Source organism: Idiotropiscis lumnitzeri, chromosome 4, assembly GCF_059441095.1.
Source record: "Idiotropiscis lumnitzeri isolate Australia: NSW breed Sydney's pygmy pipehorse chromosome 4, RoL_Ilum_1.0, whole genome shotgun sequence".
Taxonomy (NCBI): Eukaryota; Metazoa; Chordata; class Actinopteri; order Syngnathiformes; family Syngnathidae; genus Idiotropiscis; species Idiotropiscis lumnitzeri.
Window position 1 is genome coordinate 12555802 of NC_142394.1, and position 70647 is coordinate 12626448.

Below are 70647 nucleotides of genomic sequence, written 5' to 3' on the forward strand. Positions count from 1 at the left end.
GTTAGGCTCCCCTGTACAAGCACAGATAGGCCACAGCTGACTTGACAGGCTTCCCCTAAATGGTGTCTATGACGCCCAATCCATTAAGGAGCAACGCTGGCTCCGATGATAATGTATCGATCGTTTGTGATGGATGGCCGGCGTGTGGTTATAAAAGTGAAGTTCTTTGCCAAGCTTGTAGCAACGACACCAACTGCAGACAAGGTCACCATGCTATCTCTCGCTGTGCTTTACCTCCTCGCTGCCAGATGGACACATGCGCTACCTCTCTATCCTGACTCCAACCTGGAGACACAGTCAGGTCAGATCAAATTGTCATTTTTAAAAACGTAAATGCCGTGACATGTGTTTTCTCGATGACGTCTACATCTTAACGCTACTTCCTGCCTTTATAAGCTATGTTAAATGAATACACCACTGTTAAAGTATACTGTTGAGGTTTTTATTTTTAATGCAAAAAAACACAACAGTCTTCTTTTTTAAATAAAAAGAGGAACATTATATAAAAAAACCTATTGCACTCTTGTTTTCACTGGAAAACTTGCTATTTTAATAACGGTGTGTTCACTTTCGAACTTCCTTTTTTGTTTGTTTTCAGTTGAATTGTACATGTAAATATTATCTTTCATTTGATTACACATGAATTATTGTGCTCTCTTTTGTTACAGTATACCCAGATGGAATACTTATTTTGATAACTTACATTTTCTTTTCCAGTTATATGTTTCGTTTTATAAATTGCGCTCTTGTTTTCAGTTGAATTAGCAAATCTTTATTTCAAAAGAGGTGTGCGCACAATACTGAAAAAACAAATCTAGCTGCCGTCAGGCTGAACCTGCCATGTGCAAATTTAGTCGGTTTTATATTATTTCATGAATCAATAAAATTGATGGGTCCAAACATGGATATAAATATTTTTTTCAAACTATTGACCAATCAAAATGTTGAAAATGTTTGGTTCTCTTTGCTGATGCAACGTTAATGGCCCATCGAACATGCTGTTTTCCTTCCTGCCCAACGAATTATGCTATGATATGAATGTGATCCTGCACAGATTTCCTTCAGAAGCTGGTTTCAGAAGACTCCTCTTACAATACAGAAGGGGAACAGAGGGAGGTGAATAATATGTATCCTCTACCGATGCAACACGATGGGCAAAGACAATCCTGGACCAAAGGTAGTTGAACGTATATTCCTTTGCACCATTTCAATTGCAGACATCAGCAGTTGAGGCATTGAAGCATTAATTTGGAATCTTTCATTTTTGGTGAAAGGGCCTGGGGATTCAGCACAGCAGGATAACTATGCAAACATGGTAAATCTGAAACAATGTGTGTAAATGTTAAAAAAGCAAAACGTGAAAAAAAACACTCTCTGTATGTGTCTCTGTTTTTATATGCAAAGATTGAGGGTCTTAAGGCAGTGGTTCTTAAGATGGCTGCAGCTGACAAGCTTCGCTCTCAAGCCTTTGTCAGGTCAGAGCAAGGCTTGCCCAAAACCAATAAAAGAGGTGAGCCAAAACTACACGACAAAGCATATATTTTTACACAAACAGTTCATTGTTGGATGCATCACATGTGACATTAATTAGGGTTCCATTTTATTTAGGTGTAGTCTTTTATGGGAAAGGGAAACATATTTGGTAACTTGAGTCAAAATGTGGTGGCCTAGTGGTAAGAACATCTGCTTCTGGGGTTTGCTGCTCAAACCTTCAACATATCCCTTAAGTCGGTAATTAGCATTATTATGTATTCTGATTATATTAAATATTACATTATAACTGCTCTTAAAAACAGATGTGCAAGAGAAAAAACAAAGGCGGATTCGGAATCAGCACAAAAATTGATTTTAATAAGTTTACTTGTATCTCTGTTTGAAAAAAAAATATATAACGAGCGTTTGACTCTTGATGTCGCACACTCGGTGGCCCTGAAAAAGGTTGAAAGGTTTCGCAATTTGGATGCAAACTGTTTGTTTCCCTCTCGCATTCTTTATTCTCTCCCCAACTTGGACAACTGCCATGTTCTACTCACAACACTTCAACAAGTTTGTTTTTCCACCTTCTTCCTTTCCTTCAGCCACCCATCAGTTTTCTTCCGCTTATCTGAGGTCAAGTCACGGAGCGCCTGCCTAAGCAGGAAGAGAAAACTCTTGGTCAAATATTTAAGAGCCATGACTGATGCAATAAATGACAATGAGCTGACTTAGCAGTGTGATCGGCAGATGTTAATCTCCATGCAATTTTTCCTTTCTTCTTTCTGCAACAAAGCATTACAATTTAATTTTTTTTAACAAAAAATGGAATCTAAGTATTTTCACTCAATATTGTCTAAAAAAAAACATCCAGACTTTTCATCTTGAGTCGAAAGTGTCGCAAGTCTCTTGTAGACTTAGGAAGTGGTGTAGTTATACAAAACCTCTCAAACCGTTGAAGTCTCTAAGAGAGTTAAAAGATTTATACAATACAATACGATAACAACAACTGCCTCATCTCGAATAGTCTGATTGAGTACTTTCACTTGTAAATCTGTTCAATACATATCAACAATATCATGTCCTGTCAAAATCCCCAGTTGGACAAAATTCTTTAGCTACATTTTCTGGTTCCAATTGTCTTGACTAATTCCATGTGGCTTTAACAGCGTGTTTCTGGAAATACTGCGTGACCAATTAGACACCAGCGGCGACAGCACTACAAGACACCTTTCACCACTGAAAGAAGAAAATCTATTTTTTAAAGTTGTAAAATTGTCTTTTTTTGTGTGACTGAATAAACTATTAGACAAGTGGCGTGTGTATTATTTGGGATATTTCTACTGCGGCTGCAGCTATTCAATATTTTTTTTTAGAATTGTTACATATACCGATAATCACATCGATTTAATCAGATAACAATTTATTTTATGTTGCCCACTTGGGGTTGCCATCCATACATTCCACAGTATAATATCTGTGAATTTGTGTGCGTGTGGCTTTAAGAGGTGCTACCGCGCAGGACGAATGACATTGGAGTCAACGAAAAAAAGTGTTAAGTTAGCTGTCATGAGCGCAGGTTAGCGGCTGGCTGTGAACTGGTTTTCCGTTAATCAGTCTGTTTGTTAAATGCCGGTGAATACAGTTGTAGCCATAGATATAGAATACAATTCGTGTATGAAAGCGTTATGTATCTTTTGTTACAATTGGTTCAATAAAACGAGGCTTGATTGTTGTTCAGTTGTTGTATTTTTTATCGTAAAACAATACAAAATAACAAAAATGTATTCATATATAGTAATCGTGAACCAAGTTGTTTTGCAATACTCTTTAATGCAAAATAAAATGTTATAAGACTACTGTCCAACACAGCTGGTACAGGCTGCAGCACGCCTGCCACCTTCGAATGGATATTTGCTTAATCGATGAGATAATCGCTAGGATAATTGTTTCTATAAATATTTGATAGTGACGGCCCTCCCTGGACTTGGTGTCCTTTGCACACTCTTTCATCTCTGCTTGCCTTCATCACGCCACCATATTTATACATTGAGTGGTGCATGAGTCTACAACAAATGTCAGTGTTAAAAAATGATCACTGCAAAGACATTTTTTGTGGCATCTTCCATTCCAAAACTTAATTGAACATGAATGCAGTAAGCTCAACACATTTTGCTCATCAAGACTCTGGACTCCAGCCAGACCAGTTGACTCCAACTTTCGTGAGAATTGAAAGGGTGAAACTGACAAGTACAAAAACAAATATTGTGTAATAAAGTAATATAAAATAATGACTTGGAAAAACTCATTCTAACAGTCAAATTCACTACGTTTCAAATGGTTGTGTATTTACTGACAAAAAAAATCTTTGAACCTATACCGTTCTAGTTTACATGGCAAGAATAGTGACACAAAACATACACTAGAGGGCAGTGTAATGCAGCAGATGAACAACAAGGCATCAGCCCCATACCTGATTCAAATGATGAGGATTGTTCAGATCATTTGAATCTCTTTATGCTAAGTAAACAGACTTTAACTTGTAGTACTCACCATTTCAAGCTTCCCGGTCTATGCTCATGCGTGGTCCCTTTACTTAGCCAAGCTTACAATCGCCAGAGGACGTCGGCACCATGTAATGCCTTGAGGTCGTCCGCCTTTCGAACCTCTCAAGCCTGATGGCAGCTGGCGATTTCGGCATCATGAATAATGCCACGACACCTGGAGGGTATTCCGTCCCGCACATACAGCACTTCTCTGCCCAACTGGTTGGGCCCACAATCTTTGCCAAGGGTGGTGTGTGGGTCCCATCAGGTACCAGTACATGTAAAGGTTGTACCTTAATACAACGGTCATCACTCCCGACACCGTCTTTCAGCTTCAAGGGGCTGGCAGATGTTTCAGCACCTTATGGACTCTGTTCGACCTGACATGACTGATATTGTTTGTCTAATGACTCTAATCAGATCACATCCTGGTGGGCAGCACAGATGCAACAGACTACCTGACACACCTATGGCTGCTGTTTGAGTGACTCTGCGAGCATGGCCACATCATCAACCCAGCCAAGTGTTAGTTTGGTTTGTCACCAGTTATTTTCCTTTGAGACCATGTCACGTCACAGAGAGCCATGCCCCCTTCGCAACGGGGTCGACGCAGTTACCAGTTTTCATCGCCTCTCTACTGTGAAGTGCCTGCAGGAGTTCTTGGGCATTGTCAACTTTTACAACCGGTTCCCGTGTCATATTCTACCTCTGCTGAGGTGGCCTAGGCGTTCATGGCGTTCTCCTCTCTCCTCAATGGAATTTTTGGTGGGAAGTGCTATCATATAAACAAAGGACAGAGGACCTACGAAGCAAATAAAATGAGCCCCAACTTAGCATTGCTCTGAAAGGAGACAGCGCACTTTTACAGAACCAAATGAGTAAAGTTACAAATAATCACAGACTATAACCAGGCAGTCTAAGTAAGAATAAATGATCTTCCCAGCATAAGCAGATTGATTACTTGTTTCACCCCCAAATTCTACATAAAGTGAAACAGCCTCATGGAAAAAGTAAAAGAAAAAATAGAAAAAGACCTGAGAGCTTCACAATAGGCATACAATATAAGATTTAAGATAACAAACACCTTTGTTAGTTTTATTAGTGTGAAAGTGGCACATTTCCATCATGTCAATCGTGTTTGTACATTGTAAGATAGACAAGAGTAGTTAAGTTTCTGCTTAAAAAAAGAACAGTTTTGAAAGGTTCTTCTGTTACTAACAATCATTAAAAATATACTGTATGTATGTACACTATAAACACAAACCTTGTAAATTAAATATACAGTCAATTACACAATTTGTATCGTAAGTGACTAAAACAGTCAAAAGTAATAAAACATTGTGTGTCCTGTGATTTGAGCTCTTAAGGCAGTGGTGGTAATCCAATGGCATGTGAGCCATATACGGCAATTCTACCCCCCCCCCCAAAAAAAAAACATTTGGAAAAAAAAAAAAAATTCCCCATCCACATGTCAAGATGACTAATGGCTATAATATATTTTGGTACCACTCAGCACCCTGTAAAGATGATGAACATTTTATTTCCTCTTACTGGCTACTCCTAAATAAGCCTTCTCAATTTCAATTTCGGCCGGACATGTTTGTTTGAACTCCTCCCGCTCGTAGGCATTGTGCAGGTATCGCCACACCCCCGTCAACTGGGCCGGGATGTCAAAACCGCAGTACTTCTTGGAGGCAACCTGGATTAAAACAAAGAATTAACAGGTCACGCACATTAAAAGTCACAGATACTACAGTCTAGATCTGGGCGAGCAAAACAATCCTTGCGCCTCACCTGTATATTTTGTATTGTTATTATGTATAGAATTGATATGCTATGTGTGGTTGCTACTTTGCAGATTTTCTTCAATGGTGCGGGTTCTAGAATGTAATCCAGTAATAAATGAGATACTACTATGCGGTAGTTATCAAATTTTAAATTACAGCTCTTTGCAAAAGGTATTAATAGCTAGCCTGGTTATTTAATCATTAGCAATATTAATCAATAAAAAAGTGAAAGTGTATTTGTTTAATTTTTATTTGTTGTCTAATTGCCGGTGCAGATTTTTAACCTGACCTCTGTGTGATTTATTTTCCTGAAATTTTAGTGCAGTATGCATGATCATTCTTCTCACTGACTGTCTCACCCTGATGACGTGCAGTTTGGGGAGAAGGTTGCAGTCGGCTAAAGTGAGACGATCACCGTCCAGGAACTTCCTTTTGGAGACGCCGACTGTCTCACGTGAGTTGTGGTTGATTTCCTCGGGCAGGGGAGAGTTCAAGTAGTCGTCCAGACGCTTAAACTCCCGCAGCAGGTTTTTCTCTTGAACTGGAAGATCATCCATACAGGAGAGTTTTGTTCTGATCTTTTACTATCTGATAAAACTTCAAGGATGCCCAAACGGAAGCCGACTCACAGGCATTGTTTGGTGTGTTCTTGATGAAGGCGGAAAACTTTGCAAAAATGTCAGCACCCACGTCAAAGGACTCTTTATTGAGAGGGCTGAGGTGAGGATACCTGCAAAGGGACGGACATGTTTGTTTTAGCTCGCTTCACATTCATTGTTTCATACAATTATGGGACACTTTGTAATGAAAGTGAATTTCGGAAATTTCTTTTCTATTGTACTCTTTATGATGATCTATCAGTCAGATGAAGAAAAGATTAGATAGCTGCAAATTTTATATCTAAAGCTTGGAAAAGAAGACAAGATAGATTGTTTTTTATATAAATTTCTGTTTCTGGTGCCAGGTCATGCTGATTGTTTGCTGTTTTATAAGCCCATGACGCAATATTAATAAATAAAAAAGTAAATGTCAAAATGTTACGCCATATAAGCAGGTATAGTCTGGCTATATATATTATTATATATTAAACAATTTATCCTCTAACATGTAGACGCTGGCAACGTTTTGGGAGTCATCTTGAAATCATCTGTGTTTTGATTGCCCACGAGAAGTAACACCTCACCTCGTGAGTCAGAAAATATCAAACATTAGAAATGGGGCTCAAGGCCTCGTCAGGCAGAACACTCAACTAAAAATTGCACGCACACAAAAAGCTATCTGGGAAACAAATGGCCTTGAATGACTTTTTTTGCTCAGCAGATAGCACAAGGATGCATCAAGAAGCCAGCGTACTGTACCTAAAGAAAGTCAACACAAGCACATCCAATTCCAAATACTGAGATTGAAACCGAGATCTAAAAATGTGGCAGACGAGTGAAAGGCAGTGTACGCCGTCAAGTCAGAATGGAACCCCGAACCTCAGAACTGTGAGGCAACGCGCTAACCACTAGTTCAGATCTCCTCTATTAGCTCTCGTCAGACAGTGCAGGCATATGAGTAGACTACCTCGGAGGGGCCAGCGTTTGCTCGAGAAACTCTTCGATTTTGATAAAGTCTGTTTTGAGTGTGCCGTTGTAGAGCAGGAAAGGCGGGTTGGTGCCGGGGGCCAGGTCTTTCAGCTCCGCGGGTTTCCTGAATTTAAGACACCAGGATGCAGAAACAACTCATCAGTTTGTTGTGTATAAAAAAAAAATAAAAAAACCTATACTGCCAGTGGAAATAGAGTAGTCCCCCTTATTACTGGGACCTGTTATGTGTTCTGAAACCCTCTATTATCAGCATCAGGCTTCCTGATCTTGTTTTCCCACCAGTAATAACAAAGTTCACATAATGCTGGTAAATTAAAAAAGGTGTTTGTTTGGAGGCGAGACAAGCCTCTTATACATTCTGATGGTGTGAAACGTTTTTAGAGGGGAGGGGGACAACATCCCAATTCCTCTCTTAATAGAAGGTCTTTGAGGACGCTGACGGGAAGAGAAGGCACGCTTACTTCCTCATGTCAACAGTCGTCACGGTGAACTTGACTCCTTTCAGCCACAGCACCATGAACAGCCTCTGGCAGAAGGGACAGTTGCCCACGTTCTCGCCGTCATGGCCGGCCTGCCGTACAAAGCAAGAGAAATGACATCAGTTTCCTTCCTGCTTATGAACTTTCCAAGGCACGTGTAGGGTGGGGTGTTTGTTGGAAGTTGAGAGTCAGGAATTGTGTTGCAGCAGAAAAAGTGAATATACGCTCGTAATGTCACCACACGGACTATATAAAGCAGGGACTGTGGAGCAAATCTGCTTGCAAGGGGCTTCAGTCGGGCCTGGAGGATGAATTTGAGAGTGAAAAACTACTGTAGTTCCCATGCTGTTATGTGTTTTGCTAAGAGTTCTATAATTTTGGGATTCAATTTAGGTCTAGAAAATGGAGTGAAAATATTGTTTTTGTATGTTTTCTTCACAAGTTTAAATTTTAAAATGTATTGCTATTGTTTTCAGTTCCTAATAACTGGCTGTGACTGGCTGGCTGTGGCTTCAAGTTTTTGGCCTTCACATACAATTAGTAATCACCTAAAAAGCAGAGGAAAGACTGAACTAAAGCAAATTGCATTTTCCTCAAGAAATCTGAAGTAGTCATTAATGTTTTGGAAAATGACAGTTCATTAAGTTTAATACTCTGTGACGATGATTGCAACCCAAAACACTTTTCTCTTTCGCTCTTTCGCAATTGAAATGGATAGAAACGTCTTGGTAACCTGGGGCAGTATAATACAGAAAATAAAAGAAAAATATTTTCAAATTTGCGCAGTAAGCCAGAGTAACATTAGTCACTGACCGCTAATGACAAACAATATATGCCTGTTAGGATTTTATTGCCTCTCTACATGTGTTCCACCGCCGTTTGTGTTCAAATATCCAGTTAAAATTCAGGCTATTTATAAGAACAGGTAGTATGGAAAACACCAAAAACAAAAAAATCAGACAGTAACTCGAATTTGCCCAATAAATAGCCAGCATGGAGTGTTTAATATTTTTGGTACATCATTTAGCACTTTTCATAAAGGTTTTGAAAGGTTTTTATTAATATATAACTTTGTAACTCTTTCTTGTTAAATGGACTCATAAAACCTTCAAACAGAGATCATGTGAGACCTCAGCCTTAGGCACTCCAATATTTTTGAGCAGTGTCCCCACAGTGTTATAATAAATCTTCATTTATGTACACAGTAAATTTCGTTTACTCTAAAAAGACGAGAGTTAGTCTCAGTAAAAATATGAGAGTAAAATATTAAATAGTTAAGTCTGATCGCTTCATAAACCCTTTAACCCTGAACCTCGTTTTACTGCCTGTGTATGAAAGTGGGTGTGCCTGTGTCATGTTTTAAACAGCTGAGACTCTCAAGAGTCAGACACACCATAACTCGGCTTTAATGCCAAATAAAGCCAGACAACATCAGTCCCTCCCTTCCCTCTCACACGGCCAAGAAAACACATTTCACAACTCTTCGGTATTATGCAGTTTGGAGGCTTTTCGGGAATAATCTTCCAGGGATGTACCCCACCCAAACTCAGCAGTTCTGTGACCCTAAACAGGCCAGGTATAGAAAATGGATGTTTTGTTCAAAAACAAGGACCCATTTCCTTGACGACATGTGCATGGTTGGGTGGGTGTGCCTGCTTTGGGGGCCAGTCATCACACAGCACGCTTTCTGCTCACTTGGGCCGTGATAAGGCTGTGCCTGTGCTCTGATAAAAACAGAGCGACTGCTCAGCTGATACATACAAACATTGAAACATCAGGAAAGCATGCAAGGAAATCAAAAAGAGTAATCATTTTATTGATTTTTCAAGTGTTAGCATCTCCTTATTGACAGACAGAATTTTTCTAAATGAAATAAAATCTGTCAAAAACTATTTTATTTAAAAAAAAAAAAGGTTGAAATCATTGTCAAGAATGAAAATACTGACCTTAACAAATAACTCAATGCTGGGCTCCTTGTCTGATTGTTGCCGCAGTGCCATGCCGTCCTCAAAACAAAGGCTTTTATTCACGTCAAAGTCAAAACAGCCAGAAGAGTAAGTCAAAAGAGCGATAAGCGGAGCAAGCGAAGGATGTCTGGAGAGTGTGGGACACCTCACGGCTGATGGTTGTATGGTGGTTATATCACCCTCGACACACTTGACAAGTCAAGGGGAGGACCTGGAGAAGGGGCGGGGTCGACGCTCTTATAAAATCTACGAGGATGTCTTAAAATAGCCAGTTCTGTACATATTGCAAAATGCAGGATCCGATAAAGCCGTGACTCAAAACACATATTTTATTGTGGTCGACTCGCAGTCCAATGCTATGAGACGTAGGGGTGGAATGGGCTGGAATACTTTCAGCATTTAATACAAATCATATAACTGGACATGGGGAGGAGGCATCAATTTTTTTCCATCTGAAAAAATAATTGGGTTTTTAATTTTTTATTTTTACTTATTTACTTATTTATTTATTTATTTACCTCTCCCAATGTTACTGTAATGAATAATATTATAATTTTGGCTAGTATGCTCAAAAATCTCAAAACTCGGCTGAATTTTTATTCCGAAAAAGCATTTATATTATCAGTGTAAGCTAATGTAATGTTATGAACAGTTGTAAAATAGGAAAACCCAAAAAAAGGTTTAACGTTTCCAATAAAATCCGTTGCACGAAAGAGGTCAATTAAAACTTTGTTCAAATTAATATTTGAATATTACCTGTCGTAAAAGATGAAATGCAAATGGCTTTTCAGTACTTTAAAGTTAAATACTAGTGAACTGTGCTTAACAAACGTTTAAGCCATTGTAACCTTATGCATAGTTTGTACAATTAATTGACTCTTTTGTGAAGTATTAGCGCTAGGGAGCCTGCATACGACACCTTGAGTGTCACTGGATAAAGGTACAAAAGAAGCCTTTTAGGCCATGGTTTTGCCACAGAAATTATTTTTACTAAACTAAAATTATTAAGAAATCACTCAGAAAAAAAATCTTCATCAAAGTATCTACCTTTTGTAATAATTCTTTTTTTATTAGGGTTTCCCAAAATGTTATTTTAGACTGACATTCATAACGAAGTGGTGCTTGACATGCAAGTATCCCTGGCAGTTTGCTAGAGAGGGAAAATTCTTTAAAAAAAAAAGAGGTTTCAAGCCATTTATTGCCCTTCCTAGCTTTAGTTTACTGTCAAACTAAACATAACAAGAACAATTGGACATATATGTCAAACGACCACATAGCTTTGCCTTAGGAAAGGCCGCTTTGCTTCAAGTTCACAAAACGCTGTACATAGGCCAATGAGTAACACATGGAGACAGATAATCTAACACTACTCACAGGTATTTATTCTTTATCCTCTGCAAAGAAAGACTAATTATACTTCAGTTTACTGAGGAGTTGTGACTCTCTACATGGAGTTCTGTATGCCTGCATGATTCTGCTCCAAAATGTCCGAGAAGGAGCAACAAGTCATCCATTGATCTGAAGCAAAAAAAAAAAAATGCTTTGCTGTATATTATTATGAACTGCAATTTTATCAACGATGATTTGATTGGTGGGTGTTTTGAGTTATGAGAGTGGGCACTAAATTAAACTCATATCTCAAGGAACCACTGTAATCCATATCGTAAAAGTTCATAGTGGCTGATTGTGTTGGAAGAGCCTCTGAAATCAGTAAGTTTAGTGTTACTACTTTGATACAAAATGAGGAGTTTTGAAATTTACCAGATCGTAAAATGTGACTTTATGTACAGATTATTGATAGGCGCACAATAATCTGCCAATTTAATTATCCTGATTGCAATCTTGTGTAAATTATGAACCACATGTGTTATTGATTGAAACTAATTCATAAATGAGATTACTAAACAATTGAACAACAGCTGTAAAGGATTTTGGTTAATGATGTTTTTGAGCTTCATGTAATGTTTTTAAAGCTTTGGATACTTTTATTTTATCATGGCAACCAGCGTAGTTACTTAGTATATGAGCAATAAAACCCAAAATTTATTTTCTTAGACATATCCACTTTCATGTTAAGCCTTACAGTATATGATGATTTGATGCCAAACTGTTGCATGATGTGAGACGTTTCAACAGAAACCCCTTGTCATACATTTTTTCCAACATGACATAGCAATTGATAATGTCGGAACAACGGAGGATTAGAGCTAATCATTAGCATGGGTGGGCCAAAGCATTCACAACTTCTTAAAAGAAATGATTAACTGCATTTTTGATGGGTGCAAGTAACACAATAAGAAGATTGAACAAGTAGTTTTGAGAAATTAAATTCTAATCTGAGAAATGCACCAAAGCAACTGAGAAAAACTTGAATACAATAAGATAACAAAATAAAAATAAATCATAGCAAGATAGGTTTACTTAATTAAAGTTTTGTGGCATTTTTAAAAATAAAGTAACACGTGTATTTTGGGCATTTTTCAACTTAAAGTGGGTTAGCTTCGGCTAAAATAGCTGTTTTGAATCTAATGATAAAAAGGCATTATGATAGAAACTGATTATGTTTGCCTCTTTTTTTAATCTTACAACATGAGTAAATGTCATTCTGCAAAGATTGAATTGTGTGGCAATTTCCTAGCACCTCCATGGAACATGTATGTAGAGCGACACTCACTTTGGGGCTTTACTGTCAAAGGGTATCCCTTTCTAGAAATGGATTAAGTGGCATTCAAAACTCCCTTCTTCAATACGGCCTCCCTTTGCATGGAATTTGATGGACAAAAAAACCACACAAAATAAGTACAAGTGCCAACTAAATTCTGCTTTACTGCCCCACTAATGATTTGAGGAGTTTTTATCACTTCATGCGGGCGTGACGAATGATGACATATCACACAGAAAATTCCAAAGAAAACCTTAAAATTAATGATCCACTGCTGGGACTCTCAGGACGGGAGGGTTCCTGTTATCTGGATTATGCGGCTCACAGTATTCCAGGATGGCCGGACTAGCAAGGTTTGACCCTTCTTAAGAAAGATGAATGGTATGCACTTAGATATGAGGGAGTGCCACAAATATTGAATTAAATGATAAGCCTTCATTATTTTGTTCACTCTGCCGCCATAGAGGGCGTGGTTATTCACGGTTGTGACAGATGATTTTCAGCATTCAGCTGATGAAATGTATGGCGTGTCAAGTGTTTGTGCATTGCTGTGGCAATAGCAGGCTTGAGACAGAAAATCAAAACAAATGCTCAAATAGTAAACGTAAAGTGCTGATTTGGGCATCGCTGTAAGGATATTCCCCCAGTTGGAATTTCCATAGTCTTCCTGGAAACAGCAGAGAAACGGGAAATACGGGAGCTTGCCAATGACCTTTCAGTTCCTCACACTCGCTCTCTCTCATAGACAAAACGATAGGAAGGCGCTATCTGGCACACACACATATCTCTGTTGCACACACACAGCAACTGGAAGTAACATCCTGGAAAAAAATGCCTTATCTCGACAAACAGAACCTTCAATGTTGACAACAAGAGAAACTGGATTTTTACCATGAAAAAAAAAAATCCTGCAACCAAGATAAAACTAAATGATCGGTTAAATAACAAAACCAGCACCATGACAACGTGTGAAAAACAAAAGTCGATAAGAGAACATATTTGTGTAACAGCGGAGTAACAACTACATCTCTCGAAGTGAGTCAGCTGAGACAAATCCAGTTTCCAGAAAATCCTAAAGAATGGGAGAGAAAATGGTCAGAATAAAATGTGTCAACATTAGGTAGAGAGCTGTTGCTGTTTGGTAATTAGCTTAGCTTAGCTTTTTTAAACCTAGCCTCACTTAGATAAGCATCAAAAACTGCAAATAGAAAAACATTTCTGGATTGCTCCAGCTCACACAAATAAAGTTATTCGAACAACTTATACTCAAATTTTGCATAAAATGTTAAATGAAATACATGACAACATGTAAAAATACATTTGGTAACTCTACGCCGAACACAATGCAATTAAGAACCGCACATTGACCAACATGCTGCAACGGAAAATATTTCTTGAATTGTTGGCAAACTGAAAAGTAGGCACATGAAAAATATTAGCATGTACAGCATTGAATATCTAGTTCGGGTTCCTTTTGCTTGAATTACCGCAGCAATCAAGCATGGAATGGTGTAGATCAGTGTGAGGCACTGCTCGGATGTTATGAGAGCACAGGTTGCGCTGATAGTGGCCTTCAGCTCTTCTGCATTGTTGGATGTGACATAGCGCATTATCTTCTTCACAATACCTCATCGATTTTCAACGTGGTTAAGGTCAGGTGCACTGGACAGACAAGAGCAGGGATAGCGTGGTCGTTAGACCAGGTGCTACTGTGTGCAGGTGCCAAGTCCTATTGGAAAATGAAATCTGCATCTCCATGCAGAGTTTTGCAACTTCCTGGGGGATGGATGCGTTGACCTTGGACCTATGAAAACGCCAAACCATCATTGACTGTGGAGACTTTACACTCGACCACATGCAATTTGGACTCTGTGCTCTACTTTCTTCGTCCTGACTTTGATTTCCAAAAGATATGCATAACTGACTTTCATCAGAGAACATAACTCCAGACCTTTTTGTCTTTAGCCCAGACGAGACGTTTCCAACACTGTCTCTTGGTCAAGATTGACTTGACCCAAGAATTGCGACAGCTGAAACCCGAGTCTTGCATCATGTCTGTCCGTGGTGGTTCTTGAAGCTTAGTCTCGAGCTGCAGTCCGCTTTTTGTGACTCTCCCACACATTTACGAATTGGCTTTGTCTCCAGGGTGTGATTATCCCTATTGCTCGTACACTTTTTGCTGCTACATCTTTTCCTTCCTTTCGCCGCTGTATTAATGTTCTGAACACAGAGCTCTGTGAACAGCTAGCCTCTTTAGCAATGAACTTTTATGTCTTGCCCTTCTTCTGCAAGGTGTCAGTCATTTGTCTTTTGGGCAACTGTCAGGTCAGCATTTTCTCTTTCTCTCTCTCTCTCTCTCTCTCTGTGTGTGTGTGTGTGTACCATACATACTTGCAAATAAGTTCAATGTGAAATAAAGTGTTCGAAAAAACAAAATCACGTAAAAAAGACAACATGCAGTAAGAAAAAATATGTGCGTTCTGTTTCATATTTAATACATACAGCAATGACTCAATTGCCCTTACTTTAAATAATTCCCATTGTATGTATCTGCTCCATTTCCAGTTTATTTGTTTAATGGCAGTTATAATTGAGGCCTGTGAAATCTGCCTATCAACAAGTGGCCCAACACACCAGGTGACCAGGCAAATAAAACCCAACACTCTGTTAATCTATGTTTAATCTTAAAATCAAAACGTAGTCAAAAAGAATTTGTGTCTGCCTGTGCAAACTTTTCACATTTTCATTCTGAAGAATAAATTCTCAGTGAAACGTGGACTTACGGTAAAAACAATGGCGTCATTGATCCACTGATCTCTCTGCAGCGCCATTAGCAGAAAGGCAAGACGGGATTCCAACAAAAGAGAGCACAATGATAGCGCTGAAGAGGTTCGGCTGGTTTCTCTGTCTTTTTGCTCTGGGGATCAACACTGCCCATTCAGCCCCTGATTTCTCTTGTAAGTAATCTTATGGTCTTATCAGTCGTTTTACACGTAGATAGCTGAAGATGGATCTAACTTAACCGAAATATAAGATGAATCAAAGTTAACAATCCAGTTATTTTTGGGGGTGGGGGAATGGACTCATTTAAAAAAACAAACAAAAAAAACCCTATATACATTTATGATGGAATTTTTTTTTACTTGATTATTTTTTTTGTATTATGTATAATACGCACTTTTTTCTTCCTTTTATTATATAATATTTTAGGAAGGTGACAAAATGTTTCACCTTAATTTAACACACATGCATAAAGAGTGGATAAATGTTTAATCTCTAAATTATATAAAGTAGAGATGAATATGGACGTTGTCTTCTCAAAGTAACATGTTTGTACTCCTGTTTAGTATAACTCGTTATGTCTTGTATTTAATTGTATTCTGAGCATTGTTGTGATTTCTATTTGTGGAAAAGGTTGCATTGTGTTTGTGTGCTTTCCCTCTCTGGGAAGCCTAATAATAGTTCATTGTGGACTAGTGCCTGGTACACACACTCACCCGCACACAGAAACGCTCACACGCATCATCTAAGCCTTTTTCTTGGGTGGGCCACCCAAATTCGAAAATCCATAACAAAGGTGGAACGTCAAGTGCATACGCACACATATACATACAAAGACACACACACTCACGCACGCGTGAACTCTCACACACTTGTCTATTGTTGTGCATATTTACATGTGTGGTCATAGTCCAATAAATCTAATAGCTCCACCCAAGGGCAGAGGCGCCACCACCCATTTGGCTCTTGGGATTTAAAATTTTGTTTGTTTAATTAACTGTTCATGCTATAAATTCCTTTCTCATCACCGACACAAACCTTTCTACTAAAATATTTGTTTTTGATTGAAGAGAGTGTGGATGTTCTGTACTTATGCCATACAGCTGTTGCTTTCCTCCTATAGTGTATCTCCACAGTGTTCTGAAAAACCACACGGCCCATGCTTGCGAAGGAGAAACGCTCACCATCAACTGTCCTGCCAGGACGTCCGTGGCCATCTTATCAGCCTTCTATGGACGCCGCGTTCCTCAACACTATTTGTGTCCCACCCACAAGACAAATCTAACCAAGGACGCCGAGTGTTCCTCTCCGGTCGCTATCAAGGTAATTGTCGTGCCAATGAGGCACATTCACTGTTATGGGAAAATGATTGTGTGATGTATTGCTGTTGGTGATTTATTGATGCAGAAAGTGCTGTCAGAGTGTCAGGATGAGCAGTCCTGTCAAATCCCCGTCCTTGGCCCCGTGTTTGGGCATGATCCCTGCCCACTCACCAGCAAGTACCTCTTAGTGTACTACAAATGCAAACCAGGTAAGTGGAAATGAGTTGGGAGGCGCATGGCGGGTTATCTAACTTTGCTGCCCTGCCTACAATAACCAAAACTGAAATGGTTTGAAATTTACGGTCAGGGGGCACTATAAAACAGACACATGGAGAAAGTCACAGCTACTCGCTATCACTAAATTGCAGTCGTATTAATAGCTTTACACAGAGATTAAAGAATATAATCCCGAGTATTAGTATTTTGTCTGACTACATGTGTTGCGCCGCCATAGGTGTAAAAATATCTGTTGCTTAAAGGGTTATAACATTGTGACACTGATGTTTTTCATTAGGTGTCAATGGAACTTTGCATATGTGTTAGCATTAAGCTAAGTCAATTTAAAGCAATGTGAATTTGGTCGCTTCAAATCCACATCATGTTATTTTCATTCTTTTATGTATAGCTTCGGTGTCTTTTTGTGTTTTCAGTGCACCACCGCACGAGACTGGTGTGCGAGAATGAACGCATGAGGCTGGCGTGTAAGAATGATACCATCCTGGCCATCTACTCCGCCACCTTTGGACACCTGCTGCATGGAAGCCCCCTGTGTCCACAGGGAGGAGGCTCGCTAGTGGACATGGGTCAGCAACACTCAAAGTGAAACAGAGATGTGTTCATTGTGTCGTGGATGAGTCAGAGCTCATTGTTTGACTTCACTTAAAGTGAAAACCAGTGGAGTGCTGTGCCTTTAATTCATAATATCACCAGTATCACATTGCATCTGGAGTATCACTGTAAAAAACAAAATATAACACTACACATCAAAAATCAGAATCATCTTTAATCGCCAAGTATTTAAAACACACCAGGAATTTGTCTCCGGCAGGTTAAGTCACACCGGTATTACTGTAAAACTGAACTACGATAAACAAAGACTTGACATATAAGTATAGAAAATCTTTCTGTAATGTAAGTGTATTATTGTCCAGTAGAACAATTTCATCTGAGATTCTGAAGGCGTTGTTAGCACACAGAAGATGAGATCTGATTGGACAAAAACAAATCCAACATCCACATTCACATACTGGAAGCAGTACAGGCAAGAGAAATACTACAAAATGAAGAGAATACTGTTCAGAACAAAAACATCTTTCTCAAAGCAAATATTCCACTTTTAAGTTGCAAATGTAGGTCAGTGCTTCTGATCGTGTGTTGACTTCCCACCACTATACTGAAACCGCTCCAATTGTGCATTTCAGAGTGTTTGTCACCCTCCGCTCTGAGGAAGGTTTCGCGTCGATGTCACGGCCGAGCGAACTGTTCAATGTTGGCTGACACTCAAACCTTTGGGGACCCGTGTTTCCCCGGCACCAGGAAACACCTGCGAGTGTCCTACACTTGTGGTGAGAAGACAACTGTCATTTACTGCAAGCTTTTGTAACTGATACTTGACAGTCATGCTTTACCTCCACCACGCGCATGGGCGGAACATATATTATTTGGATCAATATTTTCCAACATTTTTATCACGGCACATTACAAACAGGAATTTGACATAAAGTACTATCTATCTATCTATCTAGTGCCCAGGTATCTTTTGGAAGACGTGGGTAGAGGGACAACAGATCCTTTCATGATCTCAGACTACACACACGGTGAGTGTAAACCGCAACATCACCACTATCCTACTGCATTCAAGTTTTGGGTAGCACACGTGACTTTGATTGGCGTCTGAGCCTCGACCCCTCTCGCCTGCAGGTGGATGGTACACTGGCCCCACCTACAGGCCTCAAAATGTGCTTTTAACCAACTCTCTGGAAGTGGTAGAAAAAATGTTGGGTATGTTCACTGCTTTAACACGACGTGGTGTGACCATACAGTATCTGTTCTGAGTATGCTGTTCAAGAGAAAGAAGGGACTAATATAACATCCTTGTTTTACTCTATGTAGCTTGCTCACCATGAGAGGTTTGTAACAGACAAATATTTAAGTTTTGAGTATTCAGATTTTTTGCCATATATAAAGTAGGGATACTATTTTCGTCACATGCTATATATGTCATCTGTTAACAAAAATATCCCCCAAAATGTTGGTTATTATGTTTGTTACTAACATTGCAGTTGGCATGAATGATCAGAAAATGGCCCATTCTGTCGAGGAGGTTGAGAAACAGGTGGACTCAAACAAAGCAGGGAAGCGAGGCAGGGCAAACTTAAGGGGTATTTAAGTCATAATACATAAAAGTACAAATTAACTAAGCAACAAAACACAAGGAAGTGACTAAACTGAAATTAAAGCGAGACAGGTAGGAGGCCGCAAACACTAACACGGATGTGTGACAAGGACAGCTGACAAAGGCAATGCACTGACAATAACTGGAAGAAAACAGGGAACTAAATACAAACAAATTGACGAGACAACGAGGAGCACCTGGATAAGACACAGAGGGGTGGAAGGACCTGATTGGTTAAAACTGGGGCTCGGGTAGACGGACACAGGTGGACACAATGAACATAACGAGACACACCAAACACAGGGAAAAACATGAAACTAGATACAAAACCAAAAAAAAAAAAACGCAAATACAGAACATGACACATTCATTCTAATAACACAGACTGAAACCATCAAATCAAACCTACATTCCTTTTCAGGAGCACCAGAGCGAGTCGCTCTGTATTTCGTCTCCGGGATCTGTGCTGGTCTGGTTTTCCTGCTCTGCCTGTTTGGAGTACGCTCCACACTGGTGAAGGATGTGAAGGAGCTGGTGTCAGAACTGCACGATGAGTTGAAAGCATCGAATAGACAGCACAAGGATCTCACAGAGGACCTCTGCGACCATGATGAACTCTCTCTCTCGGATGCCTCGTCGTTTCGTCGCCTCACTGATTCGTATCGCCCGGCAGAGATGCTCGCTCCCGCCACGCTCACCATGGAGATGATGTTACGGGGTTCTGAACACACTAGAGAGCTGCCCAATGGAGACATTTGGCCACATCCGGACACCAACCCTTATGCCATTCATCAGATTAAAAATTACACTTAATTTTTCTTGTAACCCTGTCATAATGTTCGGGTTATATTTGGCCCGTTTTGACATTTGAGAGCAATAAAAAAATGGTGTAAATTTCATTAGTTCAATGAGGCTGTTCTGTTCAAAAGTGGATTTTTGATTTACTATGTGCAATTTGATCAAAAGCAAATGGTGGTAATGGTTCCCACCAACTTGAAATTGTGAAACTGTACATGCCAAAACTGCACACCTACTGTACACATCATTGAAGGTCAAAAAATGGGACAGAAATACTCATATTAAATATCATTGCTTTCTGCATTACTCCATTGATAATAATAATATTAAATGATTCATTTTAGGTGTCTCTCACAACCTTATTAAAGACATGACATAATTGTTTTTTCGTGACCGCCTCAGTGACACATATTCATGTGAATCCACCCATTCATTTTTTTCTTCCACATATCCTCATTAGGGTCTCGTGTGAACTGGAGCCTCTTGCAGCTGACTTCGGGTGAGAGGTGAAATGCATTTATACAACAACAAAAAGATATTTCCAAGAGGGGAAGTAAAAATAAAGCATGTGGAGAACAAACAAACGCCCTACAAGGAAGGCCTGGTCTGAGGTTTGAAGTGAGAAACTCAAAACTGTGAGGCAGAAGTCAAACCAAGAAGTCCACCATCCTGCTACGTTCACACAAGAGAATTTGAGTTGGCAATATTTCTTAAAACAAGTAAACTACCAGCTGACAAGCATTAAGGTCAATAAGGTTGGTATTTTTGGATAAACAGTACTTTGCTCGAAAGTAATTATTTTAAGCAATCTGGCAGTTAAAAGACTTGTAACAGGTGTATAACGGTAATGGTATGCAGGAGAGCGTCATGCTGTCCATTGCATTTAATCCTGGCCTCTATTTTTACCTTACAATTTCCATAAAAGGAGCTCTTGATTTACTTACCTAGCTGTCCAGTCGGGAGCTACTTTGTTATGCATGGCCACAAATTAGCAATTTGTGCACACAGGATATTTATATTTTTTACCCAAAAACAACAATTATAAAAACAATAATAAAGACGTTCCATGTGTGCTTGTTTGAACTTTGAGCGCCTGCCTTAATGCAGTGACATTAACAGTCTGTCATACTAACACCAGTAGTATGGTTGTCGTTTGCAGTGTCATATCATATTTTTAACATCATTTTTTTTAAATGAGGAAACTGGTACACCATTGCACAAACCATGTTATATTTTAATTTCACAACAATACATTAACAAACCAAAAGAAAATGAATACGGTTTTCCACATTTTACTCCACATCAGTCAGGTCACATTCAGGCTTTACAGTTAAGATGTGGATTTTGTAACACAAATCATTTTTGAAATTTCCCAAGTCTTCTCTTTTTGTCCTTCTTCATAAACAAATCCCAGCAGCTCGATCATCTTGTGTTCACCACAGAGATTTACGGATAAATAGTCATCAGCGGAGATGCGCTCACACATTGTAAGACGGTTCTGTACAGTCATTTCCAACCACTCCCTTGTCTTTTTCCTTACCAAAGGAGAAAGAAAAAACACCAGAAGTTACCTCTTCCCGGACTTCCCTTCCCTTAACAGCTGTGATGAGACAACTCTGCTGGCACTCTGTGTGGCTGCCAGGCAGCATGTTGGGAGAGGGAGAGGGAGTTGAAGTCCAGGTGTACAATGCCTCACCCTCAGGGCAAGGTGCGAGACCCTTGCTGAGGTAGCTGGGGCTCGGGCTGGCAGAGGACGGCAGAGTACGCTGACTGCCGTTCAAGCAGCTGGGGGTCTGGTCATTGGAGCCTTTGCGTGAATGTCCGGAGGAGCTGAACGTTGAGGAACGGTAATTATATGAACTCCACCTGGGGCGTTTGCGCTGATGACACTGGCACCGCAGGATGCGAATGAAGGCCAGTTTAAACTCACGATTATAGCAAGGGTAGATAATTGGATTCAGGCAGCTGTTGAAGTAGCCCAACCAGAAGATGACCTTAAAGAGGAGGTCAGGTGGGCGCAGGTTCACGTTGAAAGAGCCTGCACCATAAAACAAAGTGCAAACATGTCATGCCATACAGAAACCAGAGAATGTGTCGTACAGGTGTTATCAGTCATTGTGTGGCAGTAGATCACTGATTCCCAGCCAGTATGCTGTGACATATTCGTGTGCGATGAGAGGTTAGACCCGCTGCATTTATTACAACTAACGGGCATCTTTGTACCTCACAAATGTAACTGCGGTTTATTGTATTGCGAAACGAAAGTGCTGTACATGGAACTGATTCATCTTGTCTTTGACTGATCTTTGGTCACGGACCTGACAGGATATATTGCGCATGCGCTGTTGCTTTGTATGTGATGTGTAAGCAGAGACAAGTAAAAGCCACCGACAATATAATCATATAATTTATTTATTTATTTATTTATTTCATTCATTCATTCATTCATTTCTTTACTTTTCATTTCCATCTGCTGGCAATTGGGGTCCATGTCTACATGAAGCTGATGCAACGTTTGTCTCGCCACTAGATGGCAGCATTGACTGAGGAAGCTGAATAGGAGATTCTGAACAATCCAATGATCAATTTGGTTTCTTTCTTATTCACGATTTGGCGTTCAATAATTTGCCTATTCGTGGATACTTTTTGGAACCCATTTGCTGTTTTATGCACCATCTGGTGCCATCTTGGGGCCAAATATATTACTTCAAGTGAGCCGAGGAGCTTCAGTTTGACAGTCCTATGCTTTTGCTAATTATAAAGACAAAGTATAAGTCAATTATTGTTACAGAAGTAGTATGGGTTAACTATTAGAATATTGTTGTATGTTCTTTTAGTTACATATTTCTTTGTGTGCTGTGTATAAAAAACCTGCACTTGGCTCATGGAGAGGACATTGCGCTGTGTCGGGAGACCGGACACTGCCATTATATTTTGGCATTGAAAATAAAATGTGGCATTGTAGTAAAGGATCCATTGACAGCGAAACAAGTATTCGCAATGCCAAATTATAATTGTGATTTCAATGGCAAAACTTAATGTTAGTGTTCTGGCTTCATAGTGCTGTACATTTAAATTATTTGAATTAGTATGCGGAAATGCAGAGCCCAGCCAAAGTATATGCCCTAGATTTGCTGAGTAGTGAATGAAAATGTCTGGCTCAGGCCCAAGATGTAATGGGTTCTCTCAATTAAGATGATACAAACTTAATAAAATAACTGTCAGGTTAATTTTGTGCAATTTTGCTATCAAATGGAAATAAACGCTTGACCTCATTAGAGTAGTAGCAAATGCTTGGCTTAATTTAAACATAAGTCAAATTAATTGGGACCTGCACACAATGTGTTAATTAGCTATTCCTTTCTTACAAATAAGAAGCTTTGGTGCACCAAGAAAACAGTATGTTTTATTGTGTTAAGACTGGGATAAAAAAAAAGGCTTTTTCAGAGCATAATTTTCCTCGATTAGAGTAAAATGTACTCGATGAAATATACTGTGTCAGGCCGCCCCAGTTTTTACGCTCAAGCCCAGATGCACCGCCTACAAAAATAGATCACAAGTTGTAAAATTCATAATTTCATATATTTTATAAATTGACTTTTTATTTCGTCTTTACACTTTTTCTGTAGAACAAATGTATCTCGTATACTGTAACTACTACTCTTCTTGTAGTTTTCTTTTCTTTTCACAATAACAATACATTCACAATAATAATAGTAATATTCTTTTGTGACACGCAGAACATTTGTCCCCCAATAAAGATTTATGTAAACATAAGGAATAGCCATTTCAGACTGCGCTTCCCATTTTAGATAGTTTTTTTTTTTTTTTTACAAAAAAGCTATATACCAAAATTCATTAAATAAAAAAAAATCCCCTCAATATTTTAGACAAACACTGAGCAGTAAAAAGCAGACAAAAGCAAAACGCAACAAAGAAAACATACAGCTGTAATAAAAGAAATTGTGAAAAATTTGAAGGATGCATACTTTTAACAGGCACTGTACAAACAAAAAAACTGCCAAGAACTTAGAGTGTAGCACTTGGCAGCTCGGTTTCATAAGCATGACCCTTGTACAAATAATCCATCTTAATGTAAAAGGACAGAACTATTTTTGCTCTTCGAGGCTGCTCTCCAATAAAGCACAAGATGATGACATTTATGGAGAATTGGTTTTAACGTCCCACTAACCTGTCCTATCAACCGTGCAGCCTCATGACCCGTGGCCAATTTTGCTTTCCATTGTAACAAACCCGTTAGGTTTCCTCCTTCGCTGGAGCACACAGAAATGAACACACATGCAAAGATTATTTGTTCCAAAAACGCGTTCGCGCAGATAAAATGGATTCACACGTTCAACTGTTAGTTTCTGTCACATTCCGAGGCGCGCTGCTTGCGCCATTAAATGCAAGACTTTCACAGGACATTAGTGCCTGTTTGGGGTGTTAAAGAGCTGCGGGGATGGTGTGTTGTGAATTAACACATGCATCCCCTGACGACTAATGACTCCTCTCCCACTAATGAGTATTATACTGCTTATTGAAAGTAAATATAGAAATATCATTGCTGTGTTTATTAATGGAGGTTTTCTTTTTAAATTGACTCAAAAAGAAAAACAACTTTGCAAATAAGGTTTTGCTTTGGCCTTTTATCAAGATTTTCTTGTTGAATCTTGTTGATGATGATGAATGGATTAATATGACTTACTCAGTGAACAGAGGACCAACCTTCTGAATTTTGATGATGCTAAGACTCATCTGTGGTTGAATTCTTGTCAACTAGTTCATCATATTGAGCTTTTCGAGACTTTGATGTGCGCATTCATTTTGTAGCATTTATTGCATTTATTAGAAAAATGACAATTTTGTGAGTGCAGATTGAGATATTTAATTTGCAATCAATTGGCTATGTTGGTAGGAGTATAAAGTGCCAAAGGAAATTTTGATGATGAAAGGAAACTCATTCTGATAAATCTGGTTGAGTGGACTGATTTATGTTGAGGCAAAGTGAGTGTGGTTCATTTTCAGGAAACTTGCCTTAAGTAACGTGCCCTTTAAAAAATAAATGTTCTTTTAAATACTGACATTTGTACACCAAATGTAGGTTCGGGTTACAAGCGTAAAAGAACATTGCAGTGATTAAAAAACTAGTAAGTGGCGACTTTTACTTTGTACTCTCCTAAAATGTCTTTTCTGAAGTAAACTTGGTGGACCATCTTTTGAGTAATATTAACGGTTAAAACAATTTAAAGCATACTTTCGATATTTTTTTCAGCACAACTCAAGAAGATTCATAATTGGACGCATAGCAACGCACTTAACAACAAAAATTCACATGTTCGTCAATCTCCAATGAGTGACATCATTTCACGAAGACCAGTCGCCAGTCAGCCATTGTTCTGCCTTGTTGATTGTCCCGTCAACTACTCTTTGCCATTGTTACCGCAAAAATGATTGCCGCTGTGTGGACGTGCCATGCCAACAACCTCCACTTCCTCCACAACACCTGGATCCTCTCAGAAAAGTTTGGAATCTAGCTTTCTGAGTCCATTTCTCACTGGCAACTTTTACAATTTACATGATGCTCCGCCATAGTTATCTTGAAATGACGTCACACTTTGGGTTTGTCTTTTGCCAGGATCTCAATTTGGGAAAATTATGACTTTGTGATTTTTTTTTTTTTTTTATGGTTTATTTTTTGTACGATGCTTAATCAGTTTACTTTGACCGCATTTGGCATTTTTTTTAATTTCTTCACACTGATTTATATTGACAGCAAGGGAAAAATAAAGTGAATGACTTTTAAAGTTTTTTTTCCTTCACTAATTGCATGTCAAGGTAATCAGACAGACAGCTGTGTTGTATTGTCCTGGTTAGAGGTATCTAAAATCCGCATAAAAAGATAGAGTTGTTTGCAACATATTAACGGAATTACTCAAGTGCCACATGATCAAAAAGGTGAAATTGCAAAATGTGGTCCGATCAAAGCAACCCGCAGGTCCCATCTCCATGCAGTAGTGATGTGACGCAATACTCACAAACAGCGGTTATACAACAAAATTATTTGTTCAGTGGTTCTTAGGAAAGCAAACATTTTATCCATTACACGTCGGCGCTTGTAAAGCAAAACACAGTCATCCTAATACGTACTTTTATTCTCCCTGCCCCATTTTCTGATATTTGATCCGCAATTCTTGAATGGTTTGACTTGAAATGGAACATTTGTGTCCAACTCCAGTCGAACAGCACAACAACTGAATGATCTGCAAGAAGATTGTTTGTGCAGCCTTTGTTTCATGCAAGTTAAGTGGTCACGATGTCAAGTCGCTTAATGTCTTGTCACACTGAATCAGTATGCTCCACGAGAGATGGTGCTGAGAAATGCCCTCAGACGTTTTTTTTGGCAGTTGGTCGGTCAATGTTACATAAACATCGCCCCTCTTGTCCTCTGACTGGGTTCCGTGAAGCCTCGTTCATCTTTAAACCACAACTTGAGTCTTTGTTTTGTGCTTTTAACTTCTGACAATGAATGGTGGCTAAGTAATCACTGCAATGGGACAGATAGCGCTGGGAACTTGCGGAAGCTACACTCTCCTTTATATTACATTACAATAACAACACATGTGCAGTTTACATGCTTATTACCATGTAATTGTGCAATGATGTCTTGATCTTATATAATCTTGTATAAACAACATCAGTCTTGGAATGCTTGTGACGTTGATTTTGTTGAGTGTGCACTTGCCCATGAGCCTATTTTAAATACCAACTTGATATACAGTGCATTTAAGGCCAACATGATTCATCCCCTGGCAAACCTTTGCATTAATCAAGTGAATTTGTACTTGTTGAATGAGTCAATACAGCAGGAAATGACACAGCTGGCAATAGACTATAAGATGACGTGTTACGAAAGATTGCAAACGTCTTACTTTTACAAGTATTCATACTTGTTCTAAATGCAGGCAGGGGCCAATAGTAATGTGCCTTTGGTGTCTTCATCAAATGCCCTCAGTCATCATGAACATGAAACCTAAGAAAGTTTTGCATACAAACCATTGTAATATGTATCATGTTTATGTGTTTATATGTATCATGTTATCATTAGTGCTGTTGGAAATTGTCGAATTTGACATATCCATCTGCAATATCAATTGAAATATACTTTTTTATATATATTCAAAATATTTTTATTAAACTGTACTCTTTCTGCTTTCTAAATTAATCTTATTGCTAAGTAAAGGTCCATCAGCTAACATTTGCCAAAAATGTCCACCCTGTCAGCATTAGATATGGTTTGCTGTTTGCATGTACATTGTTTATAAAGTTGCATTGTATTGTATCCAAGCAGTTAATTTGGAAGCTTGTCCAATGTGCTTTTCTTAAGCCATAACATCTACATAATCTCAGAGGCACCTTAACATATACACTTTATATCAGGGGTCACCAACTCCTATCCATGGATGGAAAGGTGGATGGAAAACATGCAGGATAGGTGCCCTCAAAGACCAGAGTTGGTGACCCCGGAAATAGATACTTGAAATTTTACATCAATTTCTGAGTTATTTGATTACCAAACAGCTAAAGTTACAAAGTCCGCCGCACACAGTTGAAGTAGGAAGGCCCATTTTTTTTCGTATTGAGTTTAACTGTCAATCAACGTCATTTCATAGTCTAATAAAATAATCTCGCTCAAACAATCTCAAATTTGAACCAAATTCTGTTTCTGTTATATCTTTTGCTCTCATGTTTTATTTGGTGAAGAATGACTTTCTCTACCTTTGGAAAGACATTTTGTGTGTTAGAATATGGTCACCCTCAAATGAGTTTACAACATGTATTTTTGAGTAACATTAATAAAAAAATACACCAAGTAGAAAGTCCATTTGGACATGCAAAAAAAAAAAAAGAAAATACAAAATTCCATCATTTAGCAACTGTAAAAGACCGTAAAACCATACAGGTTTTTTTTTTACTGTATTTAATAGATTGAGTACCCATTAACTGAAACTGGGAACAACTCTTTTTAACATTATCTTTACTGTAAAAAAAAAAAAAAACATTTTACTGTGAAAACAAAGAAATGTTTGTAAATTTTAAAAGAAATACTGTCATGTTAAAAATGTGTAACAATCGTATAACTTGGTCATAACTATAGCCAATCGGTTCACAGAGAGCATTGAGCGGAGCAATACATTTAATTAATGATAATGACATTCCCTTTTTGTGATATGTGCCTCGGATAATGGATGGATGGATGGATAATGAAGTCATAAGGAAGTTAATCGTTGTCTATTTTTGCCACTCTACATATGAGCCATGCCACAAAAAATAAACAGAATAAACCGTGTGGTGGTACCAAAGTGAATTTGTCCTTGTCGACAAGTCCAATTCATACATAAGAGGTCCAAGACAAGGTTTATATCAGACAATCATCTTTTCCAAGTGGCAGCTTTATTAAATGTTTTATTCATGTGGTCGCAGCTTGTGACCATGCAGGACTGAATTGCATCACCCGGTGAGATGTTTCTAATATTTTGCCCCTCACATGTGGCTAATTGAACATTATCATCATGCTTTCATCATTTAATTTGACAAACAGCTCAACAAATGTGCCTTGTTGGATGCTGAGTTGGTTTGGAGAATGTGTGCAAGCAATATGAGTAAGGGGACAAAATTTGAATACATCATAATCTATACAGAATCCCCGAATACATTTTACATTATTTGAAATGTGAATTACTGAGTAATACTTAAAGGGTAGACTAAAGTAAAGCATTAAATTGAATAACAAGATATTTATTCATGAAAATTCCGACAGCATATTTAAACAAGGGAACAAATGGCTTTATGATTAGACGAAAATTTTAGTGCATGAACAGTTTTATTCCTTGCCGCTCTTTCTTCCACATAAAATATGGCGGAAACAATCATGACCTGAAAAGTATTCTCTAAAAATTCAAATTGATGATGTAGTACTCTCTGTTTGACTCGGTTTCAAAGCCTACGGCCGCTGTTTTAGTTTGTAAAAGGTATTGCATTGTCCGAGGTGTCTAATCTACCACTTTATAGGTACTTCAAATAAATGCAGAACTGACATGAAGTATTTGACCAACGACTGGTGAGCTAAAACGTCGAGCTAACCTTTCTAGCGAAGGTTCACACCGCTATCTTCTATCAGACAGATGAAAGGAAACTTTCGATTGTCCCTCTCATCTTCCAGTTTTAAACCTTACATTTGCTATTGTGTTTTTCTGGTTTCATCAAAACAATCATACTTGAATGCAAAGACGTCTCTGTCTCTTTTTGGCCGCGGAAAAAGATTGCAGTTTGATTGCTTAGATTTCTCATTTCAAATGACGGCTTTACCAATCTTTTGATGCGGGCAGCCACTTTGTACAAGTAGTTATATGTCATTGCTGTCAGGTGGAATCCTCGTACAAAATGACAACTTTGAGTTCCCAGGCCCCATTTTATTTAAGTTGTATTCTACCCTATATTGCCTTGCATACTGACGTCAACATAATACTAAATTACATCCAATCGCTAATTTAACCCTGGCACTGATTAAGATGCCAGCAGAAAACTTCTGCTGTCTTTACAAACACCTTCTTAATGATCGAAAGCCATGGGTGATGAATAGATAAAAAAAATGAGCCAACTTTCCCCGTCTATTACATGGATATTAATATGAAACGGAGACTTCTGTGACACACAAGGGTCCTTCTGCAACGAAGCATCGCAGGGCTCGATTTTAAACAAATGAGCCAACTTAAATGTAGCGAACCTTACTATTTTCACTCGTAATTGTTTAAAAAAAAACATTCAGTTGACAGGAGACAATTGTCTCACAGCTTCCGCAGAACGGGGAAGCTCAAGTAGATTTGCTACAACACTACTCAAACAAAAGTTGCATTCAAGACTGAAAGTGAATTCGTGTTTTTACTTAATTACTAGTTTTCAAGCTATTTTCACTGCTTTAATTTGGCTAAAATTGAATAAAAAATAGAGACAATGGGTCGTGGACAATTATCGATTTGTTGGGGGAAAAAATACATTAACGTACACTCACACGCACACGCACGCTCACGCAGAAGCACGCGCGCACCCCCGCACACACGCACACATTCGCACACACTTAAAAGGAAAAAAGCACATTAAAACGAACTGTCACTCTTTAAAAAAAGTTCTCTTTTTTGTGAGTGTGATAGGAAAATACAATAACATGAACGCAGGTTGCAGACAGTTAATGCACGAAAAGTAAGGTCACGTTAAGTATGTAAATATGTTCATCTTTTGGTCGATGTAGAAGAACGCTGAGAAATATTTACAGCAAGACAAAAAAGAAGTACTATACTCAAAGTCCGGGCATTAAAAAACGATTGAAAGAAAGAAAAATGCAAGTTTGCCTTCGAGAACTTACCTATGGGCAGGACGAGGAAGAAGGGCAGCCAACAAAGTGTAAACATGCCCACCACGACTCCCAAAGTCTTCGCCGCCTTCTTCTCCCGGGAGAATTTGAGCAGCTTGACCGTGAGGGAGCTTCTGGCCTGATGTCCGCGACCCTTGCTGCCGCAAGCTGCTGGCTCGTCTTGCACCTGAGAGCCCTTGTGGATCCTCAGGGTCAGCTCGCTGGAGTTCATCCTCTCGCGCATGACCCCGGCCTCAAGGTTCTTGGTGGTGCGTTTGGCCACAATATACACCCGGCAGTACATGGCCAGGATGACGACCAGAGGGATGTAGAAAGAGCCGAGGGAGGAGAAGAGCGCGTAAAAGGGCTCCTCGGTGATGGGGCACACGGTGTCGTCCGGCGACGGCGGCTGCTTCCAGCCGAGCAGGGGTCCGATGGAGATGACCACGGACAACACCCACACCCCGAGCATGGCCAGCAGCGCCCGCTTTTCCGTCACGATGCCCGGGTACTGCAGCGGGTGACTCACGCCGATGTAGCGGTCGATGGAGATGACGCACAGGCTCATGATGGACGCGGTGCAACACAGCACGTCCACCGCCGCCCAGATGTCACAAAAGATCCTTCCGAACACCCAGCAGTCGAGGATCTCCAGGGTGGCCGACACCGGCAGCACCGTGGTGCCCAGAAGCAGGTCGGCGATGGCCAAGTTGATGATGAAGTAGTTGGTCGGGGTGCGCAGGTGCCTGTTGCACACCACCGAGAGGATGACGAGGATGTTGCCCGCGATGGCGAACACGATGAAAGCCCCCAGCACCAAACCGAGCGGGATGGCCCGGCTGAGCTCCACTTCGGCGGGCTCTGTGCGGTTGCCCCCCGAGGTCTCATTTCCCCATAAATCCGTGACATTGTCAGTGCTCACGCTCATTTTGACCAAACGACTCCTCCATAGCAGGCTTCACATGTCCGGCACGGCTCACTGCAACTCACCCAACTTGCATAGTTGAAATGCTCGCGTGAAGCGTCGTTCCCCTTTTGCTGCAGTTTCGCTGCTCCGAGCACAAGTGAGCTGTGGTCCGATGGGGGGAGGCAGTATGTCACCCACACACCCAACGCATCACCCCAGCATGATGCAGAACACAGTGCGTAAGAGGAGACTTCCAAGCTTGTTTAGTGAAGTGGCCTCACATGCCCCTTTATTTGTGCATCGCCATTGTGGGAGGGGGCTTCATCTAAATAGCACAGGAATGTAATTTGTGTCCAAAATTAATTTGCCTGTTTCAGGCTTTTGCATAAACACAATAGATGGAAGTAAAGAATGAGATTTGTTTTAACCTTTATTGCGTCAAGTCACATATGCTGCATTAGAACAACCCCACGAACGACTAAAATGTCACCAAAAATGGATAAACAGTTCAATTGCCTGTGAAAGGGCGTTTAGTATTTTTGACTGACACTTTGTCATTGACACAGCTAGCCTATGAAACCGAATAAATACACTTATTGAGCTCTCGCACATCTAAAACACATTTGTAGTCAATGTTGTCAAAGTTGAATCAAAGTTAATTTATGTTATTGGTATTTTTTCCACAGTAGTCTATCAGTCCTCATCCATTTTTTAACACTACTTGATTCAACATAAACTATTATGAAGTTGCTCTAATAAGTGGGAGCCTTGCTATTTTTTCATCTTGTTTTGAAACTAAACTAAGTTAAACATGGGGAAAAAATAAGGCAAGTTTAAATGTAGTGCATAAGTCGTTCGTACAACAACGCAATTCAAAATGTTTTAGTTACATTACATGAAGAAGAAGGCAAATATCACTAAGCTTAAAAAATAATACTAAAATTAAAAGTGTGGAGTTCAGATAAAATACATTCTGTTATCTTATGTACAGCTAGACAGACATCTTGGATTTGCATATTGTCTAAATTGAGGCCTGTGTCACATCTTCTGGAAGGCTGTTCCAGATTTTTGCTGCATAAAACTGAGACACAGCCTTCGTGTGATTCGTCTCAACTCTGGCCGTGGGCACCAGCAGGAGAGCACTCCCTGAGGTTGTCAGAACCCGACAAGGTTCATATGACTAACGGTTCAGAGATGTCCATTGGTGCTCGACCTTGAAGAGACTTGTACACAAGCCGAGCTATTTTCAAGTCCATTATCTGAGCAACAAGCCAGCGCAGATACCAGAGCACTGCATGGCTAATTAAGCATTTCTGACTCACGTCTTCACTGTTTCTAGTTCACTTGGGCTTTTTTTGTATATGAGAACAGACTTGCACATTTTACCTTTATCTATTTAGCTACTGGTCTTATTTTTGGTTGAATATTTTCACTTGTCGCAATACGGCATATAGCCATTCGGCAATAAAGATGGAGCTTCACGTCATCCCACGCCCTCGTTCCTCGCCACCAGTTCTGCTGCCTCTGGTATGAATGTTTTATGGCAGAATAGTCGAAACTAGTGACACAAGGCTAACTGCTCCTCTCACCCACAACCAGAAGCTTATTCTTGTACCTCTGGACCTGCACTGACATATGAAGACTCGCTTGCCTTGTTGGCATCAGAGCATTATAATCTGGCGTTATAATCTGGCAATACCGTCAGACGGATGAGTAAAAAGTCCTCTGAAAATTTGGATCGCACTGGCCTTCACTGCAGTCAAATACAGAAAAACTCAATGGAATATTGTAACGCTGCTCAAATAACAATCAGCGAGCCATAGGCAAGGGGGTAATCTTTTTATATAAACTGCAAAACTTAAATTGTGCGGTCTGCAACACCTTCTTCGACACCTGGTATGATTCATCATTTTAAACTTTAAAAGCTTGGAAATAAACATGTTTAGTGTCTGCATATGCGTTAATCTTTAGTGCAGATCCCCACTGTGCAATTCAAGAAACAGAGCTCAAAATGTTACTGTCATAAAAATAAATAAATGGATTTGTAAAGCATTGCTGTAAATGCACCGCTAATACCATTTGTAGTCTCATACAAAAAAACTAAATACAAAATACAAAAAAACAAAAATAACACCAATTTACCAGGACAATATACATCCAACAAAATAGTGGCGCGACATTTGTCTTCATTTTCATGCACTCGTGTGTTTGGGACCGCATTGTGAGCATGCGTGTTGTCATGTTGAAGCAGAGAGGACCTTTTTGATTATCTAAAAACAAATGGCTAATTGATTTACTGTAAATAATAAAATGCTGTTGTTAGTGAAGTAAACACACATACATTTAAATATATAATACGTTGTCAGCGAGATGAACTTGTTTGAACTTCTATAGTTATTTTAATTCTGTGTAGCATCAATAAACTTGATCAAGCAATATGCTATCTTCTTGGCATATTTTTTCTTTTAAGGGACTGTCTCTCACACTTGAGTTAGTGAAGTTTTATTTTAGCGCTAAGTGGCTCCCCAGGATATAAAGCAAACATTTGTTTGAGTCCTTTCCAGATCGTCTTTCGTTGACCCTTTTTGGCTTCTTTCTCCGTGGATAAAATTCTTGCTACGAAAGGTTAATGGTGAGAGCTTAGAGCATCTCTTTGACCTTCCAAACATATATTCAGCGCATGTAGTACGGCTAATTCGGTGACAGTATGCGTTTTTACTAAAAATAGCTGCTGAGTTACTTCTTCACACACATTCACTGAGGTGAAACGCTCGCAGGACAAAGTGATCCCATTACTGCCATTTATGCTGTATGCAGCATAATATTTATTTTAATCCTAAGAATAGCCATCTTGATGCCAGCTGATGACAAAGCCCTCTTGCGCACGGATCGATAGCAGCCCACCAGGATGAGTGGGTACATAGCGTTGTCTACATACTCCATAGCTGAAGTTGTGTCATATGCTCAGAGTCATAAAACACGATTGGTTTTATAGCAAAAAAAACGTAAGAATAGAAATATTATCATTATTTATAGCTACATACTATTTTCTTCAAGCTGTGTCGAGCAATCACAAAAAAACTATTGCCAAACCACATTATTTCTTTGAACTTCATTGGTTTTGTTTTCCACTTTCACACCTCAACAGGATAAATATTTTATTGTAACACATGATGTACATTTGGACTGCAAATGATTCTTGCAGAGATTAATCACTTCTACTTTTAAAATATGGAGGTGGCTAACACAAACTATTGAGTTCCTCTGTACTGATTTTAAGAAAGTCTTTCATTTTTTATTCAGTCCATTTTGTTAAGGTTACAGACAACAAGTCTACTCGAGTAAATTTTAATGGAAATGAAAAGCTGATGCCCTTGTATGACCAATTCTGTTGTATAAATGACAAATAATATATATGTATAAATATATATAAATATATATTTTATATTTATATATATATATATAATATATACCCTATTCAGTATTATTTTCCATTGCACTAACTATTCTCTTATTTATCTAATTTATATATTTTATTATTGTTGTATTGCACTGGAGAGGGGAGCTCTCTAATCTCGTTGCACACTTGAGCACAATGACAATAAAGGGATTTCTGATATATATATATATATATATATATATATATATATATATATATATATATAGTAATTAATAAATAATATTTTTGAGACTAATTAAATGAAATTGGATCATTTCTTGTGGTGCCCCTACGGATCTCTCGCTGTACACTAGTGTGCCACTGTGGCACCCGGCTTGGGAATGACTGCTTTAATATCTTGTAACATTTGTAACATGTCATGTGGTTACAATACATGACCAAATGGAAATAGTCAGCTGGCAACACGGTGTCTTGTCTCTTCCCCTGACAGGAGTGCAAGTCTTGCTCTTTCATGACCAGTATTTATGTTGGCAAAGGGGATTTGGAGCCAATAATGGTAGTGATGCATCACTTACATTTGATAAAGCTCTTATGTGGCTTTTGGCTGACCTTATCGCAGATGATCACTCCTGCGCAATCAATATGGTGGAGCAGCTTGTATTGACAAAGTAGCGCTGTGAGAGTGGAGTTGGGTGATGAGCTAGGGGGTTCCGGTTGAGGTGAATTTTGTGGCAGAGGGCGGCCCGGCTTGAGCCCAATGAGTTCAATACAATGCTGCTGAGTAGACTTCTCAGCATGCTATTAGTTGATTGTTTTGGGGGGTTTGTGACGACGGTGAAAACATTCAGGTTGTGAATTCTCACCAAAATATTTGTTGCCCAAATTTATGTCATAAAATGTGTTTTCTTACATGCGAGGCACAGGTACCAATAAAAGGCTTGTGGAGGTGCGGGATTGAGAAACAGTCAGAAAAAATGGGCTTGGTTAAAAAAAAAAAAATACTGACTAGGCTAAATAAAGAAAACACTTTCAATGTGAATTCCAATTCGGAAATAGTGTATTTAGCATACGTTTATTTCAAACAGCGGCAACCAGCTGAAGCCCCTAGCTAATTAACCTAAGTCAGTTGTCCCCGATAACTTTGATCAATGTTCTCATAAATATTAAATAGCCACTTTGACAATTTGATGTGTCGTTGTGTTCATTGTTTGTGTGTCTGCGGACAGTCATGGAACAAATGGGGCTGACAAAACTAGCGTGAGGTGTAATGAGATAAATTCTAGCGTTACAGCTTCTTACAAAGTTGTTTTGACGGGACTTAAACATTTCTGGAGCAATCAGCAGCCATGTGCGGTTGCAGTACTTTCATCTGCTCTCTGTTTTTCCCTTCGACCATCAAGGAGACTAAAACGGGAAATCTTGGATGAAATGTACATGCGTCATATGTAAATTTAAGCATAGGCCTGTGTGTTTCAGAACTAGATGGAATTATTTTCTATCATCCCCCGGTAATAGTGAAGTCATGATTGAAAACATCAGTGAAACAAATACAGTGGTCATACATTTGAGTACTGATTCAAATTTTGGTTTTTATTTAGTTTTCTGCATGCTTCCTCTTTCATATTTGGAATTTGCGTTGCTTGAGCTACTTTGTTCTAATGAGCAGATTCATCTGAATTATTTTTTGAAATCCCCCAAAATCTGGCCCTGGGCCAACTTTTTAAATCCTAGATTTTTGCACATGTTTAATTTATTTTTCCCGAAAGGGTCTTTTAGAAAAGAGCTTTCTGTATATAAAGTAAGTATGTAAAATATTCTAATAAATAATGCTGAGGCATACACAATTAATGACTCTACATACAGACCAAGAAGTAAAAATGTGGACGAGCTCATGGAGGCCTGCTGGCTCACATCCAAATATTCAATTTTTTGATTCATGCAAAATTATGTTGCCAGCATGCCTGTCCTCGTTAAATGAAAATTTAGTAGCACTTAAATAATGATATTTGTGATGGAGTAACTTGAAAACAACTTTTGAAAATCCATTAATTAACTGTAGAGTAATAAGATGTCAGGACCCCAACTGTTTTGAAATGACACTAAAATAGAATCACTGGCAGTCAGAGAGAAATTGAAGGGAAATTGTACAATATTAGTATTATAATACTTGAACATTAATTAACGTTAATATTCTCCTGATAAATGATTTGGCCAATTTGTGAGAAGCTCGAAGCCTCATACCCTTGTTGTGGTGTCCCAATTATTTTGTGATACATGAGCATGAGCGTAGAACCTTGTTCACAAAGATAATGTATTATTTATTTTTTTTTTTTAAGAAAATGTTTTTCTTGGACAAGTGATACCGGCAGAATCTCTTTGCTAAAAATAATGCAGACCCAAACATATGTAGATCACATGACCCGAGGTTTAAACAAATGAAGGTTGACCTGTATATGCAGTCTGTTAAACTCGACATTTCATCGACGAGCTCCTTCTTTGTATTCAAGTGTAAGTTGATATGCATTCTTGATTAATATTTTTCACCTTGAGCTGCCAAAACACTTCAAGCAGTCCTTGCAAGATTTCCATCAATATTTTTTGGGGATTATTCTAGTCAGCTCTCTGATAACAACGCTCCAGTTGCTGCATCCAAAATGTTGGCTGACAGTAAAGGGCAAAGCGTTCAGTATAAATTGTACAATTCAATTTTCTTTCTCTTTAAAATATATCAGTTGCCTTCATCAAATTAAAAAAAAAAAAGAGCTGGGGTTTAGTTGGTGTTTGTTCAAGTGGGAGGTCATTGCCCCTGTAGCAGTTTTCCATCAACTCCCAAGAAGCTGGAACATCCTGTGTCATTTAAGAACTCAATCTGAATATCATGAATACAGAAAGAGAGAGTTTATTATATATTAAGTTGTCATTACCACGCAGTTGTTGTCCGTTTATTGATGGCCAAAATCTGCCGATGAAGCTTCTGTTTGTGCCGCTGCGTTTGTTTCTCGCCAATGGTGTTCATTCCTTAAAGCTAGCAGCAATCGGATTGAGCATCAAGATGTGAGTTTTGGGCTGAAGGGATGATTCTCCCAGGGTGCAAATCTAGGTGTCACTTTAATTATACAGAGAAATTGCAATAAAACAGCAAAGGTGAACTTGGAAAAATATGTATGAAAAGAACATTTGATTAAAAAAAATACACTTATTCGGGAATGACATTGCTTGCATCAAACATCACTAACCCCATCTGGACAAATGTCTTTAATTCTTGAAAAGCTGAATAAATACAGTTGTAGGCTGTTTAATGACCCAGAAAATGATTTTTTAGGTCATGTGTTACAAACATGTTGCCACTAAGCTATCAATATTTTGGGCTGTAAAGGTAGACTGCTGTTATTGGGATGACGCTCAGTTAACTGAAAGGTCCTTGTCACATGACCCATTGGGAGCCGTGTTACCGTCACAGAGACAGTTATTTCATTTATAGGGCCTTATGTTTTTTCTCCTCCCGTGATAAATCGCATTGCTTCAGCGAACATGGATTTGAAGTGGGTTGTCACAGTGGGAGGCCGATAACTGGCAACGGAACACGCATAGTCTACAACTGTGCTCAGAGGGATCTGATGCAATTGATTTGTAGCTGAATTTAAAGGTGGCTTTGAAACTTATGTGGGTATGAACAGCATAAAATAATCATCTGTGAATCTCTATTGAGGACAATCCAAATAGGAGAAAGTACATGGGTGAAAATAAACTTTGCGTGGAGGTTTGTAAATAAGTCCCAAATAAGGCCAAACAGATCTTTCTCTTGCCAAGTCTCTTCGCAAAGGGAGATATTTTCATCATGAGATTGTTTTGGACCATGAGATAGTCCAGCACGGACGATTGAGAACGTGAAGTATTTTTGTAGAGGATGACAAACTAGTTCTAATACCATCAAAGCCACTAAAGCTTGGTAAACATATCAAAGCTGGATTTACCGTGAGACGTGAAGAGAGTTTTTTCATTTGTTCAAAATCCATTGAGGAGTTTTGGTGATGACCTTCTCTGGTGTTCAAAAAAAAAGGTACACTTTAAAAATGAAGTAGAGGACCCGTAGTTCCTGCTGAATTGGAGTTTTTACAGTTTATCCTTTTTATGCCTCTTCCTGAAACAACCTCTTGACAAAAATAGAGAAATTCCAATTTAATGCTAAATAATTAATGTAATATTTCTATTATGAGCAAAAGGCGGTGTATAGGTTGTGCATTTGGCAAGAAGAAGAAGGCCATCTTGGCCTCTAAGATGTAAAGGACAAATGACCAGTGGTGTCAAAACTACGACTCGGAAGGCATTTGCAGCTCACCTACCATCTTTTTGTGGCCCACGGCATCTACTAAAAGTAACGTTTGACATAGTCTGCAGGGCTATTTAAAAAAAGGGTGTGGGCAGTGTTAGAAGTGTGACTGATGAAAAAGTGGGAGGACATGCGTTCTGGGGACGACGACTCAACTACTTTTATTAATGCTTTCAAGATATGCAAAGAAATCCATTTACAAATAAAATAGTAATGAAGATCAAGATAATCCAGTTTCAGATAAAAAAAAGTTGTTTTTCCTTCAAGGTCTCATTTGTAAGCATTAATGATCCACAAATATGACCAGGTTTCTACAGATAGCTCTTGGTTTGGTTCTGATTGTGGAGGCGGGATTTAGCTGCTGCTCTGTGAAGTTGCGCATCTATTTTTATGGACTGAAGGGCTGAGGGTCAGCCGAAACTGTAAAAATTCTTAAACCATATGCCTTATCACCTACAAGAGAAAATCTTGGTGTAGTACTTTTACAAACAACATTACATAAATAATGTATAGTTTTTAAGTTAAAAATAATAGCCCGACCTTCCTTCTATTTTTCTGTAAAAGGAAAACAATTCGACACCCCTGACTTACAGTATTATGCAACCCACGCCCTGTGCAACACAAATGCACAATCGAAAACAATTCCCATATTTCTGTGACATGCTTTTGTCAGAATAGGGATTAACAACTTGCTCGCATCCATACTTCCATCTTCAGAAATAGACAGTTAACGACATACTTTACTTTCATAATTGATTGAAAATTGAAGGCTTGGCAGCCACTCAAAACAATCCAAAACAATTGTATACCAGTAATTAGATTTTCCGCAATACTTCGTCCCTCCTTTAATTCGTATAACCTTCAGAGTGTCATCACTGTCGAATGGTTCTGAAATCATGTTTGAAAGTCTCAAGGTTTCGACTCGGTAGTCTTGGCTGTTCCGCTTGACTTGACTAAGTAGTGAAACTAATTAACTGCAGCATGTTGTTAAGCTTTTCCTGCTCTGCTTCTATTAGTGAAGCCCGATAACCGTTGGCCGCCTTGATCAAAATCGGAGCCATGCCTTTGCCGATCTGACTGACACTTTCTGATAAGCATCATGTTGCAAGATCTTTTGCTTTTTAGCGTTTCCTCACTGGGAGGTACTTTTTAACAGTACATATTTCACAACAACCTCCCAACTAGTTGCTCCGGTGATAAAAACACGCCCCAAAGGATATAGTGGCCTGATCTCCCTTGGGCGAAAACAATACTGGAATAGCATCCGGCTTCAAACTGCGGAAATTCTTCAGCGTGTTAAGCATCTTTGCTCATGCTATCAAACAGATTTGTGGTCAACTTGACAAGGCAGCAACGGACGATGTTCTGGTTCGTTCGCAAACATTTCCGTCCTCTCCAAATTGGGGCTAACAAGCAGCACAAGCACAAACCTCACATCACAAAGGAATACCGTCCCAAGCGCTCAGCCCGACTTTGGATGATCCCAGCTTCACAGTAATTTACTTGAGAGAATCACTTGAGACTGCAGTTGGATTTAAGTGAATTTTAACCTGTGGAGACTCTAAATGCGCACTCAAGCGCTGGGGATTTGTTTGCATGCTTTAGAAAGTGGCCCTCTGGCATTTGACCATTTGGCCTGTGGGTAATTTCAGCATGTTCATGCACAGTCTGGTATGCAAGAAAAGCTCCTATCTTTCTCTGTCCTCATCATGAATGCCGAGCATAAATTGCTTCCCATGTGAGGAGAGACGGGACTTTACCTCCCCTTAGACACATTCATAAATAGCGGGTAACATTTCTAACTATAGGCAAGCTTGGTAAAAGTTTACAATATCAGTGGAAACATGAAGGCACTCTAGTCCGGATTGCTGGTCCATGGATATGGGGGGGGGGAAGAATGTTACGTTGATCATTCTTTTAAGAAGTGTCGGTGGTCGAAAAAAGATGTAAGTCGAGTGGAGATCTTGATGAAGGATGGAGGTTCGAAAAAAAAAATGTTTTTGTGTGACTTGAGAGGTGTATTTTCATGACAATTTTTTTGTTGAATTCTGAATTGTATGGAAGCTTCCTCTGTACAGAAAAACCTTTGAATATCAAATAGTAATCATGAGCCCGCTCACAATGGAAATTAAACGTGCATTTTCATTGACTTTTCAGCTGGCAAGAAACTAACAAGCGTTTCTCCAAACATTTTTGCGCAGAAATGAGCTGCCACTGATGGGGCGCACACTCCAACTCCACATCTTTCAAATTAAATGGCAATTAGTGAGTGAAGTTTTAATTGGATGTTAACGTCTCCCTTTTGCCTTGTAAAACAAATGTGGCAGAGGAATAGCAATCAACCATCTGACCTTTTTTTTCATTTTATTTTTTAGACAATGCAGCAAAGACTTAACGCCTGAGTCCCACTGGGTCCGTCTGTGATGCGATCCACAAGTTGACATGTCTGTCAGAACCTCCTGTACCCACACACAACAATCTATCATCAGTCTTATCAGTCCGTCTGCCCAAAATGCATTTGTGTTCTGTAACCCATAGAAGCCTCTGCTGCTACTTTTCAACTCATCATCAAAATGGTGGTGGTGTGCACAGTACTCATGGTTTTAAATGAGATAATGGTCCAGCACCAACAGAGCCGGCCCAATGTGATGCTCGAGGTGAGATTTTATATGACGCCCTGCCTAAGCCCACACGGATTTACATGTCTTTAATGATTATACAATTTATATAATAAATTAAAGAGAATGGTACAAACATTTTTTTAAATTATTGCAATTTCAAATATTAACAGGAAAAAACAAACAGATGTGTAGTCAATGCATGTATAATATGCAATGTCATTTTTTTCTGTTAATGCATATTATCCAGTATACAATGAGATGCTGATCAGCAGAAAAAACAACTTGCAGTTTAATGCGACCCGTGGCAATGCTGTTATACAGTTTTAATCACAACATATGTGTTCTTCAACGCTGATGTGAAGTTTGGCTCATTTGAAAAGTAACACAATAAACAATTAGTGATAAAAAGCTATTATAAAGAGTAGTAAAAATAAAGCATTTTGATTGAAATATTAGCTAGCCAGATGTTATTTGAAATTATTGTCGTGATTTTAATTCGACATTGCTTTACATTTGAAATCTATGTTGCGTTTGCATTCAACGAGTGAATTGTAACAGATTCTTTAGAGTAATTTTATTGGAAGATGATTTCTCCACAACAACCCCCAAAACACCCCAACCCCCTGTAGGTTCCATTAACATTTGGCTGCATTGCTTAAACATCTTCCACAAAGCCATCTCAAAGATGTTCTGCTGAATATTTATCATTTCAGCTCATTATGCAGCTCATCAGCCACAAATAACCACTTATGCCCTTGCTCGTGTATCTTTGAACATAATTTACGACACTGTCTGTGTATCTGTCTATGATGTGGGGCATCTCGAGTTGACCATCTGTCTTTCAACAGCAATTAGCCCTGAAGCAGCAGAGCTAGCAATATAACATCAGGACACCAGAAGTCTGTTTTTTTCTTTCCCTTGCTTGTCTCCATCTCTCATTTGGCTGAACAGCGCAAGGTCACAGAAGGTTCCACAAGTAGCTACATAAGGCATGATTATTGTTCCTCATGGAAGCACAATAATCTGGTACCATGTAGAAACAGTTTGCGACATGATTACATTCATGCTGTATGCACACTTGTCTCATCTGGTCATCATAATTGCGCAAATTGTTCTTGTCTTCATTGAGAAATGGACAAATACTTCCCTTTCCAAAGGGGTTTTATGTTATGTTGTGTTGGTTTGCACCGTTGTGGGTGTGAACACAGACAAAGTCATTTGCTGCCAATCAAAGCATCTGCTCCCATTCCCTTTAAATGTGGCGGCTCCCATGGAAGTGTCTTTGTACGGAAAAGGACACGGTGATCTGTGCATGACTGGAGTAAGCAGATAACGTAAGCCTGTACCCTCATTAAATCCAGAATGAGCGACTGATCACCTCTGGTGTCTTAAATATGTTTGTGGAGCTCATGTAAGGATCTTCTACGCATAGGTTTTGTTTTTTTCCTGGGCAATTTTTTCGCTTGATGAAAACGCAGGTGTGAACACAAAGTGAACCAGATCAAACGTGTGATTCAACACAATCTATATCGATTTTCCATTAAATTTAATTTATGGTTAAGTGTTTGTATAGAGTGGAAAATTAATATTTGTGAAATATAGACAACACGTTTGAATTTTGTCACTGTACTCCCTGTGTGGGCTTTTAATGTTAGCAACCTTAATAAGGACAAAGTGGTATGGAAAAGCGATGGACCACTACAAGTAATCGTTATTCATTGTTTAGCAGAAATTATATTTTTTCTTTATTTTTCTTTGACACTTTATGAAGTATCACAGCTTTGTATGCACTATAGCAGAAACTGTGTTTGTTTCACATATTTCACAGCTTAGCATAGCTCTCTTTGCACATCTACTACAAATAAGAATAGTTTTGCCATCACATAGAATATTTGAGGAGAATTTTGGCAGGGAAGTTGTACCTTTTTTATTATTAGAGTTCCATTGTCTTCATAGTGAGTACTGTAAAGGTGAAAATGTTTTTTTTTTTTTTTTTAGAAATAGTTGCACATACCCACACTGTTTTAACACATTTAAATCTATAAAAAAGTTTTTTGTTCAAAGTATCCCTTATCACCTGTTTCGCAGTTAAGAAATGAAACAGCTGATGACAACAATCAGAGGTGATTCAACAAAACAAAAGGGGGGGGGTGGCCATACAATGAAGCAGATGGTTGCAAAGTGAATATGGGTGGTGTGAACAATGCACATTCGATTTTCAAGGGGTTGGGCAAAGTGTGTGCCATGTCGTCACATCTGAAGAGGCGGATCGTGTGCACGCACTTGTTCCAGATGAATATCAGTGAGGCAATGGCTTCCAAAACAAAATGTAGCCCCCAGTTACCCATCGCCACAGGAAGAACTCAGGCAGCTCGAAGCCAAAGAAAGTGGAAGAGGTATGTGGTTCAAAGGCAAAAGCTAACACCTCGTTTTCACAGCAAACACTTGATGATCATTGGTGAGTCACAAAAAGATTGAGATGGTAATTCGTGCTCCATTGATTGATGTGGTCACATTTTTACCAGATTGCAGTAAAAGAAGTAGAAGTCTTTCTAATGCTAAGTAATTTTCGCTTATATTTGTCATTGTTTCAGATAGGAGAAAGAATAAAAGCCAGAGTATTGTTGTATTTTCTGTCTTTGTGTTGCTGCACAATACTTGCTCAAATATCCGTTTCTGAAAGCAAGTTAAACCACAACTATCATCGCTAACTATTCAAAAGTCAATGCTATTTCTATTATATCAGAATCAGGTTGCCCTTTATTGTCATTATGTTAGCATTAAGCTAGCAGTCTGTTGTTATGGCAACATCAGGTGGTCGTTTTACAAAATGTGTAATTGTGTGATTAGTTCCACAGAAATTGTCAAGTGAACTTGAAGCATCTTTATTGATAAAATTGTTCACTATTCACAAATTGTCTGCTTATGAATTAAGTTTACTGCCACCATACATGCTTGCATCTGAAGTTTGTGATCAGAACTCAAAGACAAGGCTTGTATGTAATGTAGAAATGGATAGTTTTAAAAACTCGTAAAATACATTAATTAAAATATTGAAAGAATGAAAATCAGAATTCATAAACAAAATATACTCATTCTGAATAAATTGATTTCAGAATGTTGTAAAAAAAAAAAAATCCCTCAATGCGCTTGAAATAACATGGGAAATAAATGTAGGACACTTTGGAACCATGTTGCGCAGAGAAGTGCCACGCATATGTTAAGCATCATCCCTCAAAGGATAAACATGGCAGGAGGTCGCAAGCTTTATGGCTTTCTGTTTTACAAAGAGCAGGGGTCATTCAAGACCACCAGAGGTTAAGTTTAACTTGGCAGCAAGTGGTAAAACCTCTCAATGCTTGTCACCCGCGTGCCACCTAAACTCAAAATTTAAAAGGTGATTACAGGAAAATTCATTACAACAGCAATCAATCATTTGCTTCATCTTCTAGGATTGCCATTCCCACATGGATAGAACATTCCAATCGCATAACCTAAAATATTTAGACCTTTGTAGATAACAGTAAATTGACTAAAGGGAGACAATGAATGGCACGGTGGTCGACTGGTTAGCATGATGGCCTCACAGTGCAGAAGTCGGGGTTCGAGTCCGGCATTCCTGTGTGGAGTTTGTTTGTGTGTTCTCCCCGTAACTGTGTGGGTTTCCTCCGGGTACTCCGATTTCCTCCCACATTCCAAAAACGGTCATGGCAGGTTGACTGGACACTTACATTGAAAGTGTGAGAGCGGATGGTTGTTTGTCGTTGTGTGCCCTGCGATTGGCTGGCAACCAGTTCAGGGTGTCCCTCGCCTACTGCCCGAAGATAGCTGGGATAGGCTCCAGCACCTCACGCGATCCTAGTGAGGAGAAGCGGATCACATAATTGATGGATGGATGGATGGAAACAAAGAGCGAAGTGATTGGGATCATCATCTGAGTCTTGGGGTTTGGATTGAAAAAATTCACAGTTTTTATTTGTAAATATAGATGTGTGTTGGTGTATTGTAGATTTTAAAATTCTGCTACTAGATTATAACACTGAATGGTTTGGGTCCTGAATTCATTAAAGAAATGCTAATTGAATCTGATAAAACCCAGTAGGGCAGTGAGGTCTGCCGACTCGGGTCAATTAGTGGCGCCCAGGTTTCAAAGCTAGCGTGTTAGCAAGCTACTTTTTAAATGCCTTTAAATGTTTTGTTTTTTTGTAACAGTTTTTTATTCATTCATTTAATAATGCTTGGTAACATATTTTTGTTCTCTCTACTTTGCCTTTGAATGTCTTCAGCTGTTTATTTTGCCTTGTGTATGAAATGTGTTATATAAATCAAACTGCCTTCAGACTGTTGTCAATATTCATCATCACCAAGGTCTCCAAGTTGCGGGAGTGTTGCTGTAGCTGTTTCTGTTAGCTACTAAGTGAACCGTTCAGAGATCATCGAACTTCACGGGCCATCGGAGGTAAATTGACGACCAAGTCTGTAATGAAATGTCGATACAATTCCGATTGAGTAAGTGTTGTGCAGCAAACTTTCTGCCATTGAGTTTGCAGCTGCGCTCGCTTGTCTTCATCATGTTGGCAGCTGTCTCATTCTCATCCCACACCATTTCACACCCACCTTGTTTGTTTCTGGTGAGTCGAACAGCGCTTGGTTTGTTTTGTCAGGTGTGAGGACAGCATGTGTGCCTTCTTTTTTTTTTTTTTTTTTTGGAGAGGGGTTCCTCTTCTCTTACTTTTTTTTTTCAAATGTAATGTTGAAGTTTTAACTCTATGAGATTAACCTAGAAAAGGTTCTCCAACTGAATTGTAAGCGTATTGATTTTGTGGTACAGCATAAATTGGCCATTTAGTCCCTGTGGCAGGCTCCAGACACAGTGACGCATCTTTTTCTGTCGCCATCCTTTGTGGCAAACACACACACGTACACAGAAACACGTACTCACGCTCATAATTGATATTAGCAGGCCATGTGCGAGCAGAGCTGCTTTCCTTTCCCCTTTTTAATTAATGTCATCACAATGAATATTCCAAAAAGCAAGATTGTCATTGTAGGGCAGCTCTTCTCAGACTTTTTCATTCCATTTTCAATGATACGCTTTATTATTCACCTTCACGTTCTTCCACAAACAATTTAATTGAGACACTGTCGCCCTTTTCTGATCTGTTGAAATGATAGAATAAACCATAAACGTACTGTATCTTGTGACTCTAGTCGAACATAGATCATGCCAACAACCTCCCCTTCCTCCAACTCTTCAAACACATCATCCCCTCAGATAAGTTTGAAAATCGCTTTCTGAGTCGATTTATGCCTTTACATTTTTATTTTTCATCTCTGCGGCCTCTTGAAACGTGTAAGGAAACGTGGCGACGTGGCGGTTGAAGAAGAGGAGGCCCCAAAAATGCAGAGAAGCGGGGCAGGGCAAACTTAAAGTGAATTTAATTTACAAAAACAAAAGGCAAACAAGGAACTTGGAAAAACTAAAATATCAAAAGGTGCAAAACAACTGTGACGAACAAAACACGACTTGGCTTAACTAAACTTGACTGCGAGACAGGTATGAAGACGTGGACATGAACATTTGACACTGGCAGCGACAATGGACCAACAAGAACTGAAAGCAACCAGGGAACTAAATTCAAACAAAGTAACGAGACAACGAGGAGCACATGGACAAGACACAAAGGGTACACACGAAACAAGGAAAAACATGAAACTAAATACTAAATCAAAAACAACAAACACAGACCATGACAAAAGGACGTCTCGCTTCTGGGTTTGGAGAAAATTATCAGTTTGTAGAACATACAACGTACATTTTTTTTTTCATGCTTTATTTTTTTGGATGATGTTTGATTGATTTCATTTAGCATTTTTGATTGACTTCACATGAGTTCTTTAGGGTGTAAAACGTTCAGAGTTCCAAGAATCTAAGCAACTAGATGTCCTTTATTTCACCCGATGACATTTTTAGTGACTGCCTGGATGGAAAAAATAAAGGAGCACACAAGCATACCACTTTCCCCCTTTTGAAAAAGCTCAGCAACATAAGTCAAGGTCAGACCACAAATGGTCAACATGCAGTATAACGTTGAAAAAAAAGACCGCCACTCCACTTCTGTGCTGAAAGAAAAGCAGTCAACCACAAATACACTAAAAGCTACACGGGAGACTGAATTGCTGGTTCAGGTTTGAATTTGTTACTTACGTTGTACACGAATACAATTATAATCCTTGTGCCTGATTTTCATGAATATCTCTGTGTTGGGCTGGTGTTACAACAACGGCTACTGTGACAGCATGAATATTGGGATTTCCGCAATTGTTAAAATCAGATGTACAGCTTTTGCTCCATGTTTGTGGAGTGTGTTGCGGCACATTTGCACGGATTGACACACGGTTAGTCTCATTATTAAAAAAGCGAGCATTTTCAACCCAGTTGTAGAGTTTAGCATCTTTGTAGAAATTGTTGTGTTGAATGCTTCAATTACTTTGAATGCTTTCAGAGATTTCTTTTTAAAAATCGAAGGTGTGAAATCAATCTTTGAGAGAGATGAATGAATGTATATTCAATATTTAAAAAAGAATGTATCATATAATTACAAAAAAAAAAGAATGTGAAATACTTCCCATATTTTTCATTCAAATATTCCATCCTTTATCAATGACAAATTGCAATGTTGCATCTGCTCTGTTTAAATAACCTCATTAAAAAATGGTGGAGAAGATCCATTTTATAAGGCCTTAAGTCTTTTATTTCAAAGGTCGTGACCATTCAGTTTGAAGCAAACATTTCTGTCTAAACTGCTCGGAGTGGAAAATTTATAAACAGTGGATGATGCTAAGCAAAGGCTTAGCGCAGCCCCGCGGCACAAACACAGTTCACATGCATCCACCAAACCCGACATCAGTATAATAAAAGCTAAAGATAATCGGTCAGTAGCTCAACCTTTCTACTGCATGCAATCATTTGTCGTGAATATGCATGAATTGGACCATGTCTCCTCATCCAAGATTCCACCACTCAGACAGCCTCACCATTTCTGCTCCAGTCCAACATTTTTCATTATGACGAGCACCATCCGTGAAGTGTAGCTTCAAACTTTTGCCTAATTTCTAGAATGGCACGTAATTGTAGTTGCTTTTGTTTCTTTGCCTCATTGTAATGCAAAATGCGTCTGTGAGAACTTGGAGCCTCGGAGCCAAGCGAGCTGCATAGTTGTCGCCAGCGTATCTCCATGGAGACGGCCGAGCGTTTTATACAAGTACTCCCATGTTCTGTCCGCAGCAGGGAGCACAATTGCATTATGAGAGGTCAGCGTTTCATAACGGGACTCATTTCACTTATTGGCTGTCCATTTTGGTGCCAGTAAAGGATTGTGTTTACTTGAAGGCCATGTGCCAAATGTGGGGAGAGAGTGTTTAGAGGAGGATGTAATCAACATACCCTTTACTCTTGGCTAAGGACAAGTTTCAAATAACTTTTTAAGACTAAAAATATTATTTATGATCTTTTTCCGTCTTGTTTTGAGATACTTGCTTATATTAGTCAGAAAATAGCCAATCCAGGATATTCATGGTGTAAACACCACAAATGTGACCATTTATGTCCCTTTCTGTTAGCATTGCATTTATATTTAACAGTGATTTCAACTCAATTGGTAAGATTTAGTTCTCCATTTTTTGCCGATGATGTTTGGCTTCTATCAAAAAAAGTTTTAAAGATTGGATATAGCAACCTCCAAAGTTACCCACAAAACATCCCATTCTTTTTAATAGAGATGATTTCTTGGGTATCTTAACTGTCAAATAAGTGTAAAAATGTACTTGCTGTAAAACCATCACATTTATACTCAATGTTTAGTTATTTTCAATATCTTGCTATGAACGGGTAGCAGGCGGGTGAAAGTGTCCTTGAGTAAAGTCAGTTCACTCCGTGTCTTTTATTATGATTTTAGTCAACTTACTCTTGATGTAACCAAATTGTATTGAGCAACCTGGACAGAGACTGTCTGCATAATTTGCATAAGAAACCAAACAGACCTCAAGCGACATGCCGGTTGAGGTCATCTTTTAGAAGTTCCACAAGATTTTCCAAGGTCTTGCGATTAATGTCAATGTGACGTTTGTGACTTCTGAGCAGAGGTAGTCAATTTAAAGTCACAGAGGTCCACGACGAAAATTTCTTCCAATTAAAAGGTCCGAACCAAAGTCCAACTTCCCGAAATGTCTAGCCTATGTTCACATTTTTATATAGTTTCAATATTTAGTCATTTTCAACAGAGCGCACTTATATACTAAATATTTAGCAATGTTCCCATTAAACACCTTTGCCAGTCAAACAAATATAAGGCGTTTATTTCACATTCAAGAAAATGTGGCTCCAGGAATTTAAGGGTGCCACTTCCAGAAAAAAGTTCACATCTTTTACCTTTTTTTTAAATCAAAGAGTTATCAGCCTAAAGAAAAACGGAAAGCCTAATTATCCAAGTAAACCAGGTCAACATGTTGAGTACACAATCAATAAAAATGGCTGTCCTCATGAAAAACTAATTCAAAATGAGCTTTGACACCACTTTTTCTTTTGAATATTTTTTAACATCTCTTAATGAGAAAAATGAGTTTGTGACTGCCCTGCCAGTGACTTAAATCTGTGTTGGAACGGAGTCAGGGCCATTGGGATTTGGTAGATTATTTCACACATCTGGGCTTTGTGTTTTCCTTTAAATAATGTTTGTGCAACCGCATTTAAGCACTCCTTCACAACTTCCCCATCACTTGAACGTTTTTTTGTTTCCCCAAAATCCATGATACTTTTACTGAATATTCGTTTGCATGCCGCTGGGATGTAAACGAAAATGTAAAAATCTGTTGTACTGCACTCGAAGTTCGATGTTTTTGCCTGCGCTCACCTCAAACGTCAGCGGATAACTGCACAAAAGGGCGGTGCTTTGTTTCGTAGTGGCGCTTCGCAATGTTGCGACGGTTTCGGAGCATATGATGCACACTGGTTTTGAATTGGCTGCAGCCAGAACGAAACTAAATTTCTCCGTCCATTCAGTTAAAACAACACGCATCGACCTCGCTAACTTTTTAGCAAGGCATACTGTCAGCAGCACTCTCTTCCGGTCTGCTGCGCAATTGGCAGTGGATCGTAAACAAAAGATTTGATTGGCTCAAATCAGTGACGCCTTTTCCGTATTTACTAGAATTGCAGCGCCAACGTTTGCGAATGCGCCCTGAAAAAAAATTCATCATAGATTGGCCATGGGTCCGGTCCGAACCATCCGGACCGCGGTCCGCCATTTGGTGATGCCTGCTTTAGAGGTTGCACATGAATCAAACTGCACTGTCCACTGACTGCAACACAGATATAATGATGATAAAATGACTCTAACATTAATAACACATATAAGTTTGTCTTTAGCAGACTTCTATTTTAAAGTAGAGTGGATTGACCAGAGATCTGACTCAGGTAGTGTTATTGCCCAAACCTCGACAAAATCAGACAAAACAGCCTTGGGCATCAATCTTTTTGTAAAGTGTTTATTATCATTAAGATAAAGAGTTAGGATTGATCATCGTCTGAACAAGTTGTTTTCACACGGCATAGCACAAACATTCTTACCAGTTTCAACCAGCCAAATAACACCAACTTGTTGCCTCAACGATGATCGACGATCAAATCCTCGATTCAATCACAAAATGTTAACAAAACTAAACAGCGATCAAACGGGAAGTTCATTTCTCTTTAGATCTTGCTTGTGAAAGGAAGCATTGGTAACATGCATCATTTATTTTTCAGCATTCTGCATTCTGATTTTTATTATCCTAAAGTTCTGCCATAATTGTGCCTTTCTTAGAGCCTATGGTGCCAATATTCAGTCGTGAGGTACAGACAAAAACAAATTGAGGATATACTGACAACAACAGAGTGACCAGTGGCGTATTTGCTCAAGTTTGCGGTGATGTGATGATATCATTAAACCAATCTTTATAACCTTTTATCCAATACAATGGAACCGGGAATGTGTAGTTTCTAAAATATTTTTTACCAATCGGAAATAATAGAACATTCCAGAGTCATGTGCTATAACTGTCAAAATAAGTTAACTGCTTTAAATATGCCAGCTAAAACAACAAACATCGATCAAAATAGTTGTTAATATGTTCAAATTCATTGTAATTGTCACAGGTTTAAAAATAAAAATAAAAGAATAATCGTTTATGCAACATTGTTGTCGTGACTTATGACTTCTCCCATCAGAGATCACCACAGTGACTTGCCGTCAAGATTTGTTGGGCACACTTTTGACCCCGGCTTCCCTTCCTCCTGCAACACTGCCATTTACCGGACTTGGGATCATTCCCAGGGAATCAAACTACCAACATTGCCATGTGAAATCAATAAAGCAAACATCCATCCATTTTTTTAAACTGCTTATTCTGTTCAGAGTTGCGGGAAACTGAAGCCAGCTGATTATAATTGTCTGCTGGAATGTAATAGGTTATTCCTTTCATGCACCATTCCTCTACAATCTCTTTGGCAATTTATTTATGTAAACTATGAGCTAATCCTATAATGTTGTATTAGTTAATGCGCTTTACAAGTCAGATTGATGACTACCGAAAAGGCTGATTAAAAACAAAGTTAGTGGTGGCATTAGACTTATAAGCAGAACTATATAAAAGAAATTATTTGTAATTTGTGTAACCTTTGGAGAGTTCAACATTGAGCTTTAAATGTAGTTCAGAATTGAAAGCAACATTAGAGTAAAAGCTCAACAGCTTTTTGAAACACAAATACAGTAGGCTGTGAGCTACGTTTATGGAAGACAAACTTCCCTGAGGAATGCCGCCATTGACCTTCCAGGTGAGTTTGTCTTCCACCGACTCGGTTTCCTCTCTCCTGCTCGCCATTGTGTCTGCCTGTGCACACAGCAAAGTTTCCTTCCGTTCCTTTCAATAAACAGCAATCTGAGCTGAAGATAGATCGTTAGCTCAGTGGTCAAGGTGTGTGTGTGGGTATATATAAATTCCTGGCATTCTTCATGTAAGTCATTTGTTCTGAGGACAGATTCCGACTCTGACCCTGACTGTGACGCTGCGGGAACACTTGCTGAAACGTGAGAATGTTACCAAAGTTGCAGTTTTGTAAAAGCATCTTATGTCAAATCAATGTTATCAGTCAAACACAACAGTAAAAAAATTGAAGTACGGAAAACTAAATTTGTTTAGGATGGGACTATGCCACAGGTGCTCCATTCTTTTTGCCTATTTATGTCCAAAGCTGGATTGGTTGCAACGTTAATGTTTTTCTAAGAGGCCTGATTCCTTTCTGAGGATATCCGTGTCCATGCATTTTTCTTTTTTCTGTTTACACTAGGATGACTTAAATAGCCCAACTGCACTTTTTGAAAGCAAAAAATGGGACTTGTATAACTTAACCCGGGGCAGTGTTAATTGCAGCCATCGGCAGGTATTTACAGAAGCCACTCCACCTCGATTTATGACTTGACAAGGGTGGCAGTGGGGTGTCTGACCTCTGTTGCTCCAGGTCTGCTTGGCTGAGTCAGACGGTTCATCTGCATCTATTCATTCAATTCTTGTCTCTACTGATAGCATGAATCAACAAACACACACGCAACCACGCACACACAAATCATGACACTTGGGTAACATTCGAGAGGCATTCCACAGCTAATCTGGCCTCGGAATCAGACCAGAGTAAACTTCTGCCTTCGTTTTCAAATTGTTAGGGCATCCTTGAGAAATATAATAAACTTCACACATTTTTGTGTCATTAATTCTAGGCCTTCTTAACAGTGTTGGCTCTGGAACAGTGACCAGACCTCTACTCTCAAGCAATAGTAATATTACAAATATGAACTAAAAACTGTTTCCCCACCATTATGTCTTATCATCAGCGCATTCCACCCATCAATTTTCTATAGCACGTTTCCTGATTAATGTAGCCCTCTGTCTCTCGTCATCCCAACTGGTCGAGGCAGACGTCTTTCTTTCAAAGAGAGAATTTTTCCTTGCCTGTCACCATAATGCAGTGTTCAAGACATCTCTATAAGTTAAGTGCCATGTAAAAACGTATGTTGTCAGTTGGTGTTATAGAGATAAGATCGATTTGACTTAATATTGGCAGTAATGAACCAGCAAAAAAAAAAAATTAAGAATGCTGGCAGTGATTAATTAATCCTTAATCCTTACTATTTTTAAGGCAGTGTAGTTCAAGGCTTTTTAACTTGATCAATTTTAAACTTTCACTCGTTAAATTGACAACTAGCTTCTCAAAAGAATATAACCGGTCTTGTTATTTTGTTTTTGTAACATTACAACTCTTCCACTTTCATCGTATATTGTCAGTGTTACCGCTTTTGAAACCGTATTTCTGACCCCCAGAGTAAACATTTTTAACACCAGTATGCATATGAACTTAGCGTGGGAGTCTCATGATGGACTATGAAGCCAATTAACAAAATCAAACCAATGGTCATAGCATGATAATCTTCAGACACAAACACACACTGGAATGTATGCCCCCTAGTGGCTGTCACCGATGTAGGAATAATTCACTTGTAATATGATGCTATTCTTTCCTTGATGATGAATTTTATGTTTATTTAAAGCCTATTATTCCAAATAAGCTTAACACATTTTTTTTTTAATTGAAGATAATTTTTGCATCTGATATGAATGCAAGGATTCTGCATAGGGTAACATTTTTCTATTGTGTTTCTTTACACTCAACTTAGTTGACCTGCCTATGTGCTGAAATGTAGGCAAACATCCATTTTCTCATGAACCTTGACTCATGCTCTGTTTGGTGCCACAGATTCCAGACTTGTTGAGATTCGCTGCATTGAAGCTGGGCTTCGTCGACAGGAAAAAAACACTCTGGCAGAAGCTATGAGGGGATGAGATAATAGCCTGGAGGAATTAAACCTCTAACCTCTAACCACTTGATTAACTTCTTTGACCTCTATTATGTCGTTGTTTTGCTCTCATCGTCCTCTCCTCGGTTTCATGAAGCATGGAATCATAAAGCTCTGCTATCAGTGAAGATGATATTTGTCTCCCACTGGTCTTCTCCTCATGTTGTTTTCTCAGCATCCCCCTGTCCTCGTAATGTACGGGTGGCTGCACTTGTAAGACATAAGTGAACTTCTTTTCCCAGCAGAATGAGAGCAGGATCCGGATCAGTGTCAGGTCAGGAGAACGCATTCTCAACCATGCATTCCTCGACAGCTTCGCGTCATCAGGACATGTTTATGTTTGCAAATGTTGCTTGTGCAGGAGAGCAACTGCATGAGAGTTTCACTGACTGGTCTCATGCGAATACATCGTGTCTACAATTCTATGTGAGGCTGATGAAATGCTGTTTTTATTTTTGCAATACACAGGAACCTCTGAGGTCAAACACAATCGATTCCTGGGAGGTAATCAAAGCTGTTATTTCCGTCAGAAAATTTGAAAAAGATTAAAACATTCACCTTACCTTTCATAATAAGTGACAGGTCTTGAATGAGAGTCCACTAAGTTTGCATAATTTACCGTACATATTCTTCTCCTTCTCTTCTCATTTTTGATGTTTGATACCGCAAATATTCCTTCCCATACTGAGTAAAATTCAAGTACTTTATTTTAAGGACAACAAGTCGCTCTGGAGTATAAATCGAACTAGCTCAGAATCCATAATGAGGTAGAAAAACACATAGATAAGTCGTACTGGAATATGAATCGCATTCTTTTGCGGAGTACGAGTAGAAGATATTGGTGCAGAAGTCTAGAGGGCCCTCTTGTGGCTAGCTGTGAAATTATTTTTTTTCATGTATAAATCGCTGCAGAGTATAAGTTGCAGGACCAGCTAACCTACGAAAAAAGTGTGACTTATAGTCTGGAAAATACTGTATGTAAGGTAGGTAGAATAAAAGTCATCCGTTATTCATTTATTACTTATTTTTAAACTTGAAAATACCATATGAAGGTACTACACAAAGGCTGGGTTTGCGTAGTGGACTCTGAAGGCAAGAATTAATCTCCCAAAAAGATTATTTTCAAAGATGAAAAGGCAACAAGGTGCTAGGATTCAAAATACTAAATTAACAAAGTTGGGGCAAAAAAAATCAAAGCAACAAAGAAACATAGGGAATAAACTCACAACAAAAGGAACAATAGCATGGCTGGATTAATGTGACATCACCACCAAGACTAAAAGAAACTGTGGAACTACATTCAAGCAAAATGGTAACAGAATGAGGTACACCGAGACAACAATCGAGTGGCTAGAGGCAGCTGACTGGTTGCCAGAAGGGACCGGGCTGACGAGAATAAATGGAACCCAAACGAGCAAGAAAAATCTTGAAAAAAGGGTCCCCAGAGAAAACTTGACAAAATATGCACTAAAACCAAAGCTATGTAACTACAGTAGTATGAATCCCGGTTGACTGCCAAAGGCGTTGCTTAGAGCCCTGAATGATCACTGCAGCGCAAATGCTGGTCGAGATTTTACTTATAACAAAGTCATCTGTGACCTACCGCGACAGCCTAATAGCCTATTTAAGCTCGTGGAACCAAAGGCCAAGTCCCTTAATCTTTTCACAAACACACATGGATTCCACAGAAAAACTCTTGCGGGGCCCTGCTCAAAACACTTGATGTGTTCCAATATGTGTTCCACATACCACAACAAAAAAGAGTGCATGAGAGGGTGAGAGCAATGCTCGAGTGCTCCCGCGCACAACTCAGAGGGAACTTTGGTTACAAGTCACTTTGCCCTCAGTTAAATCTTGACATGCCGTAGAGCAAAGGTGTCCAACTCAAGGCCCGAGTGCCAGATTCGGTAACAAAGCACTTTACATTTAGTGTAACACGAAATAGCAATAATACAACAACAAAGACAGTGAAAGCAATGAATTCATCCATTCACCCATCATCTGAACTGCTTTATCCTCATGAGGCTCAGAGGCGTTCTTCTGGCAGTAGGAAATTAAAACACTAATTAATAATACGAGTACATAATAATATAAAACTGCGATTTCCTGCCAACCCGTTCACGTTGTACTGCACTTATTTCCCGTAGACAGCCGGCATAGACGCAAGCATGCCCGCAACCCTTGTGAGGAGAAACGGTTCAGATAACAGATGGATACGTAATAAAAGAAAAGAAAAAAACTCAATAGGTCTCTTTTGTCACTAGGAGGCGAGTGGCAGTTAGCAGCCGACTTGGACCGGCATCTGAAATTCCCCGCAGGGATCACCACGACAGCCCTGCACTGAGACCTTGTGCCGTGGTCAGTTAACTGCCAGAGTTGTCAACTTGTCATCATGGTAGAACTGACCGCACCATGGGAAGAGCAGATGGAGGCCGCATACGAGTGAAAGAAGGACAAGTATGCTGATCTACAAGCAAACTGGGTGGCTCACGTTCCCAGTGGAGGTTGGATGTAGACGCTTCACTGGAGCTCCTAAAAACTCTGGGAGTCACAGGCCCCAACAGGAAGCGAGCTCTCCGTGATCCAAGACTGAGCAAGGGAGCTTCTGGGTCTGACTCCGAAGGAAGGCAAAGGCGTGGGGAAAAGAAAGCTCTTAGGCAGGCTGCAGGGCGCGGTTGAGAGATGGTCCCCCCCGTGGCTTCACCTCCTTGAAATATTTTGGGGATAAAGGAGCGAAACATTGACGAACGGAGGCCCCCCCGGGCTGATGTCCCTGCAGCCTGCACAATGCCACCATCAGAGGTGTGACAGGCAGAAAAGCCAAGCTGGCAGAGCTACCGCTTGTGAGTAAATCTGGTAAGTCTTGACCCTCTCTTAAAAAAATAGCCCCTCCGTTTAGTAATAGCTGTGGGAACAATTAAAAGGCCAGTGTCAAAGGAACTCACGTGGGTTGATTTGATAAAAGCATCAGATAGATACGATGGCCCAAGACTGTTAAGACATTAAAAAAAAAACGTTCAAGAAGCTTTAAAGCCATCATGAAACACACAGAAAGTCAATTCAGTGATTTTAAAACTGGTCAATTTTTATTTTGGTCTAATGTGCTCCCGCTCGCTGGTCTTCCCACGAAGTTGCTCTGCTTTTGAATGTTGTTAACTGTTGTATTTGTAATTGCTTGTAGGTTTCGTGTCTCTTCTTGTGTGAACCGCATTGAGTTACGTTGTGTGTGAAATGTGCTAGATAAATAAAACTGCCTTGTCTTGCCTTGCCTTGAAGTATCAAAAATGTTGATACAATGATTTCAGAGTTATTTCAAAGTGTTAAGTTCTGGTATCTGAGGTTAAGTAAGTCAATTCCCACATCCCTATTATATAGTAGCCATATTAGGAAAATCTTTCTTGAAATTAGCAAATAATTAGATAAGAAAATAAAATCAAGCCAAAAAAAAATGCCCAAAATGTGCTTTATTAATTCTTGGTGACTTGAGTTCTCAGGACACACTGCCATCTTGATATTGCACCATATGCCAATGTTTATCTGATGTCATTTATGATGACAGCTTGAATTCTGCATTTTTCCTGATTCTTTTTGGGTTGACTACCAAATTGGACAACCTATGGAACAGTATTAAGGTCCTCTTGGCTCAACAACAGTACACCAATCAAGTGCGCAAGCTTTTTACTCCACCCTCATCCAACTCTCTTTTCCAGGAGTGAGGTGTTTCCGCTCCCAAACTCCCCAAGCGCTCTGCTACCCTCCAGAGGGATATTAATAGGAGAGAAGAGGGAGATATTCGGACACAATCCCAGGAGGGATGACAGTGGGAAGTAAGAAGTCAGGAAAGGGCTAGTGTCGTACACACACACACACATCATGCAAGTCAGGCCTCCACTATCTCAGCTATTCTTGTTGACTTTTTTTTTTTGTTTTCATTTTGACAGTACGTAAAACGGTAGCAGCCTAGCAGTTGTCTCCCAACGTAAAGGTTGTGGGTTCCATCATGAGTCCTCTTGAGAATGTCGTAGAGTCCCTTGAGCAAGTTGATCCCGAGTCATCAGTGGGTGAATGCGGAGGCACTTTTAAAAATATCGCTATTGGATTGTTTCTTGAGATGTGCATGACACTGTTAAGAGGCTTTTTTTAATGGGAAGACAAAAAAATTCAACTGCTGGCTTTAAGATCATTTGTGTCTAACTTGTCACATGCAGCAAAATAACAAATGACAACTTGAATTATTTGGAATTCAAAGCAATGAGCTTCTGGCGGACTCTTGAAAAATCGTATCGAACTGATGTCGTCGACAAATGTGTCATCCATCACAGGAGAGCAGCGGGCAGGCAGATCAAGATGGCCAAACCATAATATTTGCGTCAAGTTTTTGAAATGTTCAACAGCAATTCATCTTTTCTTTCCTGTGAAGTCTTTTTTATTGTTAGTAAAGTTGAATATTTACCTTGGAGAAGTGTCTGCTCTTATCTATTTGGGATACTCCAAACAAAGATCTTTTCCTGTGGCATATCGTGTGCTGACATAACAATACGAAGATATGTTGAGTCAAGCACACTTTAAGTGTCCCAATAAACAATGTGAAACTATTTTCGGTTGTCTAGATGTGTGGCATGATAAGTGCACGTGGGTCAAATGAACACAAGTGACATTTTTTTTTTTTTTTTTTTTTGGCATCTAACGTTAGGGGACGAGAAGTGCTTATTGAAGAAAGTCACTGGCAGCTCAGCATGTTCACAAAAGCTCAAATCAGCTTTTTGTTTCTTTCCTTAACTTTGCAGTCCTTTACTATGCTGAATGCAGCACGTTTTCTGCATCTGCCAGAATGCGGATGCGTGGGAATCCACCTCCTCCAATGCTAAAATAAACTCAGACTCTGACCTCTGGAGTCTCACTTCTTCTCTGTTTGCGCCCTGTTTTATCGGAGATCAGCAGAAGTCGCTCAGGCATTGATTTGTGAGACACTTTGGCTTTGGAACACTTTTTCAGTGCTGAACCCAATTTTAAAGTCCAATCTCAACAGTGGTGTTACAGTGGCTCAAATTTGATTTTGGACAGGAAATGAAAGTAAACAAAACTCCTCCTTTGGACCTTGAGGTTAAACGGGGACACCAGCGGTAGTTTGCTTCTGCAAAAAACAAATAATTGTAGAGCCAGTGACAGGGTGACATGGGTCCGGCCATAGTTTTTCATTTAAACCACCATGGGTTGTTAATCTATATCCAAGCAAGAAATCTTTCTTGCTTGAAATCATTGATCAAAAAGCAAGATACCTGATGTTCTCAAAGATAATAGTTGACTTAGCCCCCAGACACATTTCTAAAGGGTCCACTGTCACACAAACATGTTTTTTCAGCCTCTGCAGTTGTCTCATTTTAACCTCACGGCTTTTCTGGTCGGCAGCTTTGTGAGGCGAGGAGAGAAGTCAAAGCAAGCCAGTTCGGTGTCGCTACATGAATTCATGCTCAGTCTGAAAGATCAAAAGAGTATTGGGTTGTGAATATGACTTCACACAAACAGATATTGTTCGCAAAGAAACAATACAGGAAATGATTCTTATGGCAAAGTCAGCTTTAGTGACGATCTAAATAGTAAATGAATAGTGATTTATTTATTGCATCGACAAAATACTTAAAACTAATATTTAATGCATCCTATGGATTATCAACCTTTCTGTCTTAAAGCAAAACCCTTTATTTGTATTTTTCAAATGTAAATTCAACAAATACGATCAAGTCTTTCAAAATAAAAGTATTTTGTTCTTCATTTAGCTGTTGACCCACAGATTATAGTATGCGTAATTTATTTTATTTCCTTTTTTTACTGTTGATCTGAAGCCAACTCAAAGATTTATCTAAATCCTCCATCTTGACTACAAGTTTCCCTTCCTGATTGTCAAGAAAGGGAAGTTGAAAGCGCACGACACATCATGCCTCCGTGCGGGGGAAGATAGGTCGCCTCATTTCAGTGTAGTGTAAAGTTATACAAGAGCCTACACATGCGTGGTATTTGCTATTTATTCCTGTCCATCCTGAGTCAAGGTAAGTCAATATGTTGGAGCTCTGAGTGGGAGCGCTGTGAGGGTTGACATTTCAGAGCTGTGATCCAGTGTCAACCTCTGCAGTTCACTCGGAGGCCCTCAAAGTCAGCGGTCACATCGGGAACAATGTCACACTGCCGTGTGCCTACAGCACCCGAGCTCATGGTCGCTGGAGCTTCTGCTGGGGTCGAGGAAAGGTCCCCGCTTTCAAATGCTCAAACAGGATCGTCTACGCCAAAGATGGGGCCGTGCGCTTCATCAGCGAGTCCAGGTACCGCCTCCTGGGTCGCCTCAGGGATGGAGACGTGTCCCTGACCATTGTGAATGCTCAACCTGGCGATGTTGGCGTGTACGGCTGCAGGGTGGAGCTGCCAGGGTTGTTCAACGACTATAAAGTCAACATATACTTGGCCCTGGAGGAAGGTGAACATGTGGCCTCTTGTGTTTAGGCGCTGTCATTTGCTGCTTCATATCTTTTGTTTCTCTCCCTTCTTCTCTGCTGAACATCAAATGGTCACAAGGGCTGCTTTTTGCTCTCATTCTCTCTCTATGGACCGTGTGCAGTTGTGTTTTTATGTACGTTATCGCCCTTCTTTAAGTCAAAGTAGAATGTATTTATTTTAAATTTATATCCAAACGGGTGCCACTGTATTTAAAAGTTATAAATGCACAAATTAGAAAAAAAAAATCAAATATGGGGGTTATTTTTTTGGCTGGGTTTTGCAAATATTTTTTTATATTTATTTTTAAACCAACACAAGTAAACAACAATTGTATATTTTATTATCTTGTCCTTACATATTGTACTTTTTCCAGTCACTCATCTTTTAAGCTTTTATTTACAATGCTGAGTCTGCCTTTTTTGCAAAACCTCTCTGGACATGTTTTCTTTGACGTCGAAGAGATTTTATTATGTTTTACTTTATTGGACATACAGAACCAATTCAGTTATTGCTAAATGCCAAAGCGTTTGCCAGTACACTATTCCATTCCAATTTCATTGTTTCTGGGTTTTTTTTTTCTGTCTTTGTTTTCAAGCCCTACAAATTGAACTCCTCCAGCTGAGACGTGTTTTCTTCTTTTCTATTTCTACAGCACCTTCGGAACCACCTGTTACTCAGGTCAGTCTGCCGGTCTCAACTGAAAGAAAACAAGGTGGGCGCAGTAAATCAGAAATATTTCATTAAAAGAAACACTGATACTAAATAAGGATGTTTTATACTCCTTTCAAGCCATTTCAGAAATGTCTATAATTGAACATGCAGAAGGAGATGATTCAGCTATAAACAGGAAAGGCAGAGCGCAGGTATGACACTTTTGTTTTCTTCTTTGAGGAAAAAAAGACCGGGTAACATTCGCTGGGCTAAATATTGCAGTATTGTGGGTTTTTACCATAAGATGTCATTTTATTTATTGTATTTCCTTTTTACAGTTTCCTCAAATGATAATGTTCACTTTCATTGCAGGATAAATTTGTAGCTTTCCAGGAAGTGGGCAACATTTGCAGATTAGCAGCAATCGTTTCCCTTACTGTGCTCATCATGCTAATCTTTATTGCCTGTAAGTATCATGTGAATTCTAGTTGGGAATATGACTAGACTGAGCTGACAAAATCCTGTCTTATTTTTCTCACAGCAGGGAAACGACCTTGGCCTCTTCAACTCCAACAAATATCAACGATAGAAAATGTGTATGAAATTATTTAAATTCACTTGATTTTGCTCTTCTGTTTCCTATATATATACATATATATATATATATATATATATATATATACATATATATATATATATATATATATATATATACGTATATATATATATATATATATATATATATATATATATATATATATATATATATATATATATATATATATATATATATAATTATATAATTATGAAATAGAACATGTAAAAACGAAATTTGAACCTCAGGAACGATGTCATTTAAACGATGTGCAATAGGAAAGTTTTACTATACATTTCATCCCCCCCCCAAATTACAAAGTATGAGCCTGCAACGCCATCCTCGTTGGAGAGGCGAGAGTTGTGGCAGGACAACTTGTGGATGCTTCACCATGACAACACGTCTTCTCACAATGCCTTGAGCATCCGTCAGTTCCTGGCCGAGCAGAACTTTGCTATGTTAGAGCAAACGTCCTACTCATCTGACGTGGATCTGTGATATTTTTTTTTCTCCTTTTACCGAACTCAAGGCTGTCATCAGTGAGACTTGTTCTGAAGATGTGGACGACGTTAAGATGGTCATGAGGACTGAGCAGTCCTGGAACTTTTCTGACATGCCTGCTACTGTATATACTCTATTTTAATAATGTCATGTACAGTAATTTTGTGTATTATATTAAATTGCCATATTAAAGTGATTCATTTTTGCTCACTTTGGCATTTGTGCCATAAGCACGGCATACAGTCGATTTTTTTGATGCACTTGCCTTAGAAGTTGAGATATTAAAAGGATTATGTAACTTAAAAAAAGCCCTTTTTATTTAGTTTTACATGTTTGTCACATGAATACTGAATATAATCTGTCATTCATGGTGTTTTCATTCCACGCCGTTCATATTAAGGAGTGAGCGCGCCTTCATTCAGCAATCTGTGCCATGTCATTAACGCATCATTTGGAAAACAAAGTTAAATGATATTTTCATTTCATATTCTCACAAATCCTGTGTAATCTGCTGTTGTTGACTGAGGTGGATCATTTCCCCTTTTATAGCTTTAAATTGCGGTTTTCATTGTGGGTTGAAACTAATAAAATAGACAATAAATCGCACTTCTTCACTCTGATGTTTTTACATGATTTTGTCATCTTGCGTCTTATTTAGCCAACATATGTTTCCGTAAAGTGTTTCATTCTGTTGAGCTTGCTGTCTTTTGTTAGATCCTACTAATCCCACTTAAAATATTTTTGCCAACCTGCAACGTCTGGTAGGAAGAATTCAACCAGTGGCATTTGTGCCGTTGTCTGTTTGTTTTTGGACGTATCCAAAGAGGAAGTGATATATCTGGGTTACTAAAGTTTCAGCTGACAAAAAAAAAAAAAACACACTCAGCCAAATTCCAGTGAATAACACACACACTCTATAGTTGAGTTTCATCAGAAATCCACTCCTTTTAGGATAGATTCATTTGTGTTTTTGATGCTATGATGATTTAGCTGCTTGACTTCCATGCAAGCAGCGTGGGTTCAGTTCCCACTCCGCGATGCTACGAATGTGAGTGTGAACTGTGTGTCTCGCCATGTACCCTTTGATTGACAGGCAACCAGTCTAGTGTGAAGTCTGCCTTTTGCCAGATGTCAACATAGGCTTCTGCTCCCCGTGTTAGGAAAAATACGACTTTGCACACAAACAATTATATTTTGACTATCACCTGAAGTAAACCTGTTTGTGTTTGAGGATCCTTGAAAGAAAGTTGACCCTGTTGCTCTCGCTCTGGTAATATTTGATCATTTCACTAGAGACAACGCAAGGTGCCAGTTGCACGAGCCAGATGAGAACTGCCTATTCATGTGTGTAGTGTATATATTGTATGACTTGGCCTAAGGGGAAGTTTTAGAATTTTTTTAGAGCCAAATGGTTGTATTGGTACTGTCGCCTTCCATGTATATCTCTATGAAACTTTCTCATTTCTAAAATGACACGGCGACCTTGAATAGAGTAGGCAGAATAATCATTTGATCAATAGATGATTTTTTTAATCACTCTTTTTAATCACTCGATTTATTCCTCCTATATTATAAAAGGGGGATTTTTGATTTCTGTTTGTAACTGCCTCATTTGTTACCACTGATGACAGTTAAACACATTAGCTCGGCTCCAGAGTTAGTTGGTGAGCGCAATTCTGTCGATTCATCACTATGAAACTGTTTGCCACTTGAAGGAGAAGGAACCAAAACCACAAAGAAGGAAGCAGACCTCTTCCACATCCCACCTTGGCCTGCAGAACTGTTTGTGTGAGCACATCGAAGACAACATGTGACTTGGAAACTTGTCAAAGCGGCAACATCTCTGCGGTCCACTTTGATGCACAGCAGCAGGTGAATGAAGTTCCTCAATGAGCTGATGTTACCATGACTTCTTTTGTCAGAAGATACTTCAGTTTCTGTTGCATCCTCTTCCTTCTTCTAGGTAAGAGAGGTAATAGACCCATCAGGATTGTTGCGTGTTTAAAATGTTCACTCTTTTTTGCCTTTGCAGAGTGCAGCTTTGCAGTAAGACTGGAGATTAAAGTTGGGGCAGATGTGACGTTAACATGCAAGTACGATGCTCGCTACTATGGCAAGCTGTCAGTGTGCTGGGGTCGAGGGCCTATCCCTACCAGGGGCTGCGCCAAAGAAGTCATCAAGACGGACGGAACGTCGGTCACCAGCAGACTATCCGAGCGCTACTTGCTCATGGGTAACATCGTGGAGGGGGATGTGTCGCTGACCATCAGACAGCTTGTGGAGAGTGACTCGGGTGTGTACGGCTGCCGTGTGGAAATCCCGGGCTGGTTCAATGACCGCAAACATCAGATGACCCTGACGGTGGTACCAGGTGAGACCCAAATTACTGTATGTAGGACTGTGGGGTGGGTTGACAAAAGTATTCATGCGCTGTGGAAGGACTATACAGTTACTTGTGCAAAAGAAGGCTTCGGTGCAACCACGCAGGTACTGATTCAAGTCAAGTCACATTTATTCATATAAATCCTGATCACAAAGGAGTCTCAAAGGGCTTCACATTTCACAAAAATCAATGAATCATTCCCAGTCTAAGCCTCCCATGCAGACATAGAAATATTCTGGGAAAATTCATAAACCCATGCAATTAAATTACATGATAGTTTAAGCCACAATTGCACTTAAGTACAAAAAGTTTTATTTATAATTTATTAAAGAATTGTTACAGTCAATTATACTGAACCTTTTTTCTAATAACTTCACATGACAAAAAACTTTGACACAAAAAACAATTTCCCTTTTAATAACTTATATTGTATTGAGGTGAAATAAATAAATAAATAAATAAAAAAATCACGGGTCACGCTATTCAAACAACAGGTCCCCATAGCTTTGTTAACGTCGTGAAAAGCCGCCCCCAAAAAAAGTTTGCTAAATGTATTTTTTGCAGATTTTTTTAAACTGACGCAAGAAAAACATTTGAGGTGGCAACATCAAATAATTTTCTCGATTCAAGCCGTGGGTGGAAAATATCTCGCTTCTCAGAATCTGCTGAGTCATTGTCATTAATGCTCCCAGGTGCACGTTCGTCACTGTTGTCTGTTTTTTCTGCCTCTTGTGTAGTTAAATGGGAATGTTCTTTGTGTCTTCACTGGTCCAAAAATGTCATTTCTGATTCATATTGTGGAATTATGACATTTGCGGAAAACTAGTTCAACAGTTTTTGTCCATGTCAGAGGGCGGCCATTTGTCCACTAAAAATAACATCACTGTTGCTCAGGGCTCAGGTAATGACCAATCATAGCTCAGCTTCAGAAAACAGGTGAGCAGTGATTGGTCGTTACCTGAACCCTAAGTGACTGTCATGTCATTTTCAGTTGACAGAGAGTGACAAAATGTTCGCCCCCTGAGATGCCAAAAATATCGGGTGGATTTTGCTGCTTTACTCATATTCTAAAAACGCAATACTAATCGGAATGCCATGTTCAGACTAGTGAAGCCACATTGAACATATTATCGCAAAGTATTTTGGGGGGTTGATTTTGGGGAGAAAATAATCAATTTAGACAAACTAATTAGTAGAAAGTACGGATAGCAGTTTTCCAATGGAGGTCGTAGAATTAAAACATTGTTAGAACAATAAATACTCATTTTAAGATACCCCAAAAAATCAACTTAAGCACAATAATTATTCTCAGTTTCTTCTGTGTTAAAACCATCCTTGAGGAGCACATTGGCAGGAACTGTCAGGGAATGTGTTCACCCAAGATATAGACTGCAGCTTCAGTGTGACTGCATACTAAATAGCAATTCTCCCTCTTTAGTGCAACCTGATGCTCTAAATGTAGAGATGCGAGAGGTCAGGGACAGAACTGTCACTGTTTGCTGGTCTCATGTATTTGACGGTGGAAGGCCCATCACGTCCTACAGGATTGACCTTAAGAGCAAAGAGGGTATCCCAAATCGCCGGAGCATATCCAGAAATATTGTAAGGACAGTGTCTTGTTTCACACGTTTTATTTCTCCTGCCATACAGCTCTCTGGGATGCCGCCGTGTCAACTCATATTTCAAATCCAAACCTGACTCAGGTCACTCTGGTGGACTTGTGGCCGGCTAAGTATTACAACCTTCGCATGTTTGCAATCAACAGTCAGGGCATGAGTGAAGCCAGCAATGTCCTTGCTGTCGCCACAAAAGAAGCAGGTAAAGAAGAAGAAGTACAAAGTGGCATTTTGGTTTATTCAATTAAGATTTTCCATTTTATAAGACTTTCAAATCTTTGCCACTCAGCACCAGATGGCCCACCCTTGGACATGCGTCTCCAACCGTTCTCGTCCACAAGCATCAAAGTGTCCTGGAAGGTAAACTTACTTATGACAGTTCACCAAAATACTTGACGAAAAAGTGCTTTCATTTCAGGAAAAAAACAGTTAGCCCGCTAGCTACAACAGGAAAATGCACATTCATTAGATGCCACAATTTACAGAAGAGGTATTCACATACATACACCCTTATAACTGCTGGGTAAAAGAATATTTTTCATCAAAAATTGGAATGATCCTCCTCATAGGTCCACAAAGAAAAATGGCTGGCATATAATTTTCAACAGGCCATGGTTTCACACCTTCAGTGGACATCCCCACAAAATTTGAGAGCAGAGACAAGAGTGTAATTTTAAGCAAAGTACTTGTCAAGTTGTTACCAACACCCTTCGCTGTTGCGTGTCAGTTTTTATTTTCACTCAAGAGGAACTGTTAACACGGAAATGTGTTGATAATGCTAATGACTGTGTTATAGCCTCCTAGGGCCAACCTGAGAAATGGGATTATACGGAGTTACAGCCTCAGCTACAGAGAGTATGACCCTGTTGGCAGACATTTCAAATGGTGGCAGCGGGAAAGTGTGACGGCGACAGGGCCACAAGAGAGCGTCATCCTGAGCGGATTGAGGCCTTCCACCCAGTACGGTGTGCTCATACAGGCCAAGACCAACGCAGGAATAGGACCTGCCTCGACTGCACCCCTCTGCTCCACTTTGGACGAGAGTGAGTCATTCTACAATTTATTTAAAGTATATCCTGAAAATGTACAATATTGCGCAAAAGTCTCAACCCATTATTTTATTTATTTAGTTTTACCATTTTACGACTTTTACTTTATACTGGTGCATCTTCATAAATTAGAGGGCTGTGGAAAGCTCTACTTCAGTAGTTCAATTCAAAAAGTGAAAGGCCCTATTTTCACCACCTGTCAAAAATTCAGTCAAGTGAAATTTAAAAATGGCACAACAATGTAAAATGTCCTCTTGTCTCTCCGCGACCAAGAGTGGAATGGAAGTGAAGATTTTTAACTGGTAATTTGTATGCTGTTTGCACAAAGATAACGACTTTAGTACAGCACCGTATGACTTCATCAAATTCACTCATTTTTGTAATACCAAAAATTTATTTTCTTTATTTATTTTTTTTTCAGTTCTCCAAACATCCACGCTGGCAACTGTCAACACGCTCTTCACTGTTCCGTGGCCGAGGCCAGACACCACAAGGATCAACTCAGGTACTAACAATACACAGTAAGTTAAGATGAAAGCAAACAAACAATCCAATTGACAATTGGAAAGGAAAAAAAAATACATATATTTTTTTTACAATATTTTTCTTTCCAAGCATGCCCTTCAGTTAAACATTCTTTCTTGTATGTCACTCCTGCTCTTTTGTGTTCACAGACGTCTCCACTCCATCAGCAGATGTGTTGATTGCCAGCACAGGATGGGAACAAAGTTCAACGGTCTTTTCCTCGGGTAGAGCATTTGCCTCGGTGGCAGGAAATAAAATTCATGAGCATCCAAAATAATTTGATTCAAGCTGAAATGTGTTTTTCGCCACCTGTGTCTTTTTCAGTGCCTCCAGATCCCCCCGTTGTTGAGTTGAAGGAGGTTAGGGACAACACAGTTTCTCTCTCTTGGACTCCTGGGTATGAAGGACATGCCCCCATTTCCGGATATTTTCTTGAGTATAAAGCATTGAATGGTATAATCAGTAAAATCACTCAAACATTATCTATAAAGTAAATTTTTCTTGGTCGATTCAGAGCAAAATTGAATTCTGTCCCAACAACCACAGGCTCATGGGATTTTAAAAAGACGGTAGTGGACTTCAGCCCAAACCAGACAGAGGCCACCATCATAGAGATACATCCGTCCACGTACAACATCCGCATGTTTGCCAAGAGCAGTTTGGGGACAAGTAAAGCAAGCAACATTCTAACATTCACGACTGGAGAAACAGGTGAGATATTTTCCTTCTGATATTACCCATTGAATTACAGTTTGTCTTTCGAAATGAAAACGACTGGGAGATGCAAAAAAAAAAAAGATTTCTGTACCCAATATTTGGGTCACACTGGAAACAAAATAAAGTACGATTTTGAGAGTAATATTACCAGAAAATTTGGTTACACTATAATAAGCATTAGCTAAGCATTTGTAAATACGGAAATTATCATTTAGTTTCTGACAAAATGATTATTCGTGTCTGAAACATGCTTTATGAATGATGACTTCAGTATTTACAAATGTTTTAGTTAATGTACTTATTATAAAGTGTTGTCAAAAATGTTATTGTTCTTAGTTGTAAATTGTAATGTTACAAAATAAAATGTATTAATAAATTAACAAGAAATGTGAAAAATATTAGAAAAAAATGGCCAAATTGTATCTAGTGAATATCAAAAGTCTCACATGAATGTAAATGTGTATTCTCAAACTTTCCTATAATAGCGTAGAATTATTACATTTTAGGACTTTATTTCATAACAATGCAACTTCAATCCCTTAATTTACTCCACAATTTTTTTTTGTGGCTCGCACAGGTCATCAGGAGGATTTTTTCTCAACAACCACAACCATTAAGACTCACGCTGCAGTAAGTATAAATCAATATGTTTAATTTAGAAACTGTGTGGCCCATCTGGAGCACCAGGAAATTTGAGCTGCTGGGTGCCACTTTTGTGAGTAAGGGTGTCACCAAGTCGCAATAATTGAATACACGACCCTTGCAACTATATTACACCCTGTCTGTATAAAATAACATTAATCACAGTCCCGAGTGTTAATTGTAACTTCAACAAAGCATGCTGAGGCTCCCGCTAATGACGTGTTGCGTCAATGACACAAAAAATACATACTATCCTGTAGAAAAGGCCACAAAGTGATTTATTCTTTAGGAGAAATATGTTTATCTTTGTTTTAAATAGCAGAATCTTAACCTGTGGCTAATTTGCATGCATTTTTTATAATGTTCTTGTGGGAGAGGTTTCGTTGATGTAATTTGCACACACGTAGTTGCAGTCTCGTGATATAATCATAGGTCTGAGGATAACGTGCGCATGTTACAATGTAGCGTAAGCCCATTCTGTAAAAATTTTGATTTTTAATTAAATACAATATAAATCTAATTTGAATGTCAATGCTTGGAGGTAATGGTAAGCTATTCTCGATTCATACATTAACAAGGGTAAAAATGATACTATCTTCATTTAAACATTGTGAACTTCAGTGGACTGGTTTGACTCCAGGGCTGAAAATGAGTGCCTACATGCGTGGTTGTAATTGTTTCACTCGGTTCCGTTCTAACTGACACTACAGAGTGGATGATTACAGCATTAACCAGCTTACTCAACTTTTATTGGCATAAAACAATCCAGTACAGTAAGTTTCTCCAGTCTTGTAAAAATAGGATAGGGCAAGAGGTCACTTCCTCTCACCTGTTAAACCTAGCAAGCAACATCAACTCAATTTAACGATACTAACAATACTATTGTTACAATAAAAGAGTGAAAACTTTTTTTTTTTTTTTTTTACAAATGTTAACGAACACCTGATTTGCATTGCATTGCAGTGCCCCCTAGAGGACAAAATGAGTATTTGTTTTTCTTTAAATATAACCGTTTGTTGTCTAGACGGGCTCTGAAGAGGGTGGAAGTGGCCACCTTGCTGCCA

At 39.1% G+C, this 70647-nt stretch overlaps 6 protein-coding genes across 10 annotated transcripts in view; 4 read left to right on the forward strand and 2 right to left on the reverse strand.

The window, feature by feature from the left end:
- The first annotated feature begins 210 nt into the window (after positions 1 to 210).
- On the forward strand, positions 211 to 2674 carry urp1 (urotensin-related peptide 1). 2 transcript variants are annotated; one of them, XM_088295146.1, is made up of 5 exons: positions 211 to 301; positions 1055 to 1177; positions 1275 to 1315; positions 1405 to 1510; positions 2643 to 2674. In XM_088295146.1, exons 1-5 carry the CDS (start codon positions 211 to 213, stop codon positions 2672 to 2674), a joined length of 393 nt encoding a protein of 130 aa, XP_088151272.1. The 2 variants fall into 2 exon arrangements, with proteins under 2 accessions (XP_088151272.1, XP_088151273.1); XM_088295147.1 differs by having other exon boundaries at positions 1290 to 1315.
- Positions 2675 to 5081: 2407 nt separating this feature from the next.
- clic2 (CLIC family member 2) lies at positions 5082 to 9990 on the reverse strand. Its single transcript, XM_088294582.1, has 6 exons — positions 9821 to 9990; positions 7857 to 7966; positions 7373 to 7498; positions 6436 to 6536; positions 6166 to 6347; positions 5082 to 5718 (listed from the first exon to the last, which is right to left on the reverse strand). Exons 1-6 carry the CDS (start codon positions 9872 to 9874, stop codon positions 5557 to 5559), a joined length of 735 nt encoding a protein of 244 aa, XP_088150708.1. The 5' UTR covers positions 9875 to 9990; the 3' UTR covers positions 5082 to 5556.
- Positions 9991 to 15351: 5361 nt separating this feature from the next.
- Positions 15352 to 20105, forward strand: LOC148338164 (protein eva-1 homolog C). 2 transcript variants are annotated; one of them, XM_088294273.1, is made up of 8 exons: positions 15352 to 15460; positions 16408 to 16607; positions 16692 to 16815; positions 17257 to 17409; positions 18028 to 18171; positions 18352 to 18423; positions 18527 to 18607; positions 19423 to 20105. In XM_088294273.1, exons 1-8 carry the CDS (start codon positions 15376 to 15378, stop codon positions 19812 to 19814), a joined length of 1251 nt encoding a protein of 416 aa, XP_088150399.1. In that variant the 5' UTR covers positions 15352 to 15375; the 3' UTR covers positions 19815 to 20105. The 2 variants fall into 2 exon arrangements, with proteins under 2 accessions (XP_088150399.1, XP_088150398.1); XM_088294272.1 differs by lacking the exon at positions 18527 to 18607 and having other exon boundaries at positions 15357 to 15460.
- Positions 20106 to 21012: 907 nt separating this feature from the next.
- Positions 21013 to 31405, reverse strand: LOC148338165 (alpha-1A adrenergic receptor-like). Its single transcript, XM_088294839.1, has 2 exons — positions 30223 to 31405; positions 21013 to 21837 (listed from the first exon to the last, which is right to left on the reverse strand). Exons 1-2 carry the CDS (start codon positions 31136 to 31138, stop codon positions 21278 to 21280), a joined length of 1476 nt encoding a protein of 491 aa, XP_088150965.1. The 5' UTR covers positions 31139 to 31405; the 3' UTR covers positions 21013 to 21277.
- Positions 31406 to 60324: 28919 nt separating this feature from the next.
- Positions 60325 to 62236, forward strand: LOC148338166 (hepatitis A virus cellular receptor 1 homolog). 2 transcript variants are annotated; one of them, XM_088294396.1, is made up of 6 exons: positions 60325 to 60462; positions 60546 to 60884; positions 61500 to 61616; positions 61694 to 61767; positions 61928 to 62021; positions 62097 to 62236. In XM_088294396.1, exons 1-6 carry the CDS (start codon positions 60420 to 60422, stop codon positions 62165 to 62167), a joined length of 738 nt encoding a protein of 245 aa, XP_088150522.1. In that variant the 5' UTR covers positions 60325 to 60419; the 3' UTR covers positions 62168 to 62236. The 2 variants fall into 2 exon arrangements, with proteins under 2 accessions (XP_088150522.1, XP_088150523.1); XM_088294397.1 differs by having other exon boundaries at positions 61557 to 61616.
- A 2210-nt stretch (positions 62237 to 64446) lies between these two features.
- The window catches only part of LOC148338167 (uncharacterized), a 6800-nt gene continuing 599 nt past the window's right edge, over positions 64447 to 70647 (forward strand). Inside the window, exons 1-12 of one of the 2 annotated variants that reach the window (XM_088293997.1) lie at positions 64447 to 64614; positions 64684 to 65022; positions 66473 to 66601; positions 66685 to 66852; positions 66940 to 67010; positions 67447 to 67693; positions 68121 to 68204; positions 68374 to 68448; positions 68549 to 68677; positions 68771 to 68935; positions 69519 to 69571; positions 70608 to 70647. The exon at positions 70608 to 70647 is cut by the window's right edge and continues 66 nt beyond it. In XM_088293997.1, coding sequence (XP_088150123.1) covers positions 64557 to 64614; positions 64684 to 65022; positions 66473 to 66601; positions 66685 to 66852; positions 66940 to 67010; positions 67447 to 67693; positions 68121 to 68204; positions 68374 to 68448; positions 68549 to 68677; positions 68771 to 68935; positions 69519 to 69571; positions 70608 to 70647 — 1558 coding nt within the window. In that variant the 5' untranslated portion in view covers positions 64447 to 64556. Of the gene's footprint in view, positions 64624 to 64683; positions 65023 to 66472; positions 66602 to 66684; positions 66853 to 66939; positions 67011 to 67446; positions 67694 to 68120; positions 68205 to 68373; positions 68449 to 68548; positions 68678 to 68770; positions 68936 to 69518; positions 69572 to 70607 lie in introns of both variants that reach the window. The other variant, XM_088293996.1, reaches the window with a different exon arrangement.

Coding starts and splice junctions, on each gene's coding strand:
- urp1 (XM_088295146.1), top strand. CDS start 211: ATGCTATCTCTCGCTGTGCTTTACCTCCTCGCTGCCAGATGGACACAT. Junction 302..1,054: donor CAACCTGGAGACACAGTCAG/GTCAGATCAAAT, acceptor GATCCTGCACAG/ATTTCCTTCAGAAGCTGGTT. Junction 1,178..1,274: donor AAGACAATCCTGGACCAAAG/GTAGTTGAACGT, acceptor TTTTGGTGAAAG/GGCCTGGGGATTCAGCACAG.
- clic2 (XM_088294582.1), bottom strand. CDS start 9,874: ATGGCACTGCGGCAACAATCAGACAAGGAGCCCAGCATTGAGTTATTT. Junction 7,499..7,856: donor ACGACTGTTGACATGAGGAA/GTAAGCGTGCCT, acceptor TCTTAAATTCAG/GAAACCCGCGGAGCTGAAAG. Junction 6,537..7,372: donor CAAACGCTGGCCCCTCCGAG/GTAGTCTACTCA, acceptor GTCCCTTTGCAG/GTATCCTCACCTCAGCCCTC.
- LOC148338164 (XM_088294273.1), top strand. CDS start 15,376: ATGATAGCGCTGAAGAGGTTCGGCTGGTTTCTCTGTCTTTTTGCTCTG. Junction 16,608..16,691: donor CCTCTCCGGTCGCTATCAAG/GTAATTGTCGTG, acceptor TTATTGATGCAG/AAAGTGCTGTCAGAGTGTCA. Junction 18,172..18,351: donor GCGAGTGTCCTACACTTGTG/GTGAGAAGACAA, acceptor CTATCTATCTAG/TGCCCAGGTATCTTTTGGAA.
- LOC148338165 (XM_088294839.1), bottom strand. CDS start 31,138: ATGAGCGTGAGCACTGACAATGTCACGGATTTATGGGGAAATGAGACC. Junction 21,838..30,222: donor CTTCCTCGTCCTGCCCATAG/GTAAGTTCTCGA, acceptor TTTATGGTGCAG/GCTCTTTCAACGTGAACCTG.
- LOC148338166 (XM_088294396.1), top strand. CDS start 60,420: ATGCGTGGTATTTGCTATTTATTCCTGTCCATCCTGAGTCAAG. Junction 60,463..60,545: donor CCTGTCCATCCTGAGTCAAG/GTAAGTCAATAT, acceptor CAACCTCTGCAG/TTCACTCGGAGGCCCTCAAA. Junction 62,022..62,096: donor CATGCTAATCTTTATTGCCT/GTAAGTATCATG, acceptor TTTTTCTCACAG/CAGGGAAACGACCTTGGCCT.